Source organism: Lathyrus oleraceus, chromosome 6, assembly GCF_024323335.1.
Source record: "Lathyrus oleraceus cultivar Zhongwan6 chromosome 6, CAAS_Psat_ZW6_1.0, whole genome shotgun sequence".
NCBI lineage: Eukaryota > Viridiplantae > Streptophyta > Magnoliopsida > Fabales > Fabaceae > Lathyrus > Lathyrus oleraceus.
This window is the reverse complement of record NC_066584.1, coordinates 243762666-243834754: the sequence shown is the minus strand read 5'-3', so window position 1 is coordinate 243834754 and position 72089 is coordinate 243762666. Positions and strand designations below refer to the sequence as shown.

The following is a 72089-nucleotide window of genomic DNA, read 5'->3' as shown; positions in this document are numbered from 1 at the left end:
GTCCAAAATGGATGAAATTGGACTTCTTGGAAAGGTTAGATCAAGAGGAACAAGTTTGATGTTCAACACTTTTTAATTTGGAGCTTGGAACATGGAGAATTTTGAGGTGCAAGTTTGGAAATTTCAACATGTTGAAATTTTTTCTAAGTGTCAAGCCATATATCTCAATATTCCACCTTGCTTAACTTTTTATGTGAGCTTCAAATGAGAAACGTGTCTTCATAAAAGTTATAGCTGTTTCAAATACCTTTAAAATGGTCACCAATTTCATGTAATTTGGATTTTGAATGGTAGAGTTATGCATTTTTGAAGTTTGGAAAAATCATTTGTTCAATGGTATAGGTAAAAAATGACTTATAATGTAACCTCATATCACATGCTCATAAAAGTTGAATTAGCTCTCACTCTAAACATCAAAGTTGAAGTAGACATCTTGAATTTGATTGTGCAACTTGGAAATATTTCATCTCATAAAAATTGAGCAAGTTATGACCTTGGGAATTTGCCTTGCAAATTAGGGTTTAGACAAAATGACCTATAATGTTTCAACATAGAAAATGATTTTCCAAGCAAAACTAGCTCTAGGTATCAACATGAAAGTTGTTGTAATGTCATTTAGAGTAAAGTTTCTCTTGGAATTATTTTCATATGGTGACAATTGTAGGAGATAGGGTCTAGGGAGACCCAGTTTTGATCAAATGAATTCATCTGGCCAACCACCATCAACCAACTTGCTAACCTCCAATTATTTGGACTTTCTTGGCTCATGGTAGATCATATTTGCATAATATGATGAAATTTAAAGTGTCCCTTGAGATATTTGATCAATTGGTAAGATAGCTTGTTGGAGAAGTTACTCAAGATACCCAGTCAAACTAGGGGTTCCAAGGCAAATCACCCTCAAACTCTTGAAGAAAACTTGATCAATATCATATGTAGGAATCCATGGAACTCATATATGATGCTTATAACCATTTGGGTCAATTCATGGTTGTGCTCTTTGTCATGAAGGTCTCAAACCCTGGATATGAACTTGATAGATCAATGGTGATCATGCCCTACCTACAAAAGAGTTAGGTAAATGCAAAGACATATTTTTGGTATTTTGGTTAGTAAAATGATGATATACAAGTATGATACAATCACATAATGCTTGATGATCTCTCCCAAAACAAACCCAATGAAAGAGGGGTAAGGAGGATGCCAAGGTATGATCCCAATGTTAATGCTTATGATGAAATTGCATGAGGGATCTTAGGGTCAAAATTGGGGTCTTACAGGTACCATATTGAGACCTTTAATCCAGGATTTGACTCAGAGTTACCAACAACTGGCAACTCAAATGACCCGAATAGGGGATTCCCTAGGGGCTCCTAGAGCTCAAGTTCGTCAGAATCCCTCACCTCCACCTCGATCGGAAACCCCGGTCCGACAAGAGGAGATGGCAGATGAAACAGTAGAACAAGAAGACCAGGAAGTCGAACAAATCCCTAGGGTGGCTCGAAGGCCTCCCGTTGTTTTAGTAAATAGGAACCAGGATCCTGACCATATGGTCAGGCAAATTCGACAAGAGACAACAACTGGGGAGCAAAACCTAGAGGTTATTGTCGAGCGAATCATAGTGAGAAATGGAACAAACCCAGGCCTACAGAGGCCGACATACTCTTCACCTTTACTAGATTTTGTTTTACAAATAGAATTTCCAAAGGGGTGGAAGGTCCCAAAATTCACTAAGTTCGCCGGAGATACTGAAGAATCTACCGTCGAACATGTTGCCAGATATCAAATCGAAGTTGGCGACATAGTGAATAATGAGGATTTGAAGTTGAAATACTTTCCAAGTTCTCTTACAAAGAATGCGTTCACTTGGTTTACGATGCTGCCTCCACAATCCGTCCAAGCGTGGACGCAGTTAGAGAGATTGTTCCATGAACAGTTTTACATAGGACAGTCGAAAATAAGTCTGAAAGAACTAAATAACGTCAAACAAAATATCGTTGAGTCATTTGATCAGTACCTAAATAGGTTTAGACTGTTGAAGACTAGATGTTTTACTCAAGTCCTTGAGCACGAGTTAGTCGAGATAGCCGCATGCGATTTAGATTATTCTATCATAAAGAAATTGGATACCCAATATCTGAGGGATATGGCACAATTAGCTGACATAGTTCGACACATCGAACGCCTGAAAGCTGAAAAGACCAAAACTAGTCGATACCATAAGAAAGAAAAAAGTGTCATATATCGCAGTTGAGGAATACTCGTCTGACGATGAAGAGTTGGTCGACGAAAGCGAGGTCAACATGGTTGAACTCAAGCCCGGACCTCCTTACACGTGTAAAGTTTTAAAACCATTGAATGAGAAAAATCCCATCGAAGCATAAAAAACAGATAAATATGTTGCAAAGTCTTACACGTTTGATGTATCTAAGTGTGACGAGATATTTGATCTATTGGTTAAAGATGGTCAAATCGTTGTTCCTCAGGGTTTAAAGGATCCCCCTCTATAACAAAAAAAAGAAAAGGGGATTCTGTAAGTTTCATAATAATCTTGGTCATAAAACTTATCAATGTGTTCTTTTCAGGGACTTGGTGCAAAAAGCATTGAAAGAAGGAAGGCTTTAATTTGGCAAAAGACCAAGGATGCAAGTGGACTCTGATCCTCTGAAGGTTGAAAAATCCTTGTATTCTGAACCTCTTGAATGCATGATGGTGGAGACCACTGATGGTCCCATAGAGTCTTTGGATGTCGTGTCTCTAGTTGAGTCTTTCGAAGTACTAATGGTTGAAACTTCTGATGGTTTCGGCAAGTGCGCTCAAGATGGACTGGAATCAGCTTATCCCCAAGCAGGCGAAAACCTAACAGATTTCCAAGAGAAATGCAAAGTAAGTGGGTCAAAAGCGATACTATGTCTGAAGTGTAGCGTTGTGTTCAAAGAGAAAGTCACTGAAAGATTGGAAGCTGACAAAAAGAAGGCATCAGAAGAAGAGAAACCTGTCGTCCCCAGATTCGTGTTCGACAAACGTGGAGCACCACGTCGAAACGAAGAATACAGGAGGAAGTTTCAGCAGCCTCGACCAAAGACTTTCCTTCCGCCATCAGATATCCCATAGGAGAAGTGGGTGGAATTGGTGCACCAGAAGGGGGGCGACAGGCCAAAGTGGTGAGTCCTAGATTTAGAGAAAGAAACAGAGACGCCGGAAAGGAAGGTCAAAGCAAGGGGTTATGTAGTCTCTCCCAACTACAAGGGAAAAAATCCAATGACCAGAACACAATGGAGGCGCTACCAACAGAATAAAAAAGATGGGAAAGAGGCTCCAACTTCGCAGTTGAGGCCTGTCGAAACCTCTGGACAAAAGAGGCAATTCCCAAAAGCAGTGTGGGTAGAAAAAGGAAAGATCGTGGCTAATCAAAAAATTTCCATGAGTGTTGATCCTACAAGGAATAAAGGAATGGTATCTTCCCAGAGTATGAAACGTTCGCCTCAGGTCGAGAAAGAGAAAGAGCCAGAGGACGTGCCTAAATCGAATAAGGAGGAGCCTGAATACTCCCCTCAGTCAGAGGAGGGGGAACCTGAATACTCTCCCCAATTCGATGAAGAGTTCGACGAGGATATGTACGACGATACTAATGATGACACTTATGGTGACGATTTTTTCATGAACTGCGACATTGTATTAGTGTTGCTTGTTGAATACGATATGGTGTCAGAAGTCTCTGAAACAGAGGAGGACTTTATACCAAATGAAACTGTTGGAGGTAAACCACTGTGTTATTACGTTATGAATAGTGGCGTGGTCGAGGAGCAAAAGGACATGTCCAAAAGACCTAGCCCCGGGATGATGTACCATCTGAAGCCTTTATTCATAAGGGCAAAGGTCGACGGGATAACAATGAACAAGGTATTCGTAGATAGGGGTGCATCCGTAAACTTAATGCCTTATACTCTATTCAAGAAGATGGTGAAATACGATGATGATCTCCGACAACACAATATGGCTCTATCCAACTACGAGGGGAAAACCAGTAATATACTTGGTGTTATCCAGGTCGATCTAGCTGTTGGCACGACCACGCGCTCGACGCTTTTTATGGTAATAAATTCCAGAGCAAATTTTAACCTACTCCTAGGACGAGAATGGATCCATGGAATAGGAGAAATACCCTCAACTTTACATCAAAGGCTCATAATTTGGCTAAAGGAAGACATCAATGAAAACATCAAAGCTGACCAGAGTTATTACAAGGTTGATGAGGCCAAGGGCTCGAAGAAATATTTCGACCAGCATTTGGCAAACATCGCACCTTGTGATGACGAATCAGGGTCATATACTTCAGTCAACACCGGTCGTGTGTTGAACCTCAATCCCGACTATGAATTCATATGGGATGCTGAAGGAGAAATGGAGCCAAAAATGGTAATTCCACCTACGGGGTGGCCCGCAGTCGATGGAAATGACTCATGAGTCAGAATATTTGGCTCGAATTTTGGCCTATTTGGTTGAGAACAAAAGAAAGTCGGCCCTAGAAGGGGAAAGACTCCAGAACTTGGCTTTCGAGGTCAAAGAGGGAGAAGATGGATGACAAGACCAAACAACAACTTCAGAAAGCCGAAGGCTTGATTGCATATATGACAATGAGCCTTTGGGGTTTGAGAAAAACCCATTGAATGAGTTGCAGAAAATGCAAGCACAAGACCCACTCGAAGAAATTGATCTATGAGATGGAGTCACAAAGATACCAACGTATATAAGTACTAAAGTTGGGTCAAAGATGAAGGTTAAACTGATCGAAGTGTTGACATAATACATAAACTGTTTAGCTTGGAACTACGGTGAAATGCCTGGTCTAGATCGAAGTGTGGTGGAGCACCGATTGCCTATTCAACCTGGGAAAAGGCCAGTAAAGTAACATCCTCGACAATTTGCTCCAGAGATCACTATAAAGATTAAGCAGGAGATTGAAAGACTTCTCAAAAGCCGATTCATCAGAACTACAAGGTATGTTAAATGGCTAGATAATATAGTACCTGTTATTAAGAAAAATGGAACTCTTAGAGCCTGTATAGGTTTTAGATATTTAAATAATGCTACTCCAAAAGATGAGTATTCGATGCCCGTGACGGAGATGCTAGTCGATTCGATCTTAGGCTTCAAATATTTGAGTATGCTTGATGGTTATTCTGGCTATAATGAAATTCTCATAGCAGAGGATGATGTCCCCAAGACGGTGTTCCGATGTCCTGGAGCTTTGGGAACATATGAGTGGGTTATGATGTCGTTTGGTTTAAAAAACACTGAAGCAACCTATCAAAGAGCCATGAATTCCATACTCCATGATTTCATTAAAAAAAATGCAGGTATACATTGATGCAATTTCTACTCATTTCTTACCTAAAACATCAATTTATACTTATTTCTACAAAAACTAAAAAAAAATTCAAAATATCAAAAACTTACAAATTTAGAGTTTATTGCAGTGTTGGATGATGTCTCTGATGTACTTGATGTTGATTGAAGAACCTTTGAGCATGGTTGTTTGATTTTGGACTTGGTTGATGATTTTTTTTTTATAAATTTTATGTTTTTTTTAGAAATGAGAAAGGAGAAGGGTTCTTGCGCGATTTAAGCTTCAATACCTTCTGAAGATGCATCTCTAAAATACATTAGAAAATGCATCTCTAGAGCTTTTTCCCATTAACTTAGAGTTCTATGTACTCAGGATGCATCTCCGAAATTCGAAGACATTTTAATATTTTCAATTGGTACACTAATAATAGATAAGATGTATTAAAATATTCTTTTTAAACAATTGACACATGAATTCTTGAGAGGTGTTAAAACATTTGGACTTCCAAATCACTTAATCAAACTTAAGATCAATCTTAAGGTTGACACCACAATAATGTTATTGAAAAATTTAGATCAAGTTGATGTTTTAGGCAATGGAATTAGGTTGACAATTACCAAATTTTTGATCATGTCATTGAACTAAAAATCATTTTATGAAAAAAACATCACAAACATAATCTACATTTTAAGAATGACAATGCCTCCTTCTAAATTAGCATGATCATTTAAACTCATGAAGAGTCAATTTCCAAAAATTGCCTTTAAAATGACAATTAACACTTTACCAAGAGATATCTCTATAAGTAATAGTAAAGATTAACCCTATAAAAAACATGAGGAACATAATTAGCAGCAAAACTCTTTCGTAACATATTTATTGAATACTAATTATTTTCAAAAAATATAAATTTAACAAAAACATTAAAAACAAACGCCACCGAAATCTATCGGTTCTATCATCACGTTTACATAGCTCCTTCTTCACATGGGTAGAGAGGGAGTAGCATTACAGAGTTGAAACCGTTAAATATTCTTCTATTTCCTAACCCTCATTTCTTCTTGAATTTCAATTTGAATTCTCCTTCCAAAAATGTCTCAACTCCTATCTTCCGCTTCCACTTGTTTCCAACCTCTCACCTGTACCAACTCCTTCATAAATCAACCTCCCTTTCGGGGATTCAAGGTATTCAAACTTTCACTGTTTATTTTTTATTTTTCAATGTTAAAAAACCCATCTAGATCATTTACTGGTTAGGGCATTAGATGAATGATTAACTATTTGCCAATTTCTAGTAGTTGTTAGTTGAATCCCTAAGGCTATGATTGGATTGAATGTAACATGACGGAATGGAAAGTAGATTTCATTCTATTGTTTGTGTAATTTTTATAATTTGATGGAACAGAATCGAACAAATTAGTTCATTCCATTGCATACATCCCATCCCAAATCAGATGGAATGAAATGAAATGGATTTGATCATGTTCCATTCTGCTCCATCAATGAAATGGATTTGCCACTCTATTCCATTCCATAGTCTACATAGCCTAAATGCAGGATGCGTAGCATTAATTACTCGATCTGGAAATGACTAGTTTTCATATTTTGAAGTTTTTGAAATGTAGAGTTGTAGACTACTTTTACATTCTCTTAAGAAAAGTGTTTTTTCTGTGTAAATTACTACACAGCCATTTTAGGTTTAGTGATTTGTTTCATTAGCTTGAGAGTCTTGTTTTCGCTACTGCAGGGTGTATCAGGTTTTGTCAGGAAGCACGCTTGCTGTTTAGGCGTTCAGCCATTCTGTGCATCTCAAAAGATAAGGCCTAAGATCTCATGTGCTATGAATATGTCTGCACATTCATCAGATGATGATAGAAAACGGCAACTTGACCGGTTAATAGAAAAAGTACGTAAGCTTTGGGACAGTTCTCCTCAGCCAGTGAAGAATTTCCCTTGGAACACGGCACTGGGAAACTTCATTCAACTTGTTATTGATCTTACTTTGGCGGTTGTCAAATACCTTTATGTACCTGTGTTTACAGTTACCTCCATCAGCGAGTTATCCTACTGCGCACGTCAAAGTAAGCTAGTTCTTGTTCCTATTCCGATTCTCCTTGGAGCTGCTTTTGCCGGGATCCTTAAAGAGACCGCATTAGAGTTGTCTCCACGGCTAAGGGTAAAATCATTTGCTATGCCTCATTGTATAGTCTAGAATAGATATTCAATAAAGTAGTTGGATTTTACATTAAGCTGTTTTTTTTAACCACTACATTACCTCTATCTTGAGTTGCTGGCAATTGAGCTTGCTCCACTTTCTTTTGAACTTTCATTTTTCAGTTATTTGACATGACAACATTCATGACTACAATTGATGTTCTTTAATTATGTCTTCCAACATAGACATCCAACATTAAGATTGCATGCAGAGTAGTCAATAGCGGCCAATATGTGGAGCGGAGCGGAGGCCGACCGCTATGGGAAGAGCCTTAGCGGGGCAGAACACTAACGCCCGCTATAGGATAAATAGAAGGATAGTGGAGCAGATCAGAGCGGCTCCCTGCCCAGAGCAGTTTATGGCCCGCTATTCTTTTCCCCTCTTAAAAACCAAAATTACTCCTTAAATTTTTACAATGTTTTAAGGGTAAATTTGGGTTTTTCAATCAAATTTGAGTTGAAACTCAACCTTAACTTTCCTAAATAGTCGTTTATGCACTTCAAGAGTCATGTGTGCTTTGATTTATGAATATTTTATGAGTTGAGTTATTTGTTTAATTTTATATTAAGTATATGTTTATAATTATTATATGTAATTTCTCCAAAAAATGATCAAATAGAGCGGTCATCCTGCTATATGCTATCCTGCTATCCCACTTTTGGGGTCGGCCACTCCGCGCCACTATCCGGGAATGACTACCCTGATTGCATATTGAATATTAAGTTAGATTCTGAATCCGAAGATTGGAACACTGACAGAGTATTAAGAATGAGTCCCATGATTCGATCTGTGTTGCTAATAAATTCTCTCCCCTTACAAATTAACCAGTTACCACTAACATTTGCCTTTAAAAAGATAAAAGGAAAACTAAATGAGTGCCTCATTTTCTGAGGAATTTTTTACTAGTTATATTATTAGAAAATATATGAGAAACTCAATCTGATACTCATCCTTCCCCCTTTACTGTATTTGATCTTCCTCTTTTACCGTATCTCTTCATGTCTGATTTTCAGGAAGCACAAGTTCCATGGCATTTAATTGCAATTGCAATTTTCTTCACATTGATCAAATTGCCAGGTCCATATTACCCTTATTGGGGACGTATACTAATTCCTCACTTTGCGAATGGGGTTTTGTTGAGGGCTCTATGGTTTGCAATATTGTGGTATAGAAGACCTAAAGTATTGAAGATGTCAGAGTCTGATAGTTAGTTAACCCCGTGAGCTATGGTACAAGGTTGCAAAGTCCATTTCTGTGGTAAGGTTCATAAATTTTTTCTAAATCCTACAACTTATATCTTCGGTAGTTTGCACAGAGGCTTTAATTTGTTTCATTATTTATCATTAAATGTTACGCATTCTGGAAATTGAGCGGAAATACATTCAAATAAATGTGAAAGTTAAATCCCCATTTGGTCCTGGGATGAAATCTTTTTTGGCATCCAATTAGTCCAAAAGTTAGGGTTTTCTAGGACATGTCATGCAGTGACCAAATTAATATTCCAAAATTCTTTTGATGAGAAATTGAGGGCTAATCAAGCTTGAGCCAAGCTTATTGAACTTGAACATGGTATTTGTGCCTTGCTCAGTACTCTCATCAAACCCTTGTAAGATAATCTACCTTGGTGATATCAAACTTAGAGTTTTAGCCACTCTGAGATTTAGTTTAGCTGTTGATCACTGTTAGGAATCCAGGATGAACATTGGAGTTAATTTTGATTACTGAAGAGAAATTGAGCAATAGCTCTTACAGGAAAGCAAGGAACAACCAGAGCCAAGGATCCCTTAGAGAGAAATATTCCTCCTGCCTAATTGAAAATACAGTTCATAGTCTATTACATGAATGAGTTAGCTGTATCCCAATCATTTAATCACTCGATCCTAATAGATTCTCCCACAAAAGCGGCGCCCGACATGCCTCGTCAATAACTGCCTCATTCCTTCTTCCTTATAGATTACACCTTCTACAAATTGGGCTGTAGCCCAGTGTCCAGTACAACACCTGATCCTTCTTTTAGTCAGCATTATTATTGGGCCTCAGAGTCCTATCACTTCCTCACTCCATTAATCACCAACTGTCTTCTTCAATTGAGAGATATGGAAGACTGGGTGAATGCAGGAAGTCACGGACATTTTGAGCTTGTAGGATACTGCCCCAATCCTCTCAATCAGAAAAGATCTGAAAGAGCATTGGAGCCAAGTTATGATTGAGCATGTGAGCCAAGTTATGATTGAGCATGTGAGCCACTGTGTTCTGCATATGGGACCTAAGCTTGAGGAACACCCATTTCTCCTACTGAAAAATGCACCTTTCCTCTAATTATCAACACATTAGGAATGATCACATTAGAGAGAGGGAGAGAGTTGAAGCAGTTATCATAGAGAAGATGGTGGAATCTCAGTTTAGGTGGTTTGGACATGGGAGAAAAAAACCCATAGAATCTAGAATAAGGGGAGTAGATTAGACGGAGGGTGGTCAGTTTACTAGAGGCAGAGGAAGATTTAGAAAAACTAGAAACTATTAAGAATGACCTAGAGGTTAATTAGTTGGATAGATATATCATATATTACAAAACATTATCGCATCGTTTGATCCATGTAGCTAGGCCTACTTAGTAGTGGGATATAAATTGGTGGTTGTTGGACACACTGCAAATGCTCCTTAAGCTGCTGGAGGGCCTCATCATGATTCATCAAATCCATGGCAACAGATGCTACCGTAGTTTCCCCAGGTAAAAAGCGCACAGGTTTCCTCTCATACGCAATTTCAAAAGGTGCAACTCCTGTTGATGCATGAAGTGTGGGGTTATACCACCATCCAACCCAAGATACCCACGGAGACCAGAGTCGCAGCTGTTCTAAGGCAAAACAATGCAAGTAGTCTTCTAAGGTTAACCACCTCGGTTTGTCCATCGATTTCTGGATAACACCATGCCTTGGAGTTTAAACACCCCCTTCAAGAATAAATTGACAAATAATGGGTACCAATCAGTTACTATGGAATGAGGGACTGCACGAAGAAGACGCACTACCTCGGCGAATAGTTCTACCACCTTTTGTACCGTGTAAGGATGTTTTAACTGAATGAAGTCGGCATACTTCGAGAGACGGTCTACAACCACCACAATTGCTTCACGGTCCTTGGACTTGGCCAATTCATTAAGAAAATCTAAAGATACATCTTCAGCAAGTTGTAAGGATACGACGGCATATACTTCTCTTGGTTAGATTGAATAAATAAATAACTGAATAAATAAATAAACATAGTAATTTTACAAAACTGGGTAAATTGACTATTGGTTATTATCGATTATAATAAATGCATAGTAAATTTAATCACTAAAAAGTAGTATACACAATATTAAGTATAAAGTTGAAATAAATTAATTAATCTTTTAGTAAAAGATTCATACCCAAAAAGTAAAGGAGAGTGAGTTAGATTATGGTGGCAAAATGACCCCGTTAGACATGTCCGTTTTACCCACATTTTAATGAGGGGCATATTAAGGATTTAGGCCCTCACTCTCTAATGTGTCTGTCCTATTTTGTTTTTTTCGCGGGTTTTTGTGGGCATGGACATTAACATAATTTTATGCATTCTTAGTTCTAAAAGGTGCAGTGTCCGCGGACGCGCCTTGTTCCGCTCGCACTTTTGTGTGGGGTAGTCTAAGGTTTTATGCCCGCACCCTCAACTATGTCCGTCCCGTCCCGCCTCGTTTTTTGCGGGTTTTTGCAGGACGGACCTAAACGGGGTAGACATGCCTATTTGTCATCCTTAAGTTAGATGAAGGATACTCAAATCTCTGGAGGTTGAGAAAGACCTAAAAAAGCTATCCGAAAAACTATTGAGAAATATTTTGACATTAATGAGCTAGACCTAAAATAGCTATCCGAAAAACTATTAAGAAATATTTTGACATTAATGAGCTAGATAGAAGTATAGTATTTGATAGAACATTATGAGTCAATTGTTGATGTGAATGAATAAGTGACACTTTTTAGATTGTTTAGAAAATTAGTCTAGTAAACTTGACTTATAAAATAAAAGAATAATGATAGTTCTAGTTAGTAATACACCAAGTCACCAATATAATGAAGTTCTCTCTTAATTCTGCAAATATTAGTATGTTTGTGATGAAGACACCAATGCATTTTAGTTCTGTTGTACTAATTCTTTCACTTAACATAGGTTTTGCTTGTAACATTCTTTTTTAAAAATGTTATTGAAAAATGTCATTTATTCATTAACATCAAATTCCTTTGTGATACAGGAAACAAAAATGATCACTAATGAAGATCTTGGTAAATCAAACAGTATATTGAGAATTTCATTGAAATTAGAATTCACTTTGTTGAGGAAAGATGTAGACTGCTATGCCTAGTCTTTTTTGAGTAATATAACAATTGACATGCTTACATTGGAGCATGTACACAATTTTGAACCCATATGAACAAATTAGGCAATTCAGTTTAAACTGTCCTTTTAGTAAGATCATTGTGCTCATAGATTATCGATGTTTCTGAGAATCAAATTGGTTTGTTTTGTATAAGAAGCAATGAAGCACATAGACATAAAAAAGAAAATCTATCGGATACGCCGATATGTTCCGACATGCCGATGATACACCTCCGACATATGACTCTATTTTTTGTATCAAATTCTTCTTTTTAATTTTTTTAGTGGCCCTTCATTCCCATTTTGAATGACCCTTCATTCATGATATTTGCAGATAGTTACCATTTTTAAAATTGGTTTTATTTTTCATTTATTTTTTTATCAATGCTAATATTTTAAATTTAATTCATATTAATTATTACTTTTTATTTATTTATTTTGCATATTATTAATATTATTTATAATGAATAGTTTTAGACTCAACGATACTTTACTTTGCAAAGTTCCTTTCTTTAAAAGTATTCCAATATCTCAAAATTTATATTTTTGCATTCTAGGAATTTGTTAAAATTTGTGTTATGAATTTGATTTTGTTAAACTATAATTAAACTAAACATTTAATTACAAATTTTCTATGTGTTTTTAACGGATTGTATCCTATATTATTTAATTATTCAATTAGTGACATATCACTATATTGGATATTGGATATGTATCCCTCGTGTAGTGCTTCATTGATTAGAGGCATTGTAATTGGAATAAAAAACCATTTTTAACTTTTCTAATTGAAATTAATTTTTAATTTTTTCTTCTAGAATTTTCCTTTTTTTTTTTTAAATTATTCGAATAATAATAGAGTATATCATGTGTCAAAGGATCTCTTTTAAATTTAATAATTAATTTTCCAACTTTGTCCATTGTACTTCAAGTATTTATGAAAAATTAAATAAACTAATTTTTATTTAAAACTTCACTTAAAATATAATTATATTATAAAAAACTATAAAAAAAATAAAATAAACGGACTCTATCAAAGATTTAATCTATGAACTGCTTACTGAAAAGAAAAAAAATAGACATAGTAAATAAAGGTTTCTCTTATATTTTTTATATTCTATTCAAAATATTTATTTAATTATGCAGCAGATGCTACCCATAAGCTTGTCCCCATACATATCATTTGTTTATCAGATGTTTGATTTTCTGTTTCAATTTCCCACTTTGTTAGTGTCAGGATAAGATAAGAGACCGTCTCTGGTAAAAGTGTTTGTCTAATATTTTGACAGTTGTTCAGTCTGATCTAAAACTTAAATATGATGTAAATTGGGTTTTATTTTAAAGTCTCAATAACGGTCTGATAAATCAAATGAATTTGGACGTTTAATATTTATTATACTAAAGTCATAAAAATAACTATTTTTTATAAAATTCACGAACAACTTTTTTTTTAAAGTTATCAAAATTTTAGAATAGTTTAAATTTTATTTATATTGTTAAAAAAATTATTATTACACAATAACATTGATATTTAACATTAATTTAGTTATTATTATAATTTAAACTGTAAGCTCAAAATCTTCCAACATCAAGTCAATGCAGTGAACTCAAAATCTTCCAACATCAAGTCAATGCAGTGAGCATCACACGATGTTCAATACAATTTTGTTATCTTTTGCATCAGCAATTCTTCTGTTGTTCTGTAATTTGCAACATTTTCTTCCCTAACATCTTCAACAATATCATTAACTTTATCAATTATCTTGATTATATCACATGCATAAAAAAAACTTATAAAATGAAACAATTTCTTTAGGACTATTCACCAAAAAATGAGTACAGTCCTTCTCTTCCTATTGGTCCAACCATTCGTCATTATGTTGCATCCTAACTTCTTTCAAAGAGTCATATACTTCTCAAAATCTTTACTAATTTGACCATAATAAAAATCTAAACGCTTCACTCTAACCTCATGATAGGTTGGTGTCTTAAATCCTATATTGTCATTATCACCTTCGATGCTATTTTTTTTGTGACTTTTGGAACAACTTATTTTGTAATTTGTAAACCTTAAAATGATGTTTTATACTATAAACACCTCCTATAAATTCACCCTCACATAATTAACACTTGACTCTTCTTGAAGCTGGTTCAACTAAAACACATTATTCCCATGCAGAATCATTTTTTATTCCAAGAGAAATTTTCGCAGAAGCATCATTTGATGAAACATTTTGCGACCCTCTATTTGAAGCCATTAGAGGGGAGAAAATAGTGTTAAACAAAATGATGAGTATAGAACACCACAAGATGCAAAGGCTTACATACATGTTTCGATACTTGGAAATTATAATAAGCATGAAACCAAACAAGGATTAACAAAGTAATTCAAAGGAAAAAGAAAAAGAAAAACAGCAACTTCATCATAACATAACAACTTAATACATCTATAATACAAAGTAGCAATGTAAACATGATTCTCTCAAGCTGACAACATATACACACAAGATAACAGAATCCTTCCTTAAAGATGTGAAATCTTTTTCTCACACATTGTTTGATACACCATCTTACATTGCATAAACTATTTCACCGCTGCTATCGATATCAAGGTCGGGATCGGTTTCCACATCCTCGTCCATTTCATCATCAATGTCCAAACTACCGGTAAGATACTGGTTGAGAGACTGATGAGTTCCAGCTGCAGGAATAGTAGCTTCGCTAATTATCTGCATGATTTCTTCAACGGTCTGCATCGGTTGTTCAGGCTCTTGAAATTGGTCGTTCATTGTATTTCCGACAATAAGATCCGCAGGAAGGTTCTTCAAAAACCACATGTGGTTTCGAATCTCAGGCATACTTATTCTCTGTGTTTCAAAAGATTCTTAGTTTCCAATTGAATGATAATGCAGCAACTTTCAAAACAAAAACATGATTAAGCTATACATAATAAAAAGCACATAAGTTTCACCTGTGCAGGGTCTGCAACGAAGATCCTTGAGATCAGATGACGGCACTCGGGAGATATTTGAACATAATCAGGAATTGAGTATTGGACTTTCAAAATCCTCTGCAAGAAAAAACCAGAACATCAAAAACAGCAATTCCCTATTATTGCTACATTGGTTTAAAAGAAGTTGCAAAAGGTTACATGAATAGTCTTCCGAAAATTCTTAGGCTCATCCGGATCCTCGAAAGGATATGCACCAACCAACATGACATATAAGGTAACACCACAAGACCACACATCTGCAATCTGGACCATTGCAACAACATCAGTATAAAGTATTCTTAAGCAAGAAAAAGCTATCTTGAATGAAAGCATTGCTTCTGCATTAACGTCTAATATTTACAAATCCTCACGAGTGTATTTACCGGTGGTTGAAGTAACAAATGTCAACTAACTGAAACTTACAGGAAAACAACAAAAGTCTAATTAGGTACTGACATAAACAAAATACGTAAAAAAAAAAGAAGCTAATTGCGCAATGCAATTAGACATTTCCAGAATATCACTAACTATATATGATTTTTCTTCCAAGGATGGAAGTTACAAAATCACCTTGCCATCATATTCCTTCTTAAGCAAAACTTCAGGAGCGATATATGCAGGTGTACCGACGGTAGATTTTGGTTGCGAATGTAGCACTGATGACTGCAGAAGTAAGACAGTAATGATTACACAAACTATTTTACTTTATATCGGAGAAAATTTAAACTTCAAAGAATTTCAAACTAGTATGAGAAAAGTATATACCTTTGAATACCCAAAATCACAAATCTTCAAACGAGGAGCCGGACTACCGTCCAACAACGTGTTCTCCAACTTCAAGTCACGATGACATATTTGCTATATTAAAAAATACGAATAGATAAATTCGAGTCAGGCATTTTACTATATTGTTTGGACAGATTGTAAAAGTAATGACTATGCGTGTTGAAATTTTGTACCATTGCATGACAGTAGCTAACCCCTGATATTAGCTGTTGAAAGAAAAACCGTGCCTGCAGCACAACATAATCGTCACTAACTTTAACCACGGCAGAAATACTGCATTCAAAACAATGAACGGAATACGATAAGAACCTCGTCCTCACTGAACCGTCCTGCATTGCATATTCGCTCAAATAGCTCTCCTCCAGAAGCATATTCCATCACAATAGCTAAATGTGTAGGGGTAAGTATTACCTATATTTGACGAGTGAGTACAACTACGGATTAATATAAATAAATATACGAAGGTTAGAAGAAATGTCATAAAACTATATATCTCCAGCGCCATTTAGCACTAACACCTCTAAAAAAAGTGTGTCAATGTCGGTCTGACACGACACAGACACTTGTGGTTGCATTTAATTTCTTTATTTTTTCAAATTATTATCAGTGTCGGTGTCTGGTGTTCGTGTTTGTGTCCGTGCTTCATAGCTTGAGTACAAACCTCCTTGAACCTGACAATATTGGGATGCCTCAGTGATCTATGATTTATAATTTCCCTTTGTACATTTTCATCAATCTGTTAATAAATAGGTATGGTTAAGTTCAATATCAAGCCTAGAAAATCATATCAATATGCATGTAATTCCTTCAAAAATTCAATAAATTGTACCTTAAAGCCAAGCATAGAAAATCATGAAGAGTTAAAAAACACATAAACGAAAACATGAAAAACAAAAAGGAAAAAGCAAACCTTATCACCTCTCTCAATATACTTGACAGCAACACGCTGATTAGTGTGTTTATCTGTCATAAGCCTAGCCACCCCAAAATTCCCAGACCCAATATCACGAACAAGCTCATACCTATCACTCTCATGCATAATCGGTATATCCATTCCTCCTGGCCCAACAGTGTTCATTTTTGTTAAAAATCTCACCTTTTTTCAATTATTCAGCATGTCAGCATCTCTTACATTGAGAAAGAAGAAAACCCAGATGAGATCTTTGAAAAAGAAAACGTGGGTGGGTAGGTGATGGTTGAAGAAAAGAGAGAACAAGTTATGATTATTGTTCAAACACGTGAAAAAGGTTCTGAAGCAGTGGTTGGAGTTGCAGATGCAGAGGGGCGGTGATAATTCGCTCGTGAATGTGAAATGAAATCTTGTTTTCATTTACTCCTATCTCTGTTTGTTGTGTAAATCGGATGGTGTGTTTGTTGGGTTTCTTTCTCACTCACTCCAAAGTTTGTGATTTTTTATTTTATCTAAAACCAGAGAATCTAGGAACATGTGGCACCAGATATTTTATTTTATTACATTACATAGTGACCACTTTGAATTCATGAAATAGTGTATGGATTACAAGTGAAAAAAATTGATTTTGCATGAATTATGTCAAATTAATTCGAGTTTAAAGTGACTCCAATGAAAATTTGGGATACATTTATATTAAATTTGTTGAATAATAAATTTTAGTATAAAAATTACGTTTTTATTTTAAAAAACGATTGTTTTAGGCGTTCATGAGACCCAAGACAAAAGGCAAATGATACGACATAGACAATTCTGTCCATTAGAGTTTTGCGAGTTTTGCTGACCGTCCAAATCAATCTGGGTAGAAAATGTTTTTTTGTTGGTCGATTTTAGTGAAAGGTATCTTGTATTAATCAACGAGAAACATTATTTTACCCAAAACAGATGAGGAGCGGACGTATACCACACATCGAATGGATTTACAAATCAACATTCGGAAAAATGTCACTTATCTCAACTCAACAATTATGGACGAAGCATTGTTTTACATCATCTTAAGACAAGATAACTTTCGTTTATGAAAAGGTTTTTATGATCAATCGCACGACGGCGAGAAAAAAGAGTTTGATTGGTTGGATGTATTTTTGGACTTGAAAGACGAGTATTTATGACTCGCAAACTCTTACAACTTGGGTCTAATACTCGGGATTACGTCTAGACCTTTCACCCAGGTAATCTTTTCCTTTCAATTTTATTGAGAAAAGAAGTTTGAATATTTACAAGTATTTTGAAGAGAAGACGAATACTTATGGCTTGCAAGCTCTTACAACTTGAGTCTAATATTCGGGATTACGACTAGATATTCCATCCAGGGTAATCTTTTTCTTCCAACTTACTTATGAAAATGGTTTGAATATCGGAGGTTTTGAAGAGAAGACGAATACTTATGGCTTGCAAGCTCTTACAACTTGGACCTAATATTCGGGATTACAACTGGATATTCCATCCAGGTAATCTTTTTCTTTCAACTTACTTATGAAAATGGTTTGAACATTGGAGCGTTTTGAAGAGAAAGACGAATACTTATGGCTTGAACTTGGGCCTAATATTCGAGATTACGACTAGATATTCCATCCAGGGTAATCTTTTTCTTCCAACTTACTTATGAAAATGGTTTGAATATTGGAGCATTTTGAAGAGAAGACAAAAACTTAGGGCTTGCAAACTCTTACAACTTGGGCCTAATATTCGGGATTACGACTGGATATTTCATCCAGGGTAATATTTTTCTTCAGATTTTTATTGAGAAAAGATTTGAAATTAAATTAAAAACGATTAATGTAGAAAGGTTTGAAATTATTGAAAATTAAGTTAATATTGCTTAAAAGCTCATTGTAAGAAGGCCCAAGAGTAAGCCATGTGACCGGAAATCAATCGAAATTGAAAGCAACTGAATTTAGCTCTAAGGTAACTTAGAGTGGATCATTTAAGAACCACTCTATAAGAATTTGAGCCAACTGAATCTATGCGTCCAAACAATTTTCGAAAGTCAAATTGGATTTTAACTTCCGAATCGCAACACAATGAAAAATCAAACAACAAATCAAATATATTTATTATCACTATATAACTTTTACAATTTTTACACAAACTCAAAGTAATCGAAAAAATAAAAATTTATCACGACACACACACATGCTATCCACAATGAATCCATATCACTACAAAATTAACATATAACTAAAAAAAAATTATTAACACAATATATATATAATATATATATATTATATATATATATATATATATATATATATATATATATATATATATTTATATATAAAATAAAAAAACAATACGAGATATATAAAACTTTTAACTAAGATTATATCTATATATAAAAGACAAAAAGTATCCTAATTATATCTACATATATAATTAAAATAGAACTATATATATATATATATATATATATATATATATATATATATATATATATATATATATATATATATATTATATATATATATATATATATATATATATATATATATATATATATATTCGGTTTAAATGTAAACATATATATTACTTTCTATTTTTTTTTTCAGTTTTAATTTTATATATACTTTTGCTTTATGTCAGTTATATATATATATATATATATATATATATATATATTATATATATATAATATTATATATATATATATATATATATATATATAAAACTGACATAAAGCAAAATATATATAAAATTAAAACTGAAAAAAAATAGAAAGTAATATATATGTTTATATTCAAACCGAATATATATATATATATATATATATTATATATATATATATATATAATTATATATATTATAATATATATATATAGATATAACTTAAAATTCTGAAAGTATATATTATAAAATTATAAATAAATTAAAAATCAGAATGTATATATGTATATTTAGTATGAATAGAAATGATTTATTTATTTTATGAAGTTATGGTTCTTTGATGGTGAAAGAAGTGTGAGTATGGTGAAGGAAATGATGTTATAGTGATTTAAAAGAGAATGGTGAGTGTGAGAGAAAATAAGTTGCAGAAAAAGAAAAAAATGGATGTAGTGTTTTCTAGTCATTTTTGTATAATAGTGTTTACATGAGTAACGATGAGATGAAGAGAACTAGAAGGAGATAAATTAATGAGTGAAAAAAGACATATGAAGATGGTAGGTTGTAGTGAGGTTATGAGAAGAAGAAAATGAATCTATTGTTGGTGTGTGGAGATCTATCTAAGATGAAGCTTTTTTCTTTTTATCTTTTTTTTGTTTTTGAAGAGAGTAATCAGAGTGACATTAGAGTGACATTGGGAGACCAAAAGAAAGATTGAATTTTTAATTCTGTTTCTACCAAATGTGTGCCGCTGGCTTTTTTGGTTGTCTCATTTTTACGATGCAACATTATATATACTACATCTGCTAGGGTTTTTTATTTTTTAATATGTCCACAATGCCCTTTGATTAACTTATTAATGTAAAAGTCAGTTAAAAATAAATTGAATTAAACAAAATTATATTATTCTAAATAATTAAAATTAACTCAAAACAAAAACATAGAAAAATCTAATAATTTATTTCAAATATTTTGATAAAAAAATAAAAATAAATGAACTTAAAATGAATAAAAGTCGGACGCAAAAGTGCTCAAAAAAATAAAATAAATGCACTAGAATGATCAGCGCGAAATAAACGAATCGGAAACACAGATTTTTGTCAAATTTTGAAATGGAAAACGCCCGGTTAAAACACTCAGACAGATCAAAATGTGACCAAAAAGTGATCGAAAAAATAAATCGAGCATACCAGGTTAAACTACGCGAAACGTAGATTAATAAAATTGATGTTTGCAAGCTTGATTTTGAAATTTTTTCGCACACTGATTTTGACGCATATTTGATAATTGATTCAACCGGTTTGCCTGTAGATCCGAAAATTTATTTCGACTGACATTTTAGAAATTATGCGGTATGAAATGCATGTTATGATACGCAAAGATGCAACGACTATGATAAATGTGTTAAATTGGTGATTCAGGATCAAAATCGGGGTGTGACACGCATGCACACACATACACATTCATATGATTGGAAAGCCTATCTAATTTATGAAAGCAACCAAAAAAAGATTTTTGTACCTAGCTATTTGGCTACTAGCTCAAAAAGTTCTTTATGAGGTAATTTTATAATGTATAATTGACTATCCTTTAGGCCTAATCGATTATATCTCTTTGTATGCCTCATAATAAACTATTAGGGTTTATAGTCAATTAGTAATGGACTTTTTCATAAACCTTCCATTTTTGTACTTGATAATCTATTATGTGATTATCTTAATCAGTTATCAGCATTAAAAAGGTTCATAGATCTTTTCCTTTTTAAGCCACATTTTTCCTATAAATAGAGGACACCTCTTCATTTCATTACACACCAGAAAACATATTATAAATCTCTCTCTCTCTCTCTCTCTCTCTCTCTCTCTCTCTCTCTCTCTCTCTCTCTCTCTCTCTTCATTTTTGCCTTAGTTATTTTGAGAGTGAAATCTTTCATCTATAAGGTGTTTGGGTATCATGTAAGGGAAATATTTAAATTCTCAGTGTGAAAAAAATTATTTTGGTTGTGAGTTAAACCAACTGAGAAGATCTTGTTTGGTTGTTGAGGTGAACTAGTTAAAACCTTTGATTGGATGAGAGGTCTCTATAATTAAAACTCCAACTCAGTTTGTGAGCTTAGCCTAATGTTAAAAGCCCTGAGTTGGTTTGACATTGTCTCGGTGGAAAAATCTCTTGGTTGGGAGGTCCCCGTAGTTAAAGCTCTGTGTTTGGTTGGGAGGTCTCCATAGTTAAAACTCTGTGTTTGGTTGGAAAGTTAGCCATTGTAAAACTTCAATCCTTGTGTAAGGAGGTTTGTGGCAAATCCTATCAAAATATTACATCATTATGGAAACTCTCATGAAACAATTCTTAGGGAGAGGAGTAGGTCAAGTTATTAGACCAAACCTCTATAAATCTCGAGTGTTTTTCTCTCTTCCCTTACCTCTTTAATCTTCAGTTACTTATTTCCTTTGCATTTCCATCTATTTGATTTTCTGTTTTCCTATGCTTTTATCTTATTTTCTATACAAACATATTTTAAACTCTAACTTTATAAAAGATTTTTATTTGGAAATGGTTTTTCAAACCCACACAATTCATCCCCTCTTGTGTTTGGAGTCACTTGTCCAACATACCGTCTGCTCACATTCTTGTTAGTAGAATTTCGAGGTTGTTAGAGAAACCTCCCAATCATCAAAGCTACGATGGGACCGGAAATCCAAACGAACACATCAAGCACGTGGATGACCGGTTTGACTACTACCATGCCCATGTGGCTGTATAGTGCAAGTTCTTTGCATTAACCTTGACTAGATCATCAATGGCTTGGTTTAAGGCCCTCCTCGTGGGAGCAGAGATTCCTGGAAGGATATGTGATAACCCTTCACTTCCCGAAAGAGGAAACCCACGAAAATGGTCGTCCCTAGTGGGATACCTCAAGGTAAAAGGGAAACCATACGCTGATACATTGACCGTTTTACTAAAGTGGCAGTGGCCGTGGGAGGCACATATGACAAATTGAAGTGGTGGATTTTTGAAAGAGGCTTGAGGTAAGATTGCATGTTCAGAGAGAAGGCGGGGCTCAAGGAGGCCCATAGTCTAAAAGATTTATTTAGTTGGATAGTGAAGCGCCACGGAAATTACAGAGTCGCCACCAAATTTTATTCCAAAGGAAAGGGAAAATAGCGATAAAACCCCATATGAGAGAAATGGTCTCGCAACCAAGAGCGATTCGGAAGTTGGTTATGCAAGGGGGAGGTATTAGCACCCCTCACATCCATGGTACTTCATGAGAACCACTTGCTCGTATCAAATGTGTATGGGTGTTGTTTATCTGTAAATTGCTTGCTATCGGGAATTAGATGAAAGAATAAGATGGGGAGAAAATAAGTTTTAAGTTAGTGTGCTCGCCAAGGATTTAGGCCTTTGTGCCTACGTATCCTCATACGTGCAATGAGGAAGTCAGAGCTTCGTAGTTCGAATCACAAACGGAACATTTGTTTGGTTGTTTTTATTAAACAGTATTAACATTCGCGTGCTACTGTTCACTTGCTTGTATACTCTGTCAAGGGAGCGGAAAGTATTTGCTTGTTTGCGGTAAAGTGGATACGCTTGGTTTGCACTCTAGCAGTTAAACATTACTTGATCACACATGGAGGCTTAAGTGTCGTTCACGGTAGAACGGAAGTAACACGTTCTTATCGAAAGGTTTTGAAGAGAAAGCCCTAAGGCAAAAGATGATTTGGTTTGTTGGGGTTGATTTTATGTACGGAGACAAGCATCAGACCCTTGGCTAGATACGGTCAACAGTCTAAGAACTCGGGAGTTGAGAGGACAATGTTATCCTAACCACTCTTTTTCGTCCAAAAAATATATTTTAATTGTGAAAAGAGTTTGGAAAGTCTAATCATTAGAACTTAGAGGGAGACAAGTATCTGACCCTTGACTAAGTACGGTCAACAATCAGAGTACTTGGGAATTGAGAGGACAATGAAGTCCTAACTATTCTTTTTCTCCATCATAGCATCTAGATATAACTTGTTTGAATCATTAGATGTTTTAAGGGGTAAAGTCAAGTGTCGGGTCCTCAGGCTAGGTACAGCCGACAACCCAAGTACTTGAATGTTGTGTACAAGCACGTACACCCCATTTTGCATTCCAATTTGTTATGAAAATGGTTTTGAAAAAGGGACTTGATTTTGGATCAAGTGTTTGAATTTATTATGAAAATGTGTGTGAAGAATGGAGTGAGAGATATAATGAGGTTGAGAAGAAAATAGAGAAGAGATGTGAATGATGGATCATGGAATGGATGGGGAATACTTGACATTGAGTCAAATATTCACGTTGCAATGGTGTGAGTTTTATTTGGAAAACAACTTGACGTTGAATCAAGTACCTTTTGTTTCTTTTGAAATTCTTAGGTTTATTGTTTTGTATTTTATCTTTTTTGATTAACATGTATGTTGAACTAACTAGAAAGCAATAAATCTAAGCTATTACATGATCACGGGGTGGGGGAACATTTGACCTACAATGGAGGGATGGATCCGCACAATACAACATACATGGGAATGGAAAGAATGGTATGAATTACAAACTATCAAACTATGTGAACTATGTACCATGCCTAAGGCATAAAAGTGGCATGGTACTTCAAACAATACAAGGGTATCGAACGAGAACGAATTGGTTAGAAGCATGACTAGTTAGGAGTGAGCTTGAACCTCAAAGTCACATGTGGACACAAAACAACAAATGGGTTAGCATTAGATTAAGTCAAATGAATAAGAATGATGCAACATTATGTAATCACATTCAATGGTTAAAATCGACTCAAACGGTAATGGATTAATCAATGACAAAACAATCAAAGATATATCATGTGATCATGGAAAATTAAGTTAGGCATACAAAATATCCCTTACCTAAATTGAAATGGGATTTTCAATTTAATCGATATGATCACAAACCAAAGGAATCGATTAAATGGGCAATTAAAGTGACTATTAGTTCTAAAGATCAAAATCTATCTAAGCATGAATTAAGATCAAAATCGATCAAATGGAAAATTAACAATCCAAATTCAAGAATTGAATCTAATGGACATGATCATACAAAACACCGTACAAAAGTCAAATTGAATGAAAATTTAACCTAAGTTCTAATCATGGTAAAATCAACATTAACCATATTTGTAACACCCACATATAATATATGTCTAGAATACATATTATACATAGTGTAATACTGGTACTGAAATACATAAGCACCTAGAGGCAACAGTGTACATATTACATGCCCAAAAGAAAACACTACATGGCACAAAATATACATAAAGGTGCCCAAAATAAAACTAGGAACTAGATCATTATAGAATGATCTCAAAAATATCTACACAACGGAGAAGTCATCCAAAATATCAGGTAAGCAAGATATCACTCTATCTTGCACTTACCCTTCGCCTGATCGGAATTACCTGAAAAATAATCAACAACGTGGGGTGAGATAAAAATCCATGTGGGTTCCCTATCTTATGGGCCCACTCGGCTCTACAGGGTTTTCTAATCAATATCTAACTTAAGTCTACAAGGGAAAGAAGACTTAAGTGATGGGGAAAAGTATCGCGATGTATGGCAACATGCTCAAGAGTTCTCACAACTCAAAAATAAGTCACTATTCAGATTCACGAAACACCAATCCCTGAGCGGACCTACGTCTAGGGCAAGCTCAATTCATGCATGCTCGTATGATTCGACTTTCGTGGTGGATATCGGGTCCTCTATGAGTTCCAAACTCAACCCAAGCGATTTTCACCCGCATGGGACTCTAACCCACTTAGGGTATCTGGACCTCTAACCCACTTTGGTGTCCACCTATCCCCCATGTCCGCCATGGTTGGGACTCAAACCCAATTGAGGCACGAATCATTAGAGTCACATCCTACTGCTTACTCATTTAAGCATATCAAATAGGTATGTACACCGTCTAGGGTAAAACATTTTGAATACGTGATTAGTTCCATAAAAGATAACTAGATTCATCAATCACTGGTGACTTCATTCACCAACATACAAGCAATAACTATGCATGTTCCATACAAAGCGTCTCACTCTCAACTATGGAAACCATTCATATACGACCTTCACATAAGCATCGTACGAATAAATGTCGCTTTCTAAAGTTATCTAAGTTATAAGTCTAACTTATGGCCTAAGAATAATCACTAGGTTAACTCACTATATTCAATATGTAATTCTCACATTTAACATTGATTCAATACAAGTATAACATAACAAGTGATTAATGGTTGATGAAATGCACTTAGAAACATTAAAGAAATAAATTTTGAAGTTTTTGGTATGAGCCAATCGATTGGTTGGGGAAGCCCAATCGATCGGTCCATCTCACATTTCTATTTTTCAAAGAATTCAGAGGATCAATCGATTGATCCTGAGTGTCAATCGATTGACAGCTGAAAAATTTCCAGTTTTCCAAGTCAGTAAGTTTGTGCAATCGATTGGAGCTCCCTATCAATCGATTGGTCCTTCCAAATTTTCATTATATTTAAAACAGAAAGTTTGTGCAATCGATTGTTACTAAGGACCAATCGATTGGTTCCTGCACAAAACATGATTTCTACTGCATAATAACATAGCTTCCAACCTGTATAACATTGTTTTATCTCCAACAACCAATTTCTTGATATAATCATGAAAACACATCAACAACACTTTCAAAACAACAACCACATCATTATAACACAAGAATCTAACAACTACAAGAACACACATAGAAGCATCATCAATGAAGATTCACATGATTCATGGAGAAATTCATCATAATATCACTTACCTTACTATCAATTCCATGATTTATCAACCCTAACTTCTAAATCTAGAGTTCTACCTAGAACCCATCTTAGGAAATGGAAGAGGAGGTTTAAGAAGATGGTGATGAAGTGATGATGGATTCCAAGCTTGTTTCCTCCTTCTTCTTTCCACTAGACTGCTTCTTCTTATTTCTCCAAGCTTCTTCCTCTTTCCAAGTTCCCTTCTTTTCCCCAAATTTATTTCTCTTCTAATGCTTCTACTAATAACTAGAGGAAATGAAGTAGTAAACAAGGTTGGTAGGTCAGGGATATAAACATGTGGCCACCATTTGCCACTAGGAATATGTGGTTAAAAAAGGTTACTAGTAGTAACAAATATCCCAAGTGATACTACACTTTTAATATTTATTCTACTAGAGCAATTTACCCATTATTAGTGTTACCAAAATATCCCAATTAATATTAAGTCAATCTGAATTCACTATTTACTCTATTTATCCCAACTGATAACTTTTCGAGCACATAGGAACTCAATTGATCTCAATTAATAGGAATTGAATATTTAAGGAAATACGGGGTATTACATCCTCCCCCCTTAAATAAAATTCGTCCTTGAATTTAAATATTACCTGAAAGAGATGAGGGTAAACTTCTCGCATTTCAGACTCCAGTTCCCAGGTGGCATCGCCCGGATCTGATTCATCCCACTGAACCTTAACAAGAGGGATCTCCTTATTCCTCAATAACTTAATTTCCCGTCCTACAATACGACTTGGTCGAGGTTCGAAAGTTAGGTTTGCTTCTACTTCTATTGAATCTGGTAGAATAGGCTGAAGAGAATCTGGAACGAACTTCCGAAGTTGAGATACGTGAAAAACATCATGCATTTCTGATAGAGAAGGTGGTAAGGCTAATTTGTAAGCTACTTCACCAATCCTCTCTATAATCTGGTGTGGTCCTACGTATCTCGGACTTAACTTTCGTGACTTAAACGGTCCCTTCAGTCTCAATCTCGGAGTCACCTTTTGGAATACATGATCACCTTCGTTAAATTTTAATGGCCTTCTTCTATGATCTGCATAGCTCTTTTGGCGATCTTGTGCTTTCTTTATCTTATCGTGAACCATCCTTATCTTTTCCGTAGTCTCTCGAATAATCTCTGGTCCTAAGATTCTTTCTTCACCAACTTCCGTCCAACACAAAGGTGTTCTATATTTCCATCCATACAAGGATTCATAAGGATCCATCCTGATACTTACATGGTAACTATTGTTGTATGTGAATTCAATCAATGGTAAGAGCTTCTTCCAATTTTCCCCACTCTCAAGTACACAAGCCCTTAACATATCCTCCAGTGTTTGTATCGTCCTCTCAGTTTGACCATCCGTTTGAGGATGATTACACGTACTCAAACACAACTTTGATCTCATTGCTTGTTGGAATGCCCTCTAAAATCTTGAAGTAAACTTTGGGTCTCTGTCATACACAATACTAGTTGGAACACCATGCAGTCTTACGATTTTTGAAATGAACAACCATGCAAGATGACTTGCCTTGTAATTAGTTTTCACGGCCAAGAAGTGCGCAGACTTAGTTAATTGATCCATAATCACCCAAATTGAATCATAACCACCTTGGGTCCGAGGTAACCCTACTGTAAAATCCATTGAAATACTATCCCATTTCCAAACTGGAATCTCTAAAGGTCGCAATAAACCGCCTGGTTTCTGATTTCAATCTTTACTTGCTGGCACACTATACATTCCGACACATACTCTGCGATATCCTTTTTCATTCCAGGCCACCAATAGTCCTTCTTTAAGTCTTGATACATCTTCGATGAACCTGGATGTATGGTAAATGTGCCCTTGTGGGCTTCCTCTAAAACTTTTCTTTTTAGTTCGGCATCATTCGGGACACAAATCCTTTGATTAAAAAGAACAACTCCATCTGGTGATTGAGTGAAACCTGGTTGAGTCGACATCTTTTTCAACTTCTCATCTATCATTTGTCCTTGCTGGATTTCTTCCTTTAGGTTAGAAGTAACATTGAAATTTTCCATTATCACACCATCCTGCGTCCAATTAAACTGAAGGTTAAGATCTCTGAACTTTTCCAACAATGCGTACTCTAACATTATTAACTCAGCTTTATGCATCTCCTTACGACTTAAGGCATATGCAACCTTATTCGCTTTCCCTGGGTGATACTTAAGCTCAAAATCAAAGTCTTTCAAATTCTCCATCCATCTCCCCTGTCTCATGTTCAACTCTTTCTGGTCAAATAAGTATTTCAAACTCTTGTAGTCACTAAACATCTCAAAACGTACTCCATACAAGTAATGTCGCCACACCTTCAATTTAAAAACAACAACAACTAATTCAAGATCATGAGTTGGATAGTTCTCTTCATGAGTTTTCAACTAACGAGAGGCATATGCTACAACCTGACCACTCTACATTAACACCCCTCGTAATCCTTTCTTAGAGGCATCACAAAATACCTCATAAGACTTACTAGGATCAAAGATGATTAAAACAGAAGCAGTTATTAGTTTTTCCTTCAACCTCATGAAACTCTACTCACACTTCAAATCCCATTTAAAATAAATTTCCTTTCGGGTAAGTCTAGTCATCGGTAAATCTAACTAAGAAAACCCTTTAATAAATCTTCGATAGTAACCTGCCAAACCTAAGAAACTTCTAACTTCAGAATCATTCTTCGGTCTTTCCCAATTAATAACTTCTTCGAATTTAGATGGATCTACTGATACTCCTCCTTGTGATATGACATGACCAAGAAACTTCACTTCGTCCATCCAAAATTCACACTTACTTAACTTGGCAAAAAGTTGCTTCTCTTGCAGTACTGATAGAACAATCCTTAGGTGTTCTCCGTACTCTTGCGGAGTACGAGAATAAATAAGAATGTCATCAATAAAGATCACCACGAACTGGTCCAAGTAAGGTTGAAATATCCGATTCATATAGTCCATGAAAACAGTAGGGGCATTCGTCACACCAAAAGGCATTATAAGGAAATCATAATGGCCATATCGGGTTCTAAATGCGGTCTTTGGTACATCCGAATTCTTAACTATGATTTGATGATAGCCCAGCCGTAAATCAATCTTCGAGAACACACAGACACCTTTCAACTAATCTAGCAAATTATCTATCCTTGGCAGGGGGTACTTGTTCTTAATGGTGACTTTATTCAACTGGTGATAATCAATACACAACCGCATACTACCATCCTTCTTCTTCACTAGTAACATTGGAGCTCCCCATGGTGAGACACTAGGTCGGATGAAATACTTTATTAACAACTCTTCCAATTGATCCTTCAACTCTCTCAACTCGAATGGCGCCATACGATACGGATAAACAAAGATTGGAGTCGTCCCAAGTATCAGATCAATAAAGAATTCCACTTCCCTTTCAGGAGGAAGAGAAGTGACGTCCTCAAGGAAAACTTCTGGAAATTACAAATGACAGGAATTTGTGTAACGTTCAGATTATCGCTAGGTTCCTTGGTGAGAACCAAGAGAACCGACTTTTCCTTCTCAAATAAGAAATTAACCATGCCAACCGTACCTTCCAAGATAGTAGTTAATACATCTTTTAGAGTAGCTTCACTAGATGGAATGATGATTAACTTCTCTTCACATCCAATAAACACCGAATTGGTAGAAAGCCAATCCATCCCCAAGACCACATCAACCTTCTTAAGTGGTAAACAAATAAGACCAATCTGGAAAATTCTACCATTCACCGAAAGCGAACAATTTTCATAAATTGACGGTGTCTCAACCACATCATCCACGACGGTAGTAACCACCATAGGAGGAGACAAAGGAATTGCTTACAAGCCAAGACGCTTCATACACTGAATTGATACAAAAGAGTGTATCGCCCTACAATCAAACAATACACAACAAGGATGATCATTGACGAGACACATACGAGCAATCAAAGCATTGTTGCTCTTAGCTTTCCTTGCATCCAAAGTATAAACTCGACCAGTGTTCCTTCCTTGCACCTGATTCTTATTCTGAGGATAATCCCTAGCCACGTGTCCCTCCATCTGACAAGTAAAACACCTAATCACACTTCCAGCACATCTTCCAAAATGAGACTTCTTACATACTTGACATTGCGGAGGATGGTTAGGTCTTGCATGTTTCACTTGTTTTCCTTTGAAAGATTGAGGTCTAGGCCTAAATTGGTTACCTGGCCTTCCCTGGTCCTTCTGTCCAATCCTATACTGATCCCTTTCTTCTTGAACTTTCTTCAAACTGTTCTTAGCCACATAGCATTGCCTTAGCAGTTCAGCATAAGTAGTGAATTCTCTTTGAGAAACACTATGAGAGATTTCACCTCTTAAACTAAAAAGGAATTGATCGATCTTCCACTTCTCATCTGGTGCGTAAACGGCCTACCTATAATAAGCAGCCATACCTTCAAACTTTTCAGCATACATAGCCACTGACATAGTACCCTGTCTAAGTTGTTGAAACTCAAATTCTTTCTGGGTCCTCAAAGAGCTAGGAAAATACTTATCTAGAAAAGTAGTCTTAAAATTCTCCCAATCCCTAGGTACTCCTTAATTGGTCATAAGAGTCGAAGCACTTTTCCACCACCTCACAGCAGGGCCCCTTATCATGTGAGAAGCAAACACAACTTTATTCTCTTCACTACAATGCACTATCTGAAAAATACTCTCCATGTTGGTTACCCACTCATGATACTTCATAGGATTTAATCCACCATGGAACTCAGAAGGATTCATGCGAAAGAAATCTCAGAAACTACCACCTACTACTTCTTGTGGAACCCTTTGAGGATGAAGACCACCATTCAACTATTACATCATCTAATGTATGAATTGGTTATGTTGCTGCTGCATCTGTTGCACAAACTGAGGCCGTTGAAAACCTTCACTACCACTTAGCAGTTCTGAATCTGAATTCTGAGTTATGGGTCTACCACGACCTCTGCATCTATTAGCCATGATCCTGAATGTCATACAAATAGAATTAAGTTGATCAGGCTCAATACTATGAATATAACATCAAGGACAATGATGACAACCCACATATGAGGCAGAAAGGAATACTTATAATATCTCATGGCTAGGTAGAGGACACGACCTGATCTGATACCAATTGTAACACCCACATATAATATATGTCTAGAATACATATTATACATAGTGTAATACTGGTACTGAAACACATAAGCGCCTAACGACAACAATATACATATTACACGCCCAAAAGAAAACACTGCATGGCACAAAATATACACAAAGGTTCCCAAAATAAAACTAGGAACTAGATCATTGTAGAATGATCTCAAAAATATCTACACAATGGAGAAGTCATCCAAAATATCAGGTAAGCAAGACATCACTCTATCTTGTCATTACCCTTCGCCTGATCGGAACTACCTGAAAAATAATCAACAACATGGGGTGAGATAATAATCCCAGTGGGTTCCCTATCTTATGGGTTAATTCGGCTCTACAGGATTTTCTAATCAATATCCAACTTAAGTCTACAAGGGAAAAAAGACTTAAGTGATGGGGAAAAGTTTCACAATGTATGGCAACATGCTCAAGAGTTCTCACAACTCAAAAATAAGTCACTATTCAGATTCACGAAACATCAATCCATGAGCGGACCTACGTCTAGGGCAAGATCAGTTCATGCATGCGCGTATGGTTCGACTTTCACGGTGGACATTGGGTCCTCTATGAGTTCCAAACTCAATCCAAGCGACTGTCACCCGTATGGGACTCTAACCCACTTAGGGTGTCTTTCACCGCATGTGCCTCTAACCCACTTTAGTGTCCACATATCCCCCATGTCCGCCATGTTTGAGGCTCAAACCCAATTGAGACACGAATCATTGGAGTCATATCCTACTGCTTACTCATCTAAGCATATCAAATAGGGATGTACACCGTCTAGGGTCAAACATTTTGAATACGTGATTAGTTCCATAAAAGATAAGTAGATTCATCAATCATTGGTGACTTCATTCACCAACATACAAGCAATAACCATGCATGTTCCATACAAAGCGTCTCACTCTCAACTATGGCAACCATTCATTTACGACCTTCACATAAGCATCGTACTAATAAATGACTTTCTAAAGTTATATAAGTTTTAAGTCTAACTTATGGCCTAAGAATAATCACTAGGTTAACTCACTAGATTCAATATGTAATTCTCACATTTAACATTGATTCAATACAAGTATAACATAACAAGTGATTAATGGTTGATGAAATGCACTTAGAAACATTAAAGAAATGAATTTTGAAGTTTTTGGTATGAGCCAATCGATTGGTTGGGGAAGCCCAATCGATTGGTCCATCTCACATTTCTATTTTTCAAAGAATGCAGAGGATCAATCGATTGGTCCTGAGTGTCAATCGATTGGCAGCTGAAAAATTTCCAGTTTTCCAAGTCAGTAAGTTTGTGCAATCGATTGGAGCTCCTTGTCAATCGATCGGTCCTGCCAAATTTTCATTCTACTTAAAACAGAAAGTTTGTGCAATCGATTGTTACTAAGGACCAATCGATTGGTTCCTGCACAAAACATGATTTCTACTGCATAACTGATAACACGAAATTATATCATATTTTTGGACTTAATTCAATTAAATTTTATTATTATTTATTTCAGTTCACTTCATTTTATTAGATATTACGCGGTATTTTCTTCCTATTTGTCTCAGGTGGCTTATTTTGAAGCACAAGTAAAAATGGAAGAAAAGGAGGTACAAAAAGGAAAGAAAATGAACCAAATGTCAAAGCCCAGCCCAAAACACAAAAGCGCAGGTGTCGTGCATGTGACGGACGTCACAGAGGGCGTGACGAGCGTCACGCCTTGCACACTCCTGTGACGGACGTCACACATGGTGTGACGAACGTCACACCATTCCCCTACATTTTTGGCGCAAGGAACGCCTCAGAGTCGTTGAGGAGACGTTGAGGAGTGTTGGGCCCTATATCCACGCCATGCATTTATCCACGTTGAAGACTTTTTGGCAGCGGAAGCGGTTACTCAAACATATATAAATAGCCACTTGCAAAACCAAAGAGGGTCCGAAGCTTTTCCACATTTTTCCTTTGCCGTTTTCGCTTTTGCATATTTTATTTTTCCAGCAGCTTAGGCATTGTTTCTTTATTATTTTTACGAGTTCTACTTTATCTCTTTTGCAATTTCTATTTTCCTTTTTCCTTTTAGCATTTAGTTAATTCTTTTCGTACAATAGTTTCTACACCGGAAACTATTGTACACCTTTTTACCGGATCTAACCTTACGTTAGAATCTAGTTTTATTTCCTTCGTTTTAATTTGTTGTTTAACTGAAGAATCCAAGAACAAATCCTACCGGCTTGTGGTGGAGTGTTCAAGACTATTGTTTACCTCATTCAGGTTCTTTAATTATTATTTAATGCTTTGTTTTATTATTTATTTATATTATCTGCCTGGGATGAGTCTGTTTATGCATGATAAATATTTTAGTTTGTTTAGCATGTCTGGCTAATTTATTTAGGTATCGGTATGTAAAGTAAGCGGAATGAAGGAATAAAAACTAAGTCGGTTAAATTAAGTTTAGAATTAAAATCACTCTTTTTACGGTTTAAATTTACAGGTTTAATAACAAAGGTTTTTACGAAAGTAAAAGACATAAAGAAGTTAAAATCAATAGAGCGAGAGTTTGAGGTTTTAACTGGACAGTGTAAATTAGACATTAATTCTAGATCAGGGCGAGAGCAAGTTTTAGAGTTAATTAAATTCCGATCTTTTCCAAAAAGTATTTTTAAAGATTGAATGTGAGGACGAGAGTTAAGCATTCGAATTTAACTATATAACCTAAGTCAACAGAGCGAGAGTTTGAGATAAGGGTGTTTAAACGGTCGGCGTTTTCTTGAAAAGAGTTTCTATGGACTGTATTGCTTTCAAAAAATGGTTTTTGACTTAATTATAAGTGACAGCTACATTAACATAAAATCATGGTTTATTCAATAGAGCGAGAGTTTGAGATAAAACTTTTAATCAATAAAGTCAACTGAAAAGATTTATTTTAAAACCAAGAGACCGACGAAGGATTGATTCCCTAATTACGACGAACTGCATACCGATATGTGCTTTATTAATATTTAATCTAGATCTTAGTTTAGTTTTTAGCTTTCCCCCAAACAATCAAACATTGTTCACCTTAGCTTTACGAAGTAACCTTAGATAACGGTATATCGATTCATAAGTCCCTGTGGGATCGATATCTTTTAAAACTACGCGATAGAACTGTGCACTTGCAGTTTGTACCCATTCTCGACTCACGAAGTCGAGCGATCAAGTTTTTGGCGCCGTTGCCGGGGACTTTTATTTAATCGATATCGTAACTCTCCCGTTACGCTGTAGAGACTAAGGTTTCTTTTTCTTCTATTCTTTCTTTCGTTGTTTTGTATGCCACGCACTCGCTCTCAAGGCGAACCGCTCTATTTACGAATCAACGATATCGAACTATATCTCCGAGTCTTACGACGAATTCGGGAATATCGTGCTGCAAACAATCTCCCTCCTATAGAACTTCCTGATTTCAAAAACCTTTTTCCTTCGATAACCGAGATGGCAGAACCAGCTCGTGCTCTTAGAGATTACGCCGCTCCATCGCAAGATGAGCCGCATTCAAGTATTGCTCCACCCGCTATCGAAGCAAACAACTTCGAACTTAAACCTTCGCTGTTGCAGGCTGTGCAACAGAACCAATTCTCTGGAAATCCTACCGAGGATCCAAACCTTCATTTATCCGTATTTGTCCAATACGCTGATACTGTTAAAGCTAATGGTGTCACTTCAGAGGCAATTCGACTTCGTCTTTTTCCTTTCTCATTAAGAGATAGCGCTAGAAGATGACTTCAATCTCTTCCTTCCAACTCAGTCACCACATGGAACGAGTTGAAGAAAGTTTTTCTTGCCCGATACTTTCCGCCAAGCAAAACAGCTATGTTAAGAGCCCAGATAAACGGATTTAAACAGAAAGACAACGAGTCTCATTTCGAAGCATGGGAAAGATACAAAGATATGATGAGACTTTGCCCACACCATGGTTTGGAAGACTAGTTAGTAATTCACACATTTTATAATGGTCTCTTGTACAACACAAGGTTAACAATAGACGCCGCTGCAGGTGGTGCACTAATGAACAAACCTTATGCTGATGCTTACCAGCTTATCGAGAGCATGGCCCAAAACCATTATCAGTGGGGAACCGAACGAACAATGGTGGAAAAACCTCAAACGAAAACTGGCATGTACGAGATAAGCAACCTTGATCACGTTAATGCAAAAGTGGATGCTTTGGTCCAGAAAATTGAAAGTTTAAACGTATCACCTCCAGCCGCCGTGGTTGCTATAACTCAGAATTGCGAGGTCTGTGGAATCCAAGGTCACACTCCTACGGATTGTCAACTCTTGACAGGAATCCAAGCAGAGCAAGTAAACTATGCTCAAGGAAGCCCCTACTCGAATACCTATAACTCAAATTGGAAGAACCATCCAAACTTTTCATATAAGAGTAATAATGCTTTGTACGCACCTGGACAGTCTCCAAATCAAGCCCCAGCTATACCTCCGGGATATCAGAAACCGAACCCATCCATGCCTAACAATAACGCGCCTAGGAAATCCAACTTGGAAATCATGATGGAAAACTTTATAGCTTCCCAACAACAAACCAATAAAGATTTTTTAAACCAGAATGTACACACTGGCGAACAACTTAAACAACTAGCAAGCAAAGTAGATGCCTTGGCTACCCATAACAAAATGCTGGAAACACAAATATCACAAGTAGCTCAACAACAAGCACCTACTGCTGCCCCAACTGGTACATTCCCTGGACAACCCCAACCTAACCCGAGAAGCCACGCTCATGCAATTATATTAAGAAGTGGAACGGAAGTGGAAGGACCGTCTGATCCAAGGATAGAAAACCAAAACCCTAAGAAATCAACTGAGGAAAGTGAACCTAAGGAAAAGGAAGGGAGTAATAAGGAAACCCTAGAAAAGAAGGAACCTTATGTACCTCCACCACCTTACAAACCACCTATCCCTTACCCTCAAAGGCTTGTTAAAACCAAAGATGCGGGCCAATTTAGAAAATTTGTTGATCTCCTTAAACAATTAAACGTTACAATTCCGTTCACCGAAGCTATTACGCAGATGCCCTCCTATGCTAAATTCTTAAAAGAAATTCTTTCTAATAAGAGGAAACTTAAAGATAGCGAAACCGTTACACTCCCTGCCGAATGTAGCGCTATAATCCAAAACATGCCTCCTAAACTCAAGGATCCGGGTAGTTTCTCTATACCCTGTCACATAGGAAAATTTGTCATCGACAAAGCCTTATGCGATTTAGGAGCTGGAATTAGCGTTATGCCTTTATCCATATGTAAGAAACTGGAAATGGGAGAATTAAGACCAACCAAAATGTCTGTGCAACTAGCAGATCGTTCCATAAAATATCCTGTAGGAATTCTTGAAAACGTTCCCGTACGCATAGGTCAATTCTACATTCCAACTGATTTTACAATTATGGACATTAGAGAAGATGATATTACACCCATTATACTGGGAAGACCGTTTTTAGCAACTGCCGGTGCAAGCATAGACGTAAAACGAGGACGACTCACCTTCGAAGTAGGTGAAGAGAAAATTGAGTTCATTCTTTCCCAATTCTTGAAAGCACCTGCAATAGAAGATACATGTTACTTCATGGATATCATCGATGAATGCATAAAAGAAGCAGAGTTAGGAGAAGACAAATCATCAGACTATCCTCTAAAAGACAAATCTAACCAATGTTCAGCAATAACACCGGACCCCACGCAATGTCTTAACAAACCAACCCCTGACCTGAAAACACTCCCCAAAAATCTGGGATATGAATTCCTAGACTTAGAACTTGAACGACCTGTGATAGTTAATGCAGACCTAGGAAGACTCAAAACAGAAAAACTCCTACATATCTTAAGGAAGTATCCAACCGCACTAGGTTACCACATCACTGATCTTAAAGGAATAATTCCTTCTATTTGTATGCACCGTATCATGTTAGAAGAAGACTGTAAAACCTCTAGGGAACACCAGAGGAGACTAAATCCGATTCTGAGTGAGGTAGTAAAGAAGGAAATAACCAAGTTATTAGAAGCAGGTATTATATATCCTATATCTGATAGCAAATGGGTTAGTCCTGTACACGTAGTACCAAAGAAAGGAGGCATAACCGTTATTGAAAATGAAAAAGGGGAAACTATAACTAAACGAATCGAATCGGGATGGAGAATGTGCATTGACTATAGGAAACTAAACAAAGCAACCCGAAAAGATCATTTCCCTTTACCATTCATTGACCAGATGTTAGAACGATTAACAAAACATTCACATTTCTGTTATCTAGACGGTTATTCAGGCTTCTTCCAAATACCAATTCACCCTGATGACCAAGAAAAGACAACGTTCACATGCCCTTTTGGTACCTTCGCTTATAGACGAATGCCGTTTGGCCTGTGTAATGCTCCTGCAACCTTTCAAAGATGCATGATGGCAATTTTCGCCGACTTTCTCGAAAATATCATGGAAGTATTTATGGATGACTTTTCCGTATACGGACAAAGTTTTGAAGAATGCCTTGAAAACCTAGAAAGAGTTCTTGAGCGATGTGTGAAAGTAAACTTAGTACTTAACTGGGAGAAGTGCCATTTTATGGTGCAAGAAGGAATTGTTTTAGGACACATCATCTCGAACAGAGGAATTGAAGTAGACAAAGCCAAAATAGAGGTAATCGAAAACCTTCAACCCCCGAAAACTGTGAGAGAAGTACGAAGCTTCTTAGGACACGCCGATTTTTACCGACGATTCATCAAAGACTTCTCTAAGATAACTAAACCTTTAACCGGACTATTGATGAAAGATGATGATTTCATATTCGACGATAACTGTTTAAAAGCATTTCAAGCACTTAAGCAAGCATTGATCTCCGCACCCATAATGCAGACACCCGACTGGAATGAACCATTCGAAATAATGTGCGATGCCAGCGATTATGCTGTAGGTGCTGTTTTAGGACAACGAAAGGATAAAAAGCTTCACGTTATATATTACGCAAGCAGAACCCTGGATGAAGCGCAAATGAATTACGCCACTACCGAGAAAGAACTCCTAGCAGTTGTATTTGCGCTAGATAAATTTCGTTCTTACTTGGTCGGAGCCAAAATAATAGTTTACACTGATCACGCTGCTATCAAGTACCTTTTAACAAAAAAGGATGCTAAACCTAGACTCCTAAGATGGATCTTGTTGCTACAAGAATTCGATTTAGAAATCAAAGACAAGAAAGGAACTGAAAACGTAGTAGCAGACCACCTCTCTAGACTTGAGAACCTTGAACCGGAAAGAACCTCAATTAACGATGATTTCTCGTACGATAAACTTATAGCTACTTTGGAAGAGAACAACTCCGACATGCAAGTAGAAACCACCTTAGCTATATCTGTCACACCATGGTACGCTGATCTCGTCAATTATTTAGCCGCCGGAATAATTCCGCCCACTTTATCCTACCAGCAGAAGAAACGATTCTTTTACGATATAAAACACTATTACTGGGACGATCCCTTACTTTTCAAAAGGGCCCCGATGGTATTTTCCGTCGATGTATACCCGAAGAAGAGGTAGAAAATATAATCCAACACTGCCACTCCGCTCCTTATGGTGGACACACAAGTACATCCAAGACCTGCTCTAAAATCCTACAAGCCGGCTTTTATTGGCCAACTATATGGAAGGACGTACATGCGGCTATTAAGGAATGTGACAGATGTCAACGCACGGGAAACATATCTAGACGTGACGAGATGCCACAAAAAGGTATTTTGGAAGTAGAGATCTTCGACGTGTGGGGAATAGACTTCATGGGACCTTTTCCATCCTCTTTCGGTAACAAATACATACTCGTGGCAGTTGACTACGTATCAAAATGGATCGAAGCTATAGCTTCTCCAACAAATGACACCCGAGTAGTAACTAGACTCTTTAAGAATATAATATTTCCGAGATTTGGAATCCCAAGAATAGTAGTCAGTGATGGTGGATCGCACTTTATATCCAAGGTACTCGAAAAATTATTATTTAAATATGGCGTGAGACATAGGATAGCGACACCTTACCACCCTCAAACCAGTGGACAAGTGGAAGTATCTAACAGAGAAATCAAGCAAATACTAGAAAAAAATAGTCGCCACTTCAAGGAAAGATTGGTCATTGAAATTACCAGAAGCTTTGTGGGCATACCGAACTGCTTATAAAACCCCCATAGGGACGACCCCATTCAAGCTCATATATGGAAAATCCTGCCACCTCCCGGTAGAGTTAGAACATAAGGCCTATTGGGCTATTAGAAACCTGAATCTAAACTATAAAGCCGCCGGTGAAAAGAGAATCCTTGACATAAACGAATTAGAGGAACTCAGAAGAGACGCCTATGAAAATGCCAGAATCTACAAAGAAAGAACAAAACAATGGCATGACAAGCGTATATCAAGGAAAATCTTCAAGCAAGGCGACACAGTCCTTTTATTTAACTCTAGACTAAAGTTATTCCCGGGAAAACTACGATCCAGATGGTCAGGACCTTTTCATATCACTAACATCTTTCCCAGTGGAGCGATAGAAATTAAAGGCAAATCCACAGAACCGTTCATCGTAAACGGGCAACGTCTAAAACACTATCACTATGCGGAAACCAATGGAGATTCGCAAATCCTACACTTAGACGAAACGCCTCCAGGATTAATAGATTATATTTAACAGTTTCTTTGTCGAGCTTGCGACATTTAAACAAAGCGCTTAGTGGGAGACAACCCACGATTATTTTATTATTTCCTTTTATTATTATTATTATCTTCCTATTTCTTCCTTAATTATTCTTTTAATTTCTGTTTAGTATTCATTCCTAATTCATTTTAATTTAATAATAACTTTTCTTTCTTCTTTCGGCATTTGGCCAAATCCTGACTAAAACTCATGTTTTCTTTTCTCTAGCTAACACTAACCAGATGGGACATATTGATCGTATGGGTATCAAATTCAGAGGAATGGCTCAAAAACAAAAGTTTGAAGAACTAGCCACTAGAGAGATGCTACCTAGTTTATATGCTGATGATTAGGCTATGACTGCCCTTGGACTGAGACAAAGTGTCCTGTATTTGCTGAATCAGATAGGATGGGAGACATCCCCTATCTTGAGACATTTCACCACCTACCGGAGACTCACACTAGAATTCCTTAGCTCATTAATCTATCTACCCAGCCATGGAAAAGGAATTAGCAGAGGTTTTATCCAGTTCAGAATGTTCAACATGGAGTACCAATTTAATATTAGAGACTTTACCAACCTTTTGGTTTTCCTACCTCCTTTGACACATTCACAGTAAGCCAGGAAGAACTTTTTGAATATAGAGAACTTGAACACTTTTGGGTAAGTTGACTGGAAATGACGAGCCCGAGGAACATGAGTTTCTCTCTGGAAACATACACAACCCGGCCTTTCGCTATTTCCATAAGATCCTGACCCACACTTTATTTGGGAAGAAGCCAAATAGTACTTCAGTTTCACGTGATGAACTCTTCATCATATTTTGTGCTTCCCAGAACCGTCCAGTAAACGGTGCCACTTTTATGTTAGCTAATATGGACCACCTTATCCAGGATGAGCGAGCACCAATCCGAATAGGCGGTTTGATAACTATGATAGGTAATGCTATTGGATTACGTCAGCCTATGCTTGACCTAAGCCCTTTTGTGGCATTACTACTATGAGTATACCCTTCCTCTTCAACACTATGTTTATAGCAAACCTAGGGTCTGACGAGTTTGAGCTTATTATTGATAACCAAGTTCTTTGCCTTTTCACCATGCCCGATCCTAGGACTAGTGTTCATAACCGCAGTAACTGGCTCTACAACCTGAACGAAACCCCCTCTCCGGCTAGATCCACTGAATCCATCCAGGACTATGAGATTTGTGATGACTATGAGACTTATGATGACCAGATCCCTCATGCTGAATCTGACCCTCAGACACCATCTGGCTATTATGATATTGACCCTCCTCCTCAGCCTGTTCAGACCGAAGAATCAGCAGTATCCGACCTCCGGCATCATATGCCCGAAACTGATTATAACACCGCCATTGAAGCTTTGATGTCAGAACAAGGCGCCCTCAGAGAAGAATTTACTGACATGAGACACGAAGTTCTAGGATACATGAGCAGTATGACAGATCAGTTTCACGAGTTGCTACATCGTATTAACTCTTTTGCTCCTCCGGCCAGAGATCGTGCAGATGGATAGTATTTATTTGTTTTTCTTAGTTATTTAGTTTTAAGCTAGATTATTCATTAATGTTATTTGAATTCATGTTCGCATTTGTTTCCGTTTCGCATTTCTTTTGTTCTTCTTTCCAATATTACATTATGATCATTTTATGGAAGTTATTTATTTAATTTTATCATGCAATAGCTATTATGTTCTCTACTGTTGCTACCTATGACTTATTATTATACAAAGTAAAATAAGCATGCAGGAGAAATTAAATTGCAGAATAAATCATTCAGTAGAAAACAAACAAAAAAATAAATAATAACAATATATAATAACTTACCTGAAGGACGCTAGCTGAACATTGGCCAAACAGACAGTGTGACGAGCGTCACACATTCTGTCACGGACGTCACACTAAGAACCTGTTACGCCCGTCATGCACCTGTAACGAGCGTAACGCCCTTCAGACTAGGTGAACGTTAAGGAGCCGTTGGAGACGAACGTTACACCCCTTCAACTTTTTATCTTCCCCATTTATTCACATTTACCCATATTCATTCACTTTTCAACCACCTCCTTTCCAACTTCCAAATTCTTTTCCTATAAATACCCACCAAACCTTCCTTCATTCACCACAAACCATTCTCTCCTATCAAATACATTTCTTTTCCTTCCAAATCACTCATTCAAAATTCGTTCATCACAATGGCAGGAAATCAGAATTTCGGAAATATCATCTTCCGATCCAAAGATGAAAATTATCAAAGGGAGCAATTCGAGCGTTTCCAACAGCGAGGCGTCGTTTCCACCAGGTATCCCGATTTAACTTGTTTACAACAATTAGGATTACTCCAAGGTATCGAATGGATGCTCCGCCTAGCCAACTTAACCTTCCTTTGCACTCATAATCAACCCACCTACCCATCCCTAACCTTAGAATTCTTAAGTTCATACGACTACACCACTCCCGTCGGTGAAGACGAATTTTTAACCGGTACCGCAACCTTCCGTATGTTTAACACCGAGTACTCCTTAACCCAAAACCAATTGAGTACCATGCTACAATTCCCCATAGAAGGTCTGGTACACCCCAGAATCCCTCCAAACTCAAACTGGAACACAGTTGACGTTTTCGGCCTTTTCAAGAAAATTTCCGGTATAGATACCTACAACTGGGAAGAGCTCCTTCTTTCCCATATACATAACCCCACTATCCGGTACTTTATCCGCATCTTGCAAAACACAGTTTTTGGAAGACCGAACAACAGCAAGGTCAACTCAAAGGAGCTTTTCTTCCTCCAATGCGTCTTCGAACCAGATACTCAGGTAAACGCCGTCTCCTTTCTATTTCATCATATCCGCACCTTATGTGCTAGAGGCCGACAACCCTTTATAATTGGTGGATTAATCACCACCATAGCACTTGGCCTAAACCTAGGGGATAAACTCCAAACTTTAGAATCTCTACCTCCCCTATCTATGGATATCAGCTACTGTCGATCCAGCCGCCTGATTAAGAACAGAGTAGGCGGAGGATATTATCTTATGGTGAACAACCAGGCAGTCCCAAGCGTTGTTCTACCAAATATCACCCTAACTGATGTCACAAACCCCGACCGCCACCTCTATGATCTAAACGCTCCCGAAGCCACCGAGCCTTCACAAACAAACCCGCACACGGACGAGTTTGAAGCAATGGAGCAAGGTGATCATCCTCCTACACAACAGTCAGTCCCGCTCAACCCTTCCGGTAATGCAACTGGCTCATCCTCCCAACGTCGTCGACGAAGAAGGCCTGCAACCAACGACGACATCATGGATGCTATTGATGGTATGCAGGCACAGAATGTCGAGATGATGCAAATGATGCGCCAAATGCAACAACAACAGGATGCTAGGAATGCCATAACCGACCAGCGGTTTACTGAGTTGTTCAGCAGGTTCGACAACTTAGACTTACGTCAGAGATCACCAGGTCCAAGAACCAGAGGCGGAAGGCAGCCTTAGTTGTAGTTTCTTTTTCCTTTCCATATTGTATTTCATTTCCTTAAAACATTGGGGACAATGTTTAGTTTAAGTATGGGGGGGGGGGGGGGGGGGGGAAACCATGTTCTTTCTATTTTCATTTTTCAAGTATGTACCTTTCCCTCCATTGTTATTTTAATTATATTGTATTATTTAAAAAATAAAAATAAAAATAAAAATAAAAATCTATTATTTTAAGTTAAGTCCCGAGTGTGAACAAATTTCTATTATCTATTCCCTCAAATTTTCATGAGCCACAACAACAAAAATTCAACACCCAATAAGTATAAAGGTTGCTCATCTTATCGATCTTGAGTCGAATCAAGACAAAGACTACTACCGCCAAACACTCTAAACGAACCCAACACGTTAGATCAGGATAAGTACCTATTATACCAATCCCCTGAACTTTTAGTTTTATAGTAACCCCAAGTAGTTTATACGAGAAATCAGCACCATCTTAATAGCAAACTACGTGGAGAGCCGATGAATATAAGTGAATGATTCCCAAAGTAACATAAAAAAAAAATATATTTATATATCAGGAAATGCACTAATTAAGTTAGGTGATCCTTACCAGATCATTTAATCTAAAGGTTGCAGATCATACAAAAACACAATATGAAAGATCCATTATGAGTTGGTTCAGTAGGTATCTGGTACTGAACTTGGTAGGGCGAACTACGGTTCGATCCCCCGCAATTTGCAATGGGCTGAATAACGAAGTTATCCGACTTATGTACCAGAACTTCTAGCTAAAAGAGGGATCATAATCACTAACCGGTTACTCCACTATGTGCGCGAAAAGATAAAGGGCTTAATGTGATTTCGCTAGAATGAAAACGGGTGAAATAAGAATAAAGGAACCAGGATAGCTATCATAGTGTACTTGAACTGATTTGCATAAGGCAGGGTTATCTAGGTTGTGACGGTGGTTGTTGATGTCAAGATTAAACTCAAGTTGCTTCTAAACTAAATCCACTTGCAACCTATTACGAATTGATGTGTGTTTTGAAATTTTATCTGGCTAAAACCTTTAACGAGTTCTATACCGAATTTTGCTTGAGGACAAGCAAAGATCTAAGTATGGGGGAGTTTGATAACACGAAATTATATCATATTTTTGGACTTAATTCAATTAAATTTTATTATTATTTATTTCAGTTCACTTCATTTTATTAGATATTACGCGGTATTTTCTTCCTATTTGTCTCAGGTGGCTTATTTTGAAGCACAAGTAAAAATGGAAGAAAAGGAGGTACAAAAAGGAAAGAAAATGAACCAAATGTCAAAGCCCGGCCCAAAACACAAAAGCGCAGGTGCCGTGCATGTGACGGACGTCACAGAGGGCGTGACGAGCGTCACGCCTTGCACACTCCTGTGACGGACGTCACATATGGTGTGACGAACGTCACACCATTCCCCTACATTTTTGGCGCAAGGAACGCCTCAGAGTCGTTGAGGAGACGTTGAGGAGTGTTGGGCCCTATATCCACGCCATGCATTTATCCACGTTGAAGACTTTTTGGCAGCGGAAGCGGTTACTCAAACATATATAAATAGCCACTTGCAAAACCAAAGAGGGTCCGAAGCTTTTCCACATTTTTCCTTTGTCGTTTTCGCTTTTGCATATTTTATTTTTCCAGCAGCTTAGGCATTGTTTCTTTATTATTTTTACGAGTTCTACTTTATCTCTTTTGCAATTTCTATTTTCCTTTTTCCTTTTAGCATTTAGTTAATTCTTTTCGTACAATAGTTTCTACACCGGAAACTATTGTACACCTTTTTACCGGATCTAACCTTACGTTAGAATCTAGTTTTATTTCCTTCGTTTTAATTTGTTGTTTAACTGAAGAATCCAAGAACAAATCCTACCGGCTTGTGGTGGAGTGTTCAAGACTATTGTTTACCTCATTCAGGTTCTTTAATTATTATTTAATGCTTTGTTTTATTATTTATTTATATTATCTGCCTGGGATGAGTCTGTTTATGCATGATAAATATTTTAGTTTGTTTAGCATGTCTGGCTAATTTATTTAGGTATCGGTATGTAAAGTAAGCGGAATGAAGGAATAAAAACTAAGTCGGTTAAATTAAGTTTAGAATTAAAATCACTCTTTTTACGGTTTAAATTTACAGGTTTAATAACAAAGGTTTTACGAAAGTAAAAGACATAAAGAAGTTAAAATCAATAGAGCGAGAGTTTGAGGTTTTAACTGGACAGTGTAAATTAGACATTAATTCTAGATCAGGGCGAGAGCAAGTTTTAGAGTTAATTAAATTCCGATCTTTTCCAAAAAGTATTTTTAAAGATTGAATGTGAGGACGAGAGTTAAGCATTCGAATTTAACTATATAACCTAAGTCAACAGAGCGAGAGTTTGAGATAAGGGTTTTAAACGGTCGGCGTTTTCTTGAAAAGAGTTTCTATGGACTGTATTGCTTTCAAAAAATGGTTTTTGACTTAATTATAAGTGACAGCTACATTAACATAAAATCATGGTTTATTCAATAGAGCGAGAGTTTGAGATAAAACTTTTAATCAATAAAATCAACTGAAAAGATTTATTTTAAAACCAAGAGACCGACGAAGGATTGATTCCCTAATTACGACGAACTGCATACCGATATCTGCTTTATTAATATTTAATCTAGATCTTAGTTTAGTTTTTAGCTTTCCCCCAAACAATCAAACATTGTTCACCTTAGCTTTACGAAGTAACCTTAGATAACGGTATATCGATTCATAAGTCCCTGTGGGATCGATATCTTTTAAAACTACGCGATAGAACTGTGCACTTGCAGTTTGTACCCATTCTCGACTCACGAAGTCGAGCGATCAATAACAACATAGCTTCCAACCTGCATAACATTGTTTTATCTCCAACAAACAATCTCTTGATACAATCATGAAAACACATCAACAACACTTTCAAAACAACAACCACATAATTATAACACAAGAATCTAACAACTACAACAACACACATAGAAGCATCATCAATGAAGATTCACATGATTCATGGATAAATTCATCACAATATCACTTATCTTACTATTAATTCCATGATTTATCAACCCCAACTTCTAAATCTAGAGTTCTACCTAGAACCCATCTTAGGAAATGGAAGATGAGGCTAAAGAAGATGGTGATGAAGTGATGATGGATTCCAAGCTTGTTTCCTCCTTCTTCTTTCCACTAGCTTGCTTCTTCTTATTTCTCCAAGCTTCTTCCGCTTTCCAAGTTACCTTCTTTTTCCCCAATTTCTTTCTCTACTAATGCTTCTACTGATAACTAGAGGAAATGAAGTGGTACACAAGGTTGGTAGGTGAGGGATATAAACATGTGGCCACCATTTGCCACTAGGAATATGTAGTTAAAAAAGGTTACTAGTAGTAACAAATATCCCAAGTGATACTACACTTTTAATATTTGTTCTACTAGAGCAATTTACCCATTATTAGTGTTACCAAAATATCTCAACTAATAAAAGGTCAGTCCTAATTAATATTAATTAAGTCAATCTGAATTCACTATTTACTCTATTTATCCCAACTGATAACTTTTAGAGCACATAGGAACTCAATTGATCTCAATTAATAGGAATTGAATATTTAAGGAAATACGGGGTATTACAATATTAATCGAAACAAAATCCACAAAAAGAAATAATGAGATTTAACGACTAAAAATTAATCATGGCATGGTTAATCAAATGAAAATTAATTCTGGAAAATTAAGAAAAACTAAATCTAATCTAAAATTTGATTAAACCTAATTTTTAATTAACTATCTATTTAATCCTAACTAGGGCTTAATCTAATTACTCATTAAAATTGTGTTAATTCCTAGTTATCTAAAAACATGAATTAACCTAATTCTAATTCTCTACAAGACAACAACAAGATTAACAACAAGAAAATGGGATTAACAATAAATAACCATTATTAAGTAAAATTAATGAGGGATTAATAAACAAAAATCAAGAACATGGGCTAGGGGTTGTCAAAACGGATTGAAGGGGTGGAAAAGCAAAGAGTGAAATTTTGGGCCCAAAGGCTTGATTCTTCAACACAATGAAAAGGAAACGGGGTGGATTCTAACATCGACCTCATCACAACCCTTCACGTTCAGAACAAAACAAGCAAATATATTTGTTTCTACGTATTTTCTAATTCCTCTGTGCTCAAGTCTCCTTTGGAGTAATTTGGATCAAAGTCATCAATTCAGGTTTTATATTTGTTTTGATATTCAATTGTTTGTCTATTTTCAATTGTATAATTATGAATACAATTATGATCATCGAATTGGTTTTGTCTTTCCTCGCCATGAGTGAGCAATCCATTAGGGACTAGGGGTTATGGGAATCATCTTATAACATTTTGTATGATCTATCACATGTTAATTACGAGAGAATTTGTCTAAATTTATTTTATTTCCTGAGTTCATGCAATCCAACTCTTGTATGAAGTAAAGTGTTCTCAAGTATCGATCATAATCTAAAAGGATGTGTGTCGATACCAGGTTTTTAAACAGACAAGTCCAGTACAGCGAAAGCGCTTGGACGAATTTGAGAAAATTTTATAGCTGAGCAAAAGTAACGAATCATTGACGGATAATTCAGCCGTGTGAAAGTAGACGAAGTATTCATCATCGATAAGGCAATGTGTTAGTGAAAGCAGGTATTGCCCATATTTATCTATTTTCTATAAATTATGCGGAATTCTCGTAATAGAAGTGACTCAGATTGTACAAATGAGTTAGAGTGAGAACCATAACCCTAGGTCATGTTTTCCTCAATTGGAATTTAAGTGGTTTTACATATAAGATGTTTTCATTTAAGTGCTTTTCACCAAAACTCATATTATTGATTTCTATAGATATACACCGATATGACAAAATTCGGTACTTAAACCATTGGTCTCTATGGTTCGATAACTTTTTACTACATCGCACAATCGTGCACTTGCGGCGTGTCAACATTCATGGTAAGACTTATTTCACTGATGTTGTCATACTTAATTGGAATGCATCCTAGGTTTAAATCGTAATCCAACAATTATTGCTAGAGCCATAATATTTTAGCATAACAATTGCCAATGACTAAATACTCAACCTTAACGATAGAAAAAGAAATATTTGATTTATTTTTACTATGCCAAGAAACCAAGTTGTTTCCAAAGATGTGATAAGTATCGCTAGTTCTTTTTCTATCATGCCTGCACCAATAAATTCATAGTCAAAAAACCCTACCAAGCTACAAATGCTTCCCTTAGGGAATCGGTTGTGTTTAGAAAGTACCATTAAGATACCTTAAAATATGTTTTACGGTTCTAAAATGGGTTCCCTAGTTGATGACTGAAACCTAGCAAACATGCACACACTAAACATTATATTTGACCGACTTGCTATTAAATATAGCAATGATCTAATAATACCTCAATATTTTGTAATTTCAATCTCAATTAGTGATTTGTCATTGTCAATCATATTGTTTGAGGCCATAAGTGTAGAAATTGGTTTTCCATCTTGCATTTCATAATTTTGTGGAAGTCCCAAGAAATATTTATTTTACTAATGAATATGCCTTTGTGTGTCTGCTTAATCTAAAGGGTCAAGAAGTACTTGAGTCCTCTCATTAGGGATATCTCAAGTTCACCTTGCATTGTACTTGATAAATATCTATTTATATACTAAATATTAAAACCAAATATAATATCATCTATGTAAGTTTGAAGCAGTAAGATGGTCTGCTACCTGTCTTTTTGGCCTTTGCGGGTGATTTCCTCCATTGCAAGATTGAACCCTCTGTGGAGGATAATCCTAGAATTTAAACTACTTGAAACCCTTTAGTCAATATTTTGACCAATAGACTTAATACTTGGAAGCACAAATATTTTAGTTTGGGTGGTCAATTGGTTCTTTTGAATTCTATGCTTAACGTTACTCCCATCTTTGTCCTGTCTTTTTTGAAAATGCATGTAAAGAGGAAGAAGCTTGTTAGATTACAAATAAGGTTTCTTTGGGTAGAGGTGAAGGGATATAGTAAGATTTCCTATATCAAGTGGGATATTGTTTATAAACCTAAGAGTAAAGGAGGGGGTTAGGTGTTAGGGACCTTCAGCTAGTTAGTTTAGCTCTTCTAGTCTTTTGTGTGATATTCTCGTAGATATATGTAGTGTTTCAATTGTTTCATCTCTTCAGTGGAAGGACATCAAGTTTCTGATCCACTTCTTCTTGGTAGAGATAGGTGTCTCTTCTTGGGTCCAAATAGGATGATCCATTTGATTTGTTTGTTGGTGAAATCCTAAATAAAATGGGATTAAACTTTCAGACTTCTTTTTGGAAAGATCCTTGGGTATGATCAATTCCCCTAAAGAATAAGTTCTCTGGTCTATTTTCAAATTCTATAAAACCTGATGGGTTGTTTGAAGAGATTGGTCAGGCGGAAAATGGGGACCTGGTTTGGGATCTCGGGTAGAGTAGGCCCTTCTTTCTTTGTGAATTACTCATAGTTGACAATCTTCTATATGTGCTTCAAGGCGCTACTCTTTCTCAAGATATAGATAAGTGAAATTATAATCATACAAGATAAGGTATACTTTTTGTTGCCTCTTATTGTCTTGATTAGATGTATCTTTCTATTTCTTCTTTATCATTTCATTTGATTGAGAAATTGACGATTCCCCTCATTTGAGTTAGCGGGGCTCCATCTAAAGTGGTAGTCTTTTCTTGTCAATTCTGCAAGATAGATTTTGTTCTAGATATAACCTGTTTAAAATGAGGATGATTATTTATTCTAATGGGGTCTCTTATCCCCTGTGTGAGGATATGATTGAGTCGATTTCTCATATTTTTGTCACCTGTGAGTTAGCTCGGTCATTGTGGTATACGATATTCCAGTGATTGGGTTATCAGGTGGTTCCTCCTAGTGATCATAATATTATTTGAGTTTTTTCTCTCTTTAGGTTGTAGGAATAAGTCTAGGGGTGACTTTGTTATGATTTGGCATGCTGTTGTCTGAGCTATTTGGAGGGTTCACAGTGATGTGATTTTTAAAGGTGTTTCAACAATTGTGAAAGAAATGGAAGAAAATAGTTTTTTATTTTGGCCTGGAAATGACTTCTAGATAGATGAGATGTGAATTTATGTACTTTCTCTGAATTGTTTCAGAGATTTATCCTTTGTCATAACCAATAGTAAATCGAGTGTTTGTCTTGATTTTGGTGTTGGTTGTGGTTTGTATTTTTTAGTGCTCTCATGGTGAATTCTGATTTGTAGATGATAGTTCTGGTGGCTTGAATGGTTGTTGGGTTTTTCGGTTATTTATTTGTTTGCGTTTTTGTAGTCCGTTTGATTCTTCTTGTATTAAATGATATCTTAAATTTACACTTTGCTAGTTTTACCTCTTTATTAATATAATATGTTATCATTAAAAAGTTTGGTAAAAAGCCACATGTTCTTATCAGATTTGTACCTCTTTTCTTAGTGTCTGTTTGGTTCAAATGAGGGGAGGGAAGGGATTTTAATGGAGGGAAGTGAATGGGATGAGAGGTGGATGTTTTTTTTAATTAGATAAGTGTCTGGTTAAAAGAGGGGATGAAATGTAAGGGATGGATTTTAAATAAAAATATATTTGATTCAGGAGGGGAGTAGAGAGGTTTTATTAATAATTTACATTTGTATCCTTATGATCTTATATAAGTGATATGATATTCAAATGTGAAAAATTCATGCATATTTTTTTAGTAATGAAATTTATAATAATGAGTGACTAAAAAAGTGATAATTTATCCAATAATGTTAAAAAATTTAGTACATTTGATTAAGATTATAACTCTCGAACACAAATTAAACTATAGGTTAATAACAACTTTTAAATCGTGATGAATTATCTAACAAAATAAATTACATGAAATAATTTATTATTAAATATATTAATGGTTCAAAATATTTAATAAAATGAATAAACAAAACTAAATAAAATAAATTATTTAAAATTTGATATAAAAGAAAATATGATAGAATACATAACAAAATTAGAAGAAAAAAATGAATATAAATAAACATAATTTTTTTTATAAAAAAGTGCAATAATGATGGTTTATATTAAGTGCGAAAATTCGAAAATAATTTGAAGGTGAAGACTGAAGAACAATTATAATAAATTGATGAAACGAGAAAAATCACACAAAAAGAAAAATAATAATACAGAAGAAAACAAATTATTTTAAAATACTAAAATTAAATTGATGATATTTTAATAAATATAATAGTTTTTTAAATATTAAAATTCATTCCTCTAATTGTGAAGGACGCAAAAAATATGTTTTTTTTTTTTTAGAGATTTTGTTCCCCTCCCCTTCCTTATTCTCCTAAAAATTAAACAAAACATATTTAATTAAAAAATTTCTCTCCCCTCTCCTCTCCTCTCCCCTCCCGTTACCCCAAATCAATCATACTCTAAGTCTCCTTAACTATTAATCTCCTTAAATAGGAAACTTCTTATCAAATACATCAGAATTAACAACATCACATTAGTATCCATATTGAGAATATAAGTCATTACGTGTTCATTAATAAATATCTTCTTGATATACAAAATTTTATATTTCCCTTTTAAAATAGATTTCTTAACAAACATTAAATTATTTTGACTAGTTTTTTTTCCGGTGATTATCATCATCTACTTACACTATATTATTATTATTATTATTATTATTATTATTATTATTATTATTATTATTATTATTATTATTATTATTATTATTATTATTATTATATACTGATGTGTTTCTATCCATTTTAATACTATTATTATATATATTATTAAATTTTAATTCAAAATTAACATAAGATTGTTTTAGGTATTACTTTCTTTGTCTTAAATTATAAATTATTTTAAATATTCTTCTGTAAATTAATAATTAAATTTTTGTTTAAAAAGAAAAATTATATATGATTTATAATATTGTTCTTCATTTATTATATTATAAAAATAAAATAAAAACTGAAAGAATAAAGTGATAAAATTATATGGTATTTAGGAGGAAAATCATTAATACTTATTTATATTTTAAAATATTTTTTGTCTACAAAGGGATCTATAATTTAGAACAGAGGAAAAACTTGATAAGATGTATTTTATTTATATTAAATATTAAACCCAATTATATGATTGGTTGAAATACAGTTAAAATGAATGAAATAAAAAAATTAGAAAGAGGGAACCCACAATCCTCTAGTTCTCACAAGAAGGGGCACTAATTTGAGCTCGGATTCTAATTTTTATGTAGAATTTATTAACCACGTCAGTTTAATTATTTGGTTAAATTTATTATAAAATAAATATTTTTTCAATTTTTAATAAAAGAAAGAAACATTAATTAATTATATATTTTATTAATATTATTGCATCACGAGACAATAACTTTCATTTTATATTTATGGCAATGGTATATACATTAATAACCTATAAATTTATTTTAGCAAATGAGATTAATTAGTAAAAATATTATTCTATTTTATATAGTTTATGTTTAAGGGTCAGGCTAATAAGGATCTAAAATAAATAAAAATAAATAAAAAAATAAATTATATATATATATATATATATATATATAATATATATATATATATATATTATAATATATATATATATATATATATATAATATATATATATATATATATATATAGGTGTGTAAAAAAACCGGTTATCCATAACCAAATTAGTATCCAAATTGTTCTACTTTTAAAAAACCAAACCAAATCCTAAATAAAAATTTGAATATCCATTTTATTATTCAAATATAAACCGTTATCCATTATAAAAATTTGGTTTTGTTATTGGGTATCCAAATTTTAAGATTATATTTGTCTTTTTTCATGTTTTATCACTTTATAAATCTATTTTATATTTATTTATTTTTAAAATTTCATAAAAAATTATTTTAAAAATAAAATTCAGAATTTTTTTTCTTTTCACGAAAAATATTATATTTGGATGTTATTTTTTCAAAAAAATTGTATTTGATATTTTTTTCAAATGAAATTATTATTTTCTTCTAAATAAAAAATATATTTTTTATCAAAAATATTTTGTATTTTTTCAGTAAAAAAATGTTTTTTTAAATAAATTTTTTTGATAAATTTTTTAATTTTTAAAAAGGTTATTTTTTCAAATTTTCAGAATAAAAAAAACTTTTATTTTCAGAAAAGAATAATTTTAAAAAATTTTAATTTTTTATAATTACATAATAGAAATTATTATATTATTTTCAAAAAAAAATTATTTTCGATTTCCATTTTTTTAAAATAATTTTTTTTCAGTTATTTTTATTTTTTAAAATAATATTTTTTAGGATTTATTTTTCAGAATATAATTTTATTATTTTCAATTTTTTTTCTTTTTTCTTAATATTTTATATTTTATTTTCTAAAAAAATTGTTTTTTTTATGTTTTTTAAATTTTAAAAAGAAATATATTTTAAAATCTCGTAAATTTTATTTATAAACAATTATGAAAGATTTTAGAAGTTTGAACAATTTTTTTTGATGAATTATTTATTTTATGAACAATTATGATTTATAGAGATATGATTCATAATTAATTTATTTTATGATCGTTTTGATGTAACACACCATATTTGAGATTATTTTTAATCGAGATATTATTTGTGGTGATTATAAAAGTCAAATTTAAAGTAATTTTTTAAAATAAATATTTTTTTACATAAAATAGTTTTATAACTAGTGAAATTAAAAAAAATAGTTAAAAGAAAATAAAATTATTTTTGATATAAAATTGATTTTTTAAAAATATTATTTTAAAAACTGTTTTTTTTATAAAATTGGTTTTGAAATTTATTTTTTTAAGAAAATAAAAAATTGATTTAAAACTGTTTTTTTTAACTATTCTTTTTTGTTAAAAACCGATTTAAAACCGAACCGATCCACTTATAAACCGATTTTAAGAAAATAAATTGATTTTATGAAAATGGTTTTAAAATCCAAACCGAACCATATATATGGTTCAATTTGGTTTGGTTTATGATTCATGCACACCCATATATATATATATATTATATATATATATATATAATATATATATATATATATATATATATATATATATATATATATATATATATATATATATATATATATATATGATATATATATATATATATATATATATATATATATTAATAATATATATTATATATATATATATAGATATATATATATATATATATTATATATATATATATATATATATATATTATATATATATATATATATATATATATTCAGTTATTCATTGAATACAAATAATCTTTTTTTAATTAAATATTTATGTTTTTGATACATTGAATACACGTATATTTAGAAAAATGATCATTTAATCTTTGTTTACGAGACACTATTTAAGAATTTTAGGTGTATCATATGTTCAGTTTAATGAATATACATGATATTCTTTTAAAAAGTTGATTATTTATATTTTTAGTACATTGAATACACGTATATTTAAAAAATATATTTCTTCTTAATCTATTAAATAATGTTCAACTTATCATTTTAATTTCTTAACCATTTTTTTAAGACATTGTTAGTCTTTCATTCACTTCATTAAATACACATAATATTTTTTTTTAAAGTTGATTATTTATATTTTCAGTACATTGAATATATATTTAGAAAAAAATAATTTTTTTAATCATTTATTGTGTAGGTAAGTATTAAATATTATAATGTTCTATTAAAATAATCTAAATCCAGTTTATTGTGCATCATTAAAGTAAATTACCTATTATGTATTTATTATGTTCTTTTGACAAACTTTATTTTATATATATATATATATATATATATATATATATATATATTATATATATATATATATATATATATATATATATATATATATATATATATTCACATAGGACCATTGAAGATAGAGGAAGAACATAGAAAATTAAAAGATGAGGAGTGGAGAGAAGTTTATTATGGCAGTTGCCATGGTTGTAGTTTTTCTTTTCTCAATAGGTATTTGTACTAGACAATTTGCATAGTAGAGTTTAAATCTTCCATTTATTATTTATGTTATGCTTACTAATTATTATGACTCCCTAGGTATGCCCAAAGCTGAAGGTAGAAGGGTAATATCTGAAACATGGACATGTCCTATCCAATGTGGCCAAGCAAAACCTGACTGTTATACCTACTGCACACAGAGTGGGAAGGGCTATTGGAGAGGGGTATGCAGGGATTCGATATGCTGTTGTGCTACAAGGAATGTGCAAGAGAGTCACAGTTAATGTTTCAATGTGATCTTGTGTTGTGCCTCAATGATAATAAAAAAAAAATAATAGATAAAGTTGGAACTTTATGTTTTTCTTCTAGTTTGAAGAATAAGTTATGAGTTTCATTACAAAGAAATAAAACATGATTTGTTTTATTAGTTTAGTGATAAGGCATCAAACATTATATATTATCATGAATGTGAGTTTCTTTAAAATATATACCATAGTGTAATTTTGAAGTAATATTATACCGATCAATAATATTTTATTAAAATTTAAAATTATTTTATATATTATTGATATTCATATTAAAATTAACATCTAAAAGAGATTTCTATAATTTAAAGTGTTATAAAATCTGCATTACTAAAATATACATACACCATCTAGTTATTATTATAAATAAATTTGGCTTATTTTTTTATACATCGGTCAAATATATCAAAAAAGTCAAATTTATTTATAATAGTGATCTGAGAATGTATTTTTCTAATTTAAACTCATTTAATGGGCTCCTACTCTCTCTGTTTCTTTTTAAGTATTATTTTTGAAAAAAAATATTTTTTTAATTGTCACTTACAAATTTTAAGGTAATATTAATTATATTTTTGTCAAAATTACTCCTATTTAATTATTATGTAGAGAGAAAAAGTAAAATCAATGTAATAAAATTAAGGATATTATAGGTAAAAGAAGAATTATTGTTTAAAAAATAACAATAATAATTATATTTTTTAATATAGGTAAAAAATCAATAATTGTCATAATAAATATTTTTTCTACTAAAATATAAAAAGAAAATTGTAAGTCTCATTATATTTGTTGGCGTGCTTATGTGATCAATCTTACTCTCTCCGTCTCAAAATGAGTGATTCATTTAGAATAAAAGATTGTTCCAAAATGAATGATCAATTTCAATTTCTAATGTATTCTTTTCAATTTTATCCTCTAATTTGGATCAAAGTCATCAATTCAGGTTTTATATTTGTTTTGATATTCAATTGTTTGTCTATTTTCAATTGTATAATTATGAATTCTAATATGATCATCGGATTGGTTTTGTCTTTCCTCGCCATGAGTGAGCAATCCATTAGGGTCTAGGGGTTATGGGAATCATCTTATAACATTTTGTATGAACTATCACATGTTAATTACGAGAGAATTTGTCTAAATTTATTTTATTTCCTGAGTTCATGCAATCCAACTCTTGTATGAAGTAAAGTGTTCTCAAGTATCGATCATAATCTAAAAAGATGTGTGTCGATACCAGGTTTTTAAACAGACAAGTCCAGTATAGCGAAATCGCTTGGACGAATTTGAGAAAACTTTATAGCTGAGCAAAAGTAACGAATCATTGACGGATAATTCAGCCGTGTGAAAGTAGACGAAGTATTCATCATCGATAAGGCAATGTGTTAGTGAAAGCAGGTATTTCCCATATTTATCTATTTTCTATAAATTATGCGGAATTCTCGTAATAGAAGTGACTCAGATTTTACAAATGAGTTAGAGTGAGAACCATAACCCTAGGTCATGTTTGCCTCAATTGGAATTTAAGTGGTTTTACATATAAGATGTTTTCATTTAAGTGCTTTTCGCCAAAACTCATATTATTGATTTCTATAGATATACACCGATATGACGAAATTCGGTACTTAAACCATTGGTCTCTGTGGTTCGATAACTTTTTACTACATCGCACAATCGTGCACTTGCGGCGTGTCAACATTCATGGTAAGACTTATTTCACTGATGTTGTCATACTTAAATGGAATGCATCCTAGGTTTAAATCGTAATCCAACAATTATTGCTATAGCCATAATATTTTAGCATAACAATTGCCAATGACTAAATACTCAACCTTAACGATAGAAAAAGAAATATTTGATTTATTTTTACTATGCCAAGAAACCAAGTTGTTTCCAAAGATGTGATAAGTATCGCTAGTTCTTTTTCTATCATGCCTGCACCAACAAATTCAGAGTCAAAAAACCCTACCAAGCTACAAATGCTTCCCTTAGGGAATCAATTGTGTTTAGAAAGTACCATTAAGATACCTTAAAATATGTTTTACGGTTCTAAAATGGGTTCCCTAGTTGATAACTGAAACCTAGCAAACATGCACACACTAAACATTATATTTGGCCGACTTGCTGTTAAATATAGCAATGATCTAATAATACCTCAATATTTTGTAATTTCAATCTCAATTAGTGATTTGTCATTGTCAATCATATTGTTTGAGGCCATAAGTGTAGAAATTGGTTTTCCATCTTGCATTTCATGATTTTGTGGAAGTCCCAAGAAATATTTATTTTACTAATGAATATGCCTTTGTGTGTCTGCTTAATCTAAAGGGTCAAGAAGTACTTGAGTCCTCTCATTAGGGACATCTCAAGTTCACCTTGCATTGTAATTGATAAATATCTATTTATATACTAAATATTAAAACCAAATATAATATCATCTATGTAAATTTGAAGCAGTAAGATGGTCTGTTACCTGTCTTTTTGGCCTTTGGGGGTGATTTCCTCCATTGCAAGATTGAACCCTATGTGGAGGATAATCCTAGAATTTAAACTACTTGAAACCCTTTAGTCAATATTTTGACCAATAGACTTAATACTTGGAAGCACTAATATTTTAGTTTGGGTGGTCAATTGGTTCTTTTGAATTCTATGCTTAATGTTACTCCCATCTTTGTCCTGTCTTTTTTGAAAATGCATGTAAAGATTTGGAAGAAGCTTGTTAGATTACAAATAAGGTTTCTTTGGGTAGAGGTGAAGGGATATACTAAGATTTCCTATATCAAGTGGGATATTGTTTATAAACCTAAGAGTAAATGAGGGGGTTAGGTGTTAGGGACCTTCAGCTAGTTAGTTTAGCTCTTCTAGTCTTTTGTGTGATATTCTCGTAGATATATGTAGTGTTTCAATTGTTTCATCTCTTCAGTGGAAGGACATCAAGTTTCTGATCCACTTCTTCTTGGTAGAGATAGGTGTATATTCTTGGGTCCAAAGAGGATGATCCATTTGATTTGTTTGTTGATGAAATCCTAAATAAAATGGGATTAAACTTTCAGACTTCTTTTTAGAAAGATCCTTGGGTATGATCAATTCCCCTAAAGAATAAGTTCTCTGGTCTATTTTCAAATTCTATAAAACCTAATGGGTTGTTTGAAGAGATTGGTCAGGCGGAAAATGGGGACCTGGTTTGGGATCTCGGGTAGAGTAGGCCCTTCTTTCTTTGTGAATTACTCATAGTTGACAATCTTCTATATGTGCTTCAAGGCGCTACTCTTTCTCAAGATATAGATAAGTGAAATTATAATCATACAAGATAAGGTATACTTTTTGTTGCCTCTTATTGTCTTGATTAGATGTATCTTTCTATTTCTTCTTTATCATTTCATTTGATTGAGAAATTGACGATTCCCCTCATTTGAGTTAGCGGGGCTCCATCTAAAGTGGTAGTCTTTTCTTGTCAATTCTGCAAGATAGATTTTGTTCTAGATATAACCTGTTTAAAATGAGGATGATTATTTATTCTAATGGGGTCTCTTATCCCCTGTGTGAGGATATGATTGAGTCGATTTCTCATATTTTTGTCACCTGTGAGTTAGCTCGGTCATTGTGGTATACGATATTCCAGTGATTGGGTTATCAGGTGGTTCCTCCTAGTGATCATAATATTATTTGAGTTTTTCTCTCTCTTTAGGTTGTAGGAATAAGTCTAGGGGTGACTTTGTTATGATTTGGCATGCTGTTGTCTGAGCTATTTGGAGGGTTCACAGTGATGTGATTTTTAAAGGTGTTTCAACAATTGTGAAAGAAATGGAAGAAAATAGTTTTTTGTTTTGGCTTGGAAATGACTTCTAGATAGATGAGATGTGAATTTATGTACTTTCTCTTAATTGTTTCAGAGATTTATCCTTTGTCATAACCAATAAATAAATTATATATATATATATATATATATATATATATATATAATATATATATATATATATATATATATTATATATATATATGGGTGTGTAAAAAAACCGGTTATCCATAACCAAATTGGTATCCAAATTGTTCTCCTTTTAAACAACCAAACCAAATGCTAAATAAAAATTTGGGTATCCATTTTATTATCCAAATATAAACCGTTATCCATTATAAAAATTTGGTTTTGTTATTGGGTATCCAAATTTTAAGGATGAGTTACATTTTTATATGTCTTTTTCATGTTTTATCACATTATAAATCAATTTTATATTTTAAATTTTTTTAAATTTCATAAAAAATTATTTTAAAAATAAAATTCAGAATTTTTTTTCTTTTCACGAAAAATATTATATTTGGATTTTTTTTTCAAAAAAATTATATTTGATATTTTTTTTTTCAAATAAAATTATTATTTTCTTCTAAATAAAAAATATATTTTTTATCAAAAATATTTTGTATTTTTTAAAATAAAAAAATTGTTTTTTTAAATAAATTTTTTTGATAAATTTTTTAATTTTTAAAAAGGTTATTTTTTCAAATTTTCGAATAAAAAAAACTTTTATTTTTGAAAAGAATAATTTAAAAAAAATTAATTTTTTATATTTACAAAATAGAAATTATTATATTATTTCCAAAAAAAAATTATTTTCGATTTCCATTTTTTTAGAATAATTTTTTTTCAGTTATTTTTATTTTTTGAAATAATATTTTTTTAGGATTTTTTTTTCAGAATATAATTTTATTATTTTCAATTTTTTTTTCTTTTTTCTTAATATTTGATTTTTTTTTATGTTTTTTAAATTTTAAAATGAAATATATTTTAAAATATCGTAAAATTTATTTATGAACAATTATGAGAGATTTTAGAAATTTGAACAAATTTTTTTGATGAATTATTTATTTTATGAACAATTATGATTTATAGAGATATGATTCATAATTAATTTATTTTATGATCGTTTTGATGTAACACACCATATTTGAGATTATTTTTAATCGAGATATTATTTGCGGTGATTATAAAAGTCAAATTTAAAGTAATTTTTTAAAATAAATATTTTTTTACATAAAATAGTTTTATAACTAGTGAAATTAAAAAAATTAGTTAAAAGAAAATAAAATTATTTTTGATATAAAATTGATTTTTTAAAAATTTAGTTTTAAAAACTGTTTTTTTTATAAAATTGGTTTTGAAATTTATTTTTTTAAGAAAATAAAAAATTGATTTAAAACTGTTTTTTTTTAACTATTCTTTTTTGTTAAAAACCGATTTAAAACCGAACCGATCCACTTATAAACCGATTTTAAGAAAATAAATTGATTTTATGAAAATGGTTTTAAGATTCAAACCGAACCATATATATGGTTCAATTTGGTTTGGTTTATGATCCATGCACACCCCTATATATATATATATATATATATATATATATATATATATATATATATATATATATATATATATATATATATTCAGTTATTCATTGAATACAAATAATCTTTTTTTAATTAAATATTTATGTTTTTGATACATTGAATACACGTATATTTAGAAAAATGATTATTTAATCTTTGTTTACGAGACACTATTTAAGAATTTTAGGTGTATCATATGTTCAGTTTAATGAATATACATGATATTCTTTTAAAAAGTTGATTATTTATGTTTTCAGTACATTGAATACACGTATATTTAAAAAATATATTTCTTCTTAATCTATTAAATAATGTTCAACTTATCATTTTAATTTCTTAACCATTTTTTTAAGACATTGTTAGTCTTTCATTCACTTCATTAAATACACATAATATTTTTTTTTAAAGTTGATTATTTATATTTTCAGTACATTGAATATATATTTAGAAAAAAATAATTTTTTTAATCATTTATTGTGTAGGTAAGTATTAAATATTATAATGTTCTATTAAAATAATCTAAATCCAGTTTATTGTGCATCATTAAAGTAAATTACCTATTATGTATTATTATGTTCTTTTGACAAACTTTATTTATATATATATATATATATATATATATATATATATATTATATATATATATAATATATATATATATATATAATATATATATATATATATATATATATATATATATTCACATAGGACCATTGAAGATAGAGGAAGAACATAGAAAATTAAAAGATGAGGAGTGGAGAGAAGTTTATTATGGCAGTTGCCATGGTTGTAGTTTTTCTTTTCTCAATAGGTATTTGTACTAGACAATTGCATAGTAGAGTTTAAATCTTCCATTTATTATTTATGTTATGCTTACTAATTATTATGACTCCCTAGGTATGCCCAAAGCTGAAGGTAGAAGGGTAATATCTGAAACATGGACATGTCCTATCCAATGTGGCCAAGCAAAACCTGACTGTTATACCTACTGCACACAGAGTGGGAAGGGCTATTGGAGAGGGGTATGCAGGGATTCGATATGCTGTTGTGCTACAAGGAATGTGCAAGAGAGTCACAGTTAATGTTTCAATGTGATCTTGTGTTGTGCCTCAATGATAATAAAAAATAATAATAGATAAAGTTGGAACTTTATGTTTTTCTTCTAGTTTGAAGAATAAGTTATGAGTTTCATTACAAAGAAATAAAACATGATTGTTTTATTAGTTTAGTGATAAGGCATCAAACATTATATATTATCATGAATGTGAGTTTCTTTAAATATATACCATAGTGTAATTTTGAAGTAATATTATACCGATCAATAATATTTTATTAAAATTTAAAATTATTTTATATATTATTGATATTCATATTAAAATTAACATCTAAAAGAGATTTCTATAATTTAAAGTGTTATAAAATCTGCATTACTAAAATATACATACACCATCTAGTTATTATTATAAATAAATTTGGCTTATTTTTTTATACATCGGTCAAATATATCAAAAAAGTCAAATTTATTTATAATAGTGACCTGAGAATGTATTTTTCTAATTTAAACTCATTTAATGGACATTGATAATTGTACAAGATTTTTCATTGGAACCATGCAATAATGGATTGAGTATAATTTAAATCAAGATTTTGGTCAAAATGGTTATGACAAGTTGAGAGATACAAGGGCTCCTACTTATTAGAAGTAATTCATATTTATTAGTTGTACTATTTTCTTAGCCCCTAAGTTTGTTAGAGGGTATTTTAGTATTTTATCCTATTCTAGTAACCCTAGTTTTAGCTTATAAATATGGTGGAAATCATTGTAACTTTTATCATGTTTTGTAGCCGTCATTCTCTTAATAGAATATTTCCATTCATTCTACCTTTGCACCAATAATTGGTATCAGAGCTCCGGTTCGGATTCATTGGGAAACACGGGAAACACGAGTGAACGTGAGGTCTTGTGTGTTTGATTTTGATTCTTAGATTCGTGTTGAATCTTGAACAAAATCTGATCAGAATTTTAATTCTGTGGGTTGGGAAACACTGTGTGAGAAATCTGAGTGTACTGTGCAAGGTAGAAAGATGAACGGAAACGGCAACATGAACACCAAACTTCCAGTATTTGACGGTAAAAACTAGAATCGTTGGATGATCCAAATGTGTGTACTGTTCGGTGCTCAAGATGTTCTAGATCTTGTCACTGATGGTTATGTTTCGGTAGCAGCAGATGCGACGGATGAACAGAAAAACGCGCAGAAGGAAGTAAGGAAGAAGGATCAGAAAGCATTGTTCTTCATTCATCAATGTGTTGATGTAAATGTGTTTGAGAAGATTGCAGATTCAACGACAGCAAAGGCTGCGTGGGACACACTGGTTAGATGTTATGGTGGTGACGCATCAGTGAAGAAGGTGAAACTTCAGTCCTTGAGAAAGCAATATGAGAATCTCAACATGAAGAATAATGAGAAAGTTTCTGAATACATCTCCAGAGTGATTCTGATCACTAATGAGATGAAAACGTGTGGAGAAACTCTTTCTGAAGAAACAATCATGGAGAAGGTATTGAGATCCCTTACCTGTCAATTTGATTACATTGTGGTAGCAATAGAACATTCCAAAGATCTGAGCACCATGAGAATTGAAGAGCTGCAGAGCAGTCTAGAAGCGCAAGGGTTGCGTTTGACTGAGAGAACTTCTGAAAGGGAAGTAGAGCAGCAGGCTTTGAAAGCAACTTCTGATAGGAGGTATCAGAAGCAGTCAGAAGCCAGGAGAAGATCTGATGGTGGTCAGAAGTCAGAAAGCTCAACCTCTGATAGACAAAAGAATGCTCAAAAGGGAAAAGAGAAGTATGACAAGAAGAAGATCCAATGTTATTGCTGTAAGAAGTTTGGTCACTTTGCTAGAGACTGTTGGTCAAACAAGGAGAGAAAATCAGAAGAAGCAAATATAGCCAGAAGTTCTGATGACGAATCTGTGCTATTGATGGCCTCTGAATCTGATGATATGGATCTGATAGACTGGTGGTATATGGACACTGGCTGTTCAAATCACACTACGCCAAATAAGGGAAAAGAGGGCGCTTATTTTGGCCTATAACAGCGCTTTTAAGCGCCCTCTAAAGTGGCGCTGGCATAGGTAAAGACAACGCTTTGTTTTCCTGGAGAAAGCGCTGTCTAAAGTGGCCCTTTAAGGGCCACATTATAGTGCGCTTTCAGAAAAAAGCGCCCTCTGGAGTGGTCCATAAAGGGACACCTTAGAGGGCGCTTTCTGGAAAAAGCGCCCTCTAAAGTTGTCAATGTAAAGTGTTTAGAGGGCGCTTTCTGGACAAAGCGCCCTCTAAAATTGTCAATGTAAAGTGTTTAGAGGGCGCTTCCTACAGAAAGCGCCCTCTAAAGTGTTAGTTATTTTAAAAAAATTTGTTTGAAAAACAGTGGATATTTAATTGGTAACCTGTTCGCATGCTGCAAAAGTGTAAAATTCATATTGATTTCATCCTTTAATCCAATGTTATACACCATTAATCCATTGATATATACAACATGAATCCATTTATATACAACATTAATCCTCCATATATACAACATTAATATATGATTCTTTGATCAACAATATACAACAACATATTCATGATTTAGTAAAAGTACAACAACAATATACAACATATATACAACAACAGCATACAACAACAACATTCCATACATATATGTACAACAATATACAACCTAGCTATATGATTCTTTGATCAACAATGAATTGACACAATTCATCCTTCATTTCATCCAAATGAGCTCTTGAGTAAGATTTGTATTCCTCAAAGTACTACAATTAAGAGAATAAAACATATTCATGATTTAGTAACAAATTAGATGAAATATCTGATAATATTAAAATAAACCCTAAGTTATTATTCCATACCATTTTTGGGATGTCTATACGATTCAACGCAATGATATCTCTCATAAATCTCAATACAAAAAATCCGCAATCGACCGAATTGTTTTGCTGAGGACACTACACAGAAAAACAAACAATATATATATATATAGTTAATTTCTTACAAACACTATTATAAGCAAAAAAACAAACACTATTATAAGCAAAAATAAGATACTTAATATATACCTGAACTCTGACCCAGGTAATGTCCTTCCTATTACGGTAATTCTTTTTCGATCTAAATTTTAGTATTGCCCTAACAAAATAAAAACGTATATTGAGATCAATCTGACAGACATAATTAAATATACAAATACACACGAATATTTAGGGGAATTTCACTTACGCGTAAACCGTCTTCTTCATACTCGGATATTTACTCCAATCACCCGATAACGAATCGAGATAATACACCATTAGTCTCGAAAGATCCATAGCAACCAACACCCAGTGACCACTGTAAAATAAAACAAAAATTTAGATGCATGAAAATTTTCTACGTAAAAGATATACATAGATTAGAATGAAATTATTAGAAAGAAAATCTAACCCGTTGCCAGAATTAAACGGTAAAAAATACAAACTGGGTGTAGTATTATCGCCGGCCGCCATGAATCTATCGACTAGTTCATTCTTTACGGATGTTGGATTTTTCGTTATAAACGTTGTGTTGATACGGAAAGCAGCAATAAAATTGAATCGGTTACACAATTCAGTTCCCCGCATCAATGTTACATACATATACCTTAAATAGAAACATAATAAACATTAGACTACTCATTGAAATGTGTAAATAAATTGTTCAACTAAGTAAATAATAGATTGATCGGAGTACCATATGTATGTATGAATGACAGCGATGCCCAATTCTTCGTGTTCAAAAAGTTGTTGCATGTCCTCCTTTGCAATTATTTCGGAATGAGCAATTCCGAAAACACCTTCATCAAAATCTACACTACGGATGGCGCCGTGCATAATATCGGACTCTTCCACCATTTTCTCAAGACGCATCATAATTTGAGATTTTGTCCCGGACGTCGTTGGAATATCCTTACCAGCATTTTTCAACTTTCGACCGGGAACCTAAAAATTCATATAAATTAAATCATGATTTTTTGTGATGCAACAGAATCGTTGCGTATATAATTCAATGGGTATATATATTTGTACCTCTTTTTGAGATGCAACCGACTCGATGCGTCTTGAAATCCCTTTACCAGCTTTATGTGTGGGTCTTGTAGGAGTCTAACATTACCATGTAATAAGGATTGATTAAATATCATAATTGTAGCTGAATTAAAATGTGAATACTAAATATTCATAATCATTTAGAACATATATACCTCGGCATCTGGGAAAATTAGATCTGACGGTCATCCAACAAAGGATCCGACTGCATCTCGCATCAACGTTGTCTCTGAAACAACGTCAGGTAATGGTAGAAGCGCGTCGGTATCTAATACAAGGTCAACCGAAACTTTCATATATCCCACCGGGAGGGGATTATGGTGAAGTAATTCACCCGAAGTGTTGTGCACTTTTCCCTTGCCAACTATGCGATAAGTTGGTGACGATAGATACAGCTGACAAGGTGTAATGCCCTAAACCAATAATAAATGTTATTGTTAACGTGTATATGTGTCAAAGTAAAAAAGTGCTATTTTAATTTCATAATAACATATATAATTACCTCGGGAAATTTCGGTTGACAATTGATACTAGCTCGGTCACTAGTATCTTTTGCCTCGGAACCACACCTTTCCTCTCTATACCTTGCATTCTCCTTTTGCAGTTCGAGTACTTGTGCCCTTAACTCCGCCAAGGTCTCCATCACCTCTTTGTTGGTAGGATTTTTTGTTTTTGGTTTTTTATAAAATGACGACGGAGTCACACCAAAACCCTTACCCCTCACACGACCGGAATACTCAGGAACATTTAGTACTCGACTAAGTACGCTCCTGCAATCCTGGACCTCGGTTGAAGGTAAGGTTTGGGATAAAGTCTCCTGAAATATTATTAGAGGAGATTAAAAATGAATTATATGTCTAACAAAATTTTCGATATAATTAAAGAAATAATGTTACATATACTTACACATTCGTCATAAACATTTTGAACCGCTTCAACGACAACCCCATCCTTCCCAACCCGAGCAGCCTTCCACAATACGTGCTCCGGAAGAGATGTTGCGTCACTTTTCTCCTCGGCTAGCTACAAATTGAATCAGATTATAAGATCATCAATTATAACATATTGTGACAATGTATAAGCTCATAGCATTTGAATATACTCACAATTCTTTGTTGTAACCGTGCATATCCCGTACGCCCTTTTTTGTACGGATACGCGGGTTTTGATGCCCTTTTTCGATTTTTGTCGCTTACTTCCTGGATAAAAATTTTTAAGGCATATTAGAACCAAGTAACTTAACAATTGTATAATACCATAATTAATAGACATTACATGGAATTTTTCGTTTCTTCGTTTGGCGACAAAGTTATCCCATTCTTCGGCTGAAATAATCTCCGCATACTTCATTGGCCGTTCTGCTTCAACAAAGTTTCCTTCCTCATCCTTGAGAAATTTGTTGGACAAAAAGGATCGAAATCCTCGGAGTCTTTTTCCGGCCAATTGAATACAATATTTTTGCCGGCTTTCATCGATGTGAAAGGATCTCTAAAAAACATACAAATGGAGTGTGTTATTATAAGTAATATTATGACAATATATGGTCAACAAATAGTCAACAAAAAAAACATATAATAATATATGGTAAGTACCTGTATCTTGGACCATATTTTTTCTTTGCCAACCTTCAATTCCGGACTTCTCCAATTATCACATGTAATCGGAATATGTTGTCGAACAAGGGAACCAATGTAACTTGCCAACATTGAACCGTTAGGCTCAATTAGTTGGTCTTCAGCACTCCAATGTACTTCGAATTTTTCACCCTTGTCTCTTGCACGAATGATTGACTTTATAACAGTCAATCCTCATTTGATTTCTTTTTCAACATTGTTACGTGATCCACTCGCGTCATGGGTATCGTCTTGGTTAGCCATTTTATCTGTAATATAGAAATGATTCAATAAGACCCAAGTAAGACAATGACCATATTCGTGAAGCTACACAAAAAACACATTCATATACCTTCCATTTCTCTCATGTTACAACAATCTAAACTCTCTCTTTTTTTCATCATTATTGAATACAAACTCACACACACCTACTGCATACAAAAGACCAATGCAAACTTATGGTTTGGAACATGAACAAACTTGCATCCATAATCATCAAACTTCCAAGCACAAGCTCAAACACACTCCAAATGACATCAGTTTTCAATCAGAAATAAAAAACCTTACAACAAGGTGCTCATGAACACCATATAGTGCTCGTTTGCCCTAAACAACATTAATCAACATAATGCACAAAATGTAAAACTCAGTTTAGAAAATGCCCTAATCAAACACCTGAAGAAAGTGAACGGTAACGATGGAGAAGAGAAATACCTTCAAGGTGACGGTAACGATGGAGAAGAAAGTGAACAACGACGGTGGACGCAGATAACTCAGTGAACGTGAACGCAGCAGTAGAAAAAGGCGACGGCGACGACGACGGTGAGGGAGGGAGAACGAACGGAGGACGAGAGTAATCGCAGTAGAGAGTAATTGCAGTAGAGAGAAAACCCAGTTACGTAAACGAAATAGCATATAGAGAGGGAAAATAAAGAGACATGCAGTATATATGTTATAATTTTAATGTTTAATAAAGGGGACCTTAGAGGGTGCTTGTGTAAAAAAAGCGCCCTCTAAAGGGGGCCTAAGAGGGCGCTTCTAAAAGCGCTCTCTAAGGCTTTCCAAAAGCGCTTTATAAACTGGAAAGGTACATGGACTTAGAGAGCACTTTTTTAAAAGCGCCCTCTAAGGGTACCCTTAGAGGGCGCTTTCATAAACGCGCCCTCTATTGGTGTCCCTCCATTTCCTCATTATTTTTTCGCTTCACTTTAGAGGGCGCTTTGTTACAAAAGCGCCCTCTAAAGTGCGCTGTCTATTCTTCCTTATTTTTTTCTTCACTTTAGAGTGCGCTTCTTTAAGAAAGCGCCCTCTAAGGTGCGCTGTCTATTCCAGTTTTTGGCGTAGTGGATCATGTTACTGGAAACAAGAAATGGCTGGTTGACTTTGACTCTGAAAAGAGGACAAAGATCAGATGTGCTGATGACAAATATCTTAATGCAAAAGGTATGGGAAATATCAGAGTGATTCTAAACAATGGGAAAACAACATTGATTCAGAACGTATGGTATGTGTAGCGGTGTATTCGTCGCTATATGATTTATCGATTAAACCATAAGCAAAGCATACAATGATTTTCGAGTCGCCACCGCATTTTTATTTATCCAAAGGACTGGCTAAAAAGCGAACAAAAGCCTAAGAAGTTTTACACGTAGAAAACTAATAAAAGATCAGAGAGTCTGGGTAAGGGGTAAATTACGCAATGGGAAGGTGTTAGGCACCCACTACGTCCTAGGTACTCCTAGGGAGCCCTTTTCACACTTGTTGTACTAAATTGTTATTTGTTATGACATAAGCATTGTGCAAACATGATTGGGATGGTGAGAAAAGAATATACAATTTTATTATTGGGTTTGAACGGATGAACCCGCTGCCTACGTACCTTCCATCAAAGGTAAGGATCAAAACGCCGTAGTTCGGCTAAAAGATTTCCAAAAGGTTGGTGGATTCAATTTTAAACAATAGCACTGAGGCTTTTCATTATCAATGGGAGAAAACTCGACCAAGAACCACATCCACCATGTGAGGATAGCTTCGACGCACTAGAGGGGTTAACCCTGTTTTCAGTACGGAAGTCTTACTGTCGACTCACTAAGGATAGGCAAGATTTACATCAACCACAATGATAATTGAAGCCTATGGCTAATGCATGAAAAGATTAATGGACAAAGCCAAAACAAGTGAATGAGTGAAGTTAATTGATTGTGATTATGAAAGTGTGGTCAAAGTATGATTAAGATTGATTTGAAAGAAGTATTATGAAATGGAGTTTGAAAAAAGTTAAGGACTTGAGTCCAGGTTTTTAGTTAGAAAACCATGAAGATGTTTGCACAGCACTTATGTCAAATTTGAAAGGTAAAGTGTGAAAAGGTTTAGGACATAATGAATGATGAATGGATGAGGATGGATAGTAAAACTTCTTAGAAGGTTCACTTCTTGAAATCATATGGCAGATGATTCAAGTGTGTCCTTTGGAATAGCAATGGATAATAATAAACAAACAAAGCAAAGAAAAGCGGATACCGGATGCCAATCAATGGATTTACACCAGTCTCCTAAAACAGAACAGGATATCAGAAGCCACTCAATGGACTTACACTAATCTCCTCAAAAGAAAACAAAGATGAAACATGGAAGTTAACTGCCAATCTGTCTGGACTTAGGTTAACTCCACAGTATGGTCCTAGGAAATCCAATGCCACATTACAGGGACTTACAATGGGTCCTCACATACAGGAACAAAAGCAACAACATGATCACAGGTATGCAAATGCCAACTTGCTGGGACTTACAGTTACAACCTCACATAACAAGAGAAAGCAAAACAATGGATGTCAGATGCCAATCTGTCTGGACTTACTCTAACATACACAGTATGGTCCTAGGAAAACAAATGCCAACTTGCAGGGACTTACAGTTGTTTCCTCACATACAAACAGATAAAACAGAAGATATGAGTGACCAATGAGGTCTTACACTCTATCCTTCCATATCATAGGAGCAAATGCCAAAACAATGGACTTACAATTGTCCTCAATGGGCAAACAACAATAATAAAAGTCATACAGACAAATGATATGATCATGCACTAATGGCAATTGATGATGATAAATGCATAACATACAAGCAAACATGTGCATATGAAGCAATCAATCAGTCAATGAATATCAAACAGCACACTCTATAGCCAAACAAGGGGGGGCTCACACAAGAGGGTTTGACTATGAAAGTCCACTGTAATGGGTAAGTGTCGCTCTTAACCTTGCCATTGAGAGGCTAAGGTGAAGCAGATGAAAAGGAGATGAGGGGTGTGCCTCATTGCTTCTATCTCAGATCAGAGAGAGCATCAAATAATGGAAAGTGGGGGAGTTCAGAATGATGGAACTCTTTCCCCTTTATTGACTCGATTAGATCTTGGGTTTTTATCTCAATGCTTCAACCATGTAATGGGAGCAAAGAGAGGACACACTGAATAGTGGGGGATAGATTGCTTATCCCTACCTTCCACCAATTGCCTTACTTGAAGGACTTTTCCTGCTTGGGACAATTTTAAACACACACAGGCATTGCCTCTTAAGGAGGACTTCAGACAGTTTGCCCGGTCAAATAACAGACCGGGTCTCCAGACTACATGAAGAAGAAAGGTTTATACCTCAAAGCAAATGCTAAATAGCAAAGCAAGCAAGTTCAAAGAACTTAAGCAACTAAAGTACCTAAAAAAGGCAAACCAATTAGTAAACAGTTCAACAGATAAAATCAAAAGGAAATGAACCAATAGTCAACCACAGAGGGACCAATTGTGCAAGGCACAAAGACTCAAGTTACATGAGTCAACCTACAAAACAAGGGTTAGCACGTGATATATGATCCAACTCAATCAAATATGAATGGTCTTTGAGGCATTGGTGCTTAACCTGAAACAATAGCTCAAATGTAAGCTCAAAAGACCACTAGGACTAGCCTAGGGTCAAAGGTGAAAGAAAAAAGTCAAACAGCAAAGAAAAGTCAACCCAATTCATGTTCAAACATTTAAGAAGCAATCTCAATTGGATTCATAATCAAATCATGCATCATTGTCATTTCATACACAAAA

At 34.2% G+C, this 72089-nt stretch overlaps 3 protein-coding genes, 3 long non-coding RNA genes and 1 pseudogene across 6 annotated transcripts; 4 read left to right on the top strand and 3 right to left on the bottom strand.

Moving 5' to 3' along the window:
* The first annotated feature begins 1342 nt into the window (after nt 1-1342).
* Nucleotides 1343-2254, top strand: LOC127094969 (uncharacterized). Its single transcript, XM_051033724.1, has one exon. The coding sequence runs from the start codon at nt 1343-1345 to the stop codon at nt 2252-2254; it is 912 nt and encodes a 303-aa protein (XP_050889681.1).
* A 3995-nt stretch (nt 2255-6249) lies between these two features.
* LOC127092640 (uncharacterized) lies at nt 6250-12177 on the top strand. The gene is made up of 4 exons (XM_051031526.1): nt 6250-6535; nt 7098-7526; nt 8579-8822; nt 11836-12177. The coding sequence occupies exons 1-3, from the start codon at nt 6443-6445 to the stop codon at nt 8774-8776; spliced, it is 720 nt and encodes a 239-aa protein (XP_050887483.1). The 5' UTR covers nt 6250-6442; the 3' UTR covers nt 8777-8822; nt 11836-12177.
* Nucleotides 12178-14367: 2190 nt separating this feature from the next.
* LOC127092639 (serine/threonine-protein kinase SRK2E) lies at nt 14368-17204 on the bottom strand. The gene is made up of 9 exons (XM_051031525.1): nt 16646-17204; nt 16397-16471; nt 16045-16146; nt 15909-15962; nt 15715-15807; nt 15520-15612; nt 15109-15213; nt 14929-15027; nt 14368-14824 (listed from the first exon to the last, which is right to left on the bottom strand). Exons 1-9 carry the CDS (start codon nt 16811-16813, stop codon nt 14528-14530), a joined length of 1086 nt encoding a protein of 361 aa, XP_050887482.1. The 5' UTR covers nt 16814-17204; the 3' UTR covers nt 14368-14527.
* A 17945-nt stretch (nt 17205-35149) lies between these two features.
* Nucleotides 35150-35249, bottom strand: LOC127099243 (uncharacterized; annotated as a pseudogene).
* Nucleotides 35250-55462: 20213 nt separating this feature from the next.
* LOC127092637 (uncharacterized) lies at nt 55463-56014 on the top strand. Its single transcript, XR_007792240.1, has 2 exons — nt 55463-55594; nt 55682-56014. It is a non-coding gene; the product is annotated as an uncharacterized LOC127092637 (long non-coding RNA).
* A 5924-nt stretch (nt 56015-61938) lies between these two features.
* Nucleotides 61939-62411, top strand: LOC127092638 (uncharacterized). The gene is made up of 2 exons (XR_007792241.1): nt 61939-62070; nt 62157-62411. It is a non-coding gene; the product is annotated as an uncharacterized LOC127092638 (long non-coding RNA).
* A 3955-nt stretch (nt 62412-66366) lies between these two features.
* On the bottom strand, nt 66367-67193 carry LOC127098583 (uncharacterized). The gene is made up of 3 exons (XR_007793388.1): nt 66889-67193; nt 66542-66799; nt 66367-66443 (listed from the first exon to the last, which is right to left on the bottom strand). It is a non-coding gene; the product is annotated as an uncharacterized LOC127098583 (long non-coding RNA).
* Between the last annotated feature and the right edge of the window lie 4896 nt (nt 67194-72089).

Bases quoted from the DNA above. Each gene is read 5' to 3' on its own strand.
- LOC127092640 (XM_051031526.1), top strand. From the start codon at position 6,443: ATGTCTCAACTCCTATCTTCCGCTTCCACTTGTTTCCAACCTCTCACC. The intron at 6,536-7,097 runs GTATTCAAACTT...TCGCTACTGCAG, and splicing joins CTCCCTTTCGGGGATTCAAG to GGTGTATCAGGTTTTGTCAG. The intron at 7,527-8,578 runs GTAAAATCATTT...TCTGATTTTCAG, and splicing joins AGTTGTCTCCACGGCTAAGG to GAAGCACAAGTTCCATGGCA.
- LOC127094969 (XM_051033724.1), top strand. From the start codon at position 1,343: ATGACCCGAATAGGGGATTCCCTAGGGGCTCCTAGAGCTCAAGTTCGT.
- LOC127092639 (XM_051031525.1), bottom strand. From the start codon at position 16,813: ATGAACACTGTTGGGCCAGGAGGAATGGATATACCGATTATGCATGAG. The intron at 15,808-15,908 runs GTACAAAATTTC...TTTTTAATATAG, and splicing joins TTAGCTACTGTCATGCAATG to CAAATATGTCATCGTGACTT. The intron at 15,214-15,519 runs GTGATTTTGTAA...GCAATGGTCCAG, and splicing joins AGAAGGAATATGATGGCAAG to ATTGCAGATGTGTGGTCTTG.